Source organism: Sminthopsis crassicaudata, chromosome 1 (assembly GCF_048593235.1).
Source record: "Sminthopsis crassicaudata isolate SCR6 chromosome 1, ASM4859323v1, whole genome shotgun sequence".
NCBI lineage: Eukaryota > Metazoa > Chordata > Mammalia > Dasyuromorphia > Dasyuridae > Sminthopsis > Sminthopsis crassicaudata.
The window spans coordinates 69,130,657-69,202,745 of NC_133617.1; the positions used below are offsets into that span (position 1 = coordinate 69,130,657).

At 35.7% G+C, this 72,089-nt stretch overlaps 2 protein-coding genes across 3 annotated transcripts in view; one reads left to right on the forward strand and one right to left on the reverse strand.

Annotated features, from left to right (window-relative positions):
• Positions 1-515, forward strand: part of LOC141566086 (adhesion G protein-coupled receptor E3-like) — a 68,166-nt gene extending 67,651 nt beyond the window's left edge. The window contains exon 16 of the mRNA XM_074310140.1: positions 173-515. Coding sequence (XP_074166241.1) covers positions 173-184 — 12 coding nt within the window. The 3' untranslated portion in view covers positions 185-515. The remainder of the gene's footprint in view (positions 1-172) is intronic.
• Positions 516-14,642: 14,127 nt separating this feature from the next.
• LOC141566077 (putative adhesion G protein-coupled receptor E4P) lies at positions 14,643-60,555 on the reverse strand. Of its 2 annotated transcripts, none has more exons than XM_074310119.1 (16): positions 60,505-60,555; positions 50,401-50,445; positions 49,771-49,893; positions 41,149-41,286; positions 40,600-40,631; positions 40,115-40,277; positions 36,879-37,001; positions 34,440-34,633; positions 33,398-33,568; positions 31,723-31,920; positions 31,125-31,360; positions 27,923-27,989; positions 25,334-25,428; positions 19,991-20,171; positions 17,920-18,018; positions 14,643-14,941 (listed from the first exon to the last, which is right to left on the reverse strand). In XM_074310119.1, exons 1-16 carry the CDS (start codon positions 60,533-60,535, stop codon positions 14,897-14,899), a joined length of 1,941 nt encoding a protein of 646 aa, XP_074166220.1. In that variant the 5' UTR covers positions 60,536-60,555; the 3' UTR covers positions 14,643-14,896. The 2 variants fall into 2 exon arrangements, with proteins under 2 accessions (XP_074166220.1, XP_074166228.1); XM_074310127.1 differs by having other exon boundaries at positions 17,923-18,018; positions 60,505-60,552.
• Positions 60,556-72,089: the final 11,534 nt, after the last annotated feature.

The window sequence follows — 72,089 nt, forward strand, 5'->3', positions numbered from 1 at the left end:
TTGCCTCAGCAACAAAAAAATTGTTATGTAAGACTTACTTTTTCATTCAGTGGACAAAAATCTCGTTACCATCTTATTCATTTTCAATTTGTTTTTGTCTTCTTTATATTGCCTACTTCCTTTCTCTCACTTTATTGCCACTCTTCCTGTGTGCCCTCCATCATCAACACAGCTGGAAAGATAATTGAAGTTTAAAAGGAAGAAAAGATGTCACCTCTGCCAGAAAAAAATCTCACTGATCACTCTATCACCAGACTCCAGGGGGTATAAGAAGAAACAGAATGGACTTATATATAAACCACCCCATTCATTTTTCTCCTTCTCCTTCCCAGTATAAATAATTCTAACCTTCCTCACATTCTTATTTTCTGATTTTATTAGTTCTTACTTTCAATTGGTATTGCAATAATATTATCTACTCTTTTGTCACAAATGTACAGCATTTTATCTATTTTATGGTTTGAACAGGATTCTCTAGGCTAGCCTTGGAATATGACTACCACTTATTAAATGGTTTTCACACTTCTACTGTCAAACAATGAATTCACAAATAAAGTTTATTAATATAATGCATTGTTATCAGTTTTTATAACTACTTTGTAAGTTTATAAACTACAAGCAACATCAAAATCACTACTGAGATATCTCTCAATATTGTATTTATAAATCTGTACATCATTTTGGGTTAGTTACATATGTGAAAATATATAAAGCTAAGTTTTGCTGTGTTAATCTCATTGATATGGCATATAAGAGGCTACCATCTTCTTTGCATTGTAGTGAACCTAAAAGGATTCAATAAAGAAATGTTAGAGATTTGATGCCAAAGAGAGAAATTTTAAAAATTTAGAATTCCCATTTATATTTGCAGTTGTAAAATTAAGTATGGTTCTAAATCTTCAGTATCAATATCCTTGTCATCCACAAGATTGTGACATCTACCAATAAAAGAGGACAACACAATATAAGCACTCTTGAATGAGACTTGATATCTTCCATTCAAGAATATAAAAGTTTGTTAAAACAGGTAGAAAGTTGGTTGATAATACCAAATGTTTGTTGAAATGAAATACGCATCTTTGGGAATGCTACCAGAAAAACCAGAGGACACTACTAAAGTTTGATGACTTAAATCAAGGTGAAAAAATCAAAATGCTTTGGTATATAATTTACTAATTAAATTTTGCAGAAAGTCACTCAGGTCATCACCTTGATACTTCCTGGAATTATAGCTCAGCTCAGCTATCAGTCACAAATCAGTACAGCTGCGGGGGGGGGGGGGGGGGGGGGGGGGGGGGGGGGGGAATAGGGCAGTTTACAAGACCTAAGCTGATCAATCCACTTATTAACAAAGGTTTGATTAGAGGCAAGGGAAAGTCAAAAGGGTTCTTCATCACTCACATTTCACCTTAATTCAAAGAAATAAGTAAATAAACCTTTTCTCTTCTAAATCTCCAAATTCTTTACATTTTTATCCATCTCAACCACACTCCTATTCAGTCATAAGATTTAAGTGATCAAAGACATAATTTAGAACTTTAGGGTTTCAGGGCACTTTCCTTAAAACATACCTGTGAGCTAGAGTGGTTAGTTTATTCCCATTTTACAGCTGAGATTTTAATGAACTCAGGAAGTGGAGGAGGAAGATCATTGAGCTCAAACAGCAAAAATGCTTGGAGTTATCCAAATTTAAAAGGAAAAATTAAATGAGTTGCAGAAGAAATAGACGGTGGACTTCAGTTTTCTCCACTTAGAACTAGATAGATCTAATCATAAAATAAACATGAAAGAAGTTAAAGAGATGAATAGAATTTTGGAAAAGTTAGAATCATGGTGGTTGCTGAGTTATTTTTTAGTCCTGTCTCTTTCTGTCCCCATTTAGGGTTTTCTTGGCAAAGATCCTGGAGTGGTTTGTCATTTCCTTTTCCAGGTCATTTTTACTGATGAGGAATTGAGGCAAATAGGGTTATGTGACTTGCCCAGAGTCACACAATTAGTAAATGTGTGAGAATGGATTTGCCCTCACAAACAGTCTTCTTTACTCCACTCCCAGTGTTCTATCCATGGCATCACCTAGCATCATGGGAATAGAAAAGGGTATACCTTTTCCTTCACTAAACATGGCACCATCACAAAAATTGACCAAATATTAGGGCATAAACACTTCACAGCCAAATGCAGAAAAGCAGAATTATTAGATACATCCTTTTCAGATAATAATACAATACAAATTTTACTCAATAAACAGCTATGGAAACATGGATTAATTGGAAATCAAATAATCCAATCCTAAAGATTGAATGGGTCAAAGAACAAATCATAGAAATAATTGATAATTTCATTAAAGAGAAATAACAACAATGAGGTAACATACCCATATTTAAGGGATGCAACCAAAACAATACTTAAAGGAAAATTTGTATTTTTAAGCTCTCACTTCAATAAAATAAAAAAGCAGACCTATAAATTGATTATAACAAAAAAAAAAACCCTAGAAAATGAATAAATTAAAAATTCCAAACTAATACCAAATTGGAAATTCTAAAAATCAAAGGAGAAATTAATAAAATTGGAAGTAAAAAAGCATGGACTAATAAATAAAATTTGGAGCTACTTTTTTATTATTAAAAAACAATAAAATAAATACTATTGGTTACTTTAGTTTAAAAAATAAGAAGTATCAAATATGAAAAGATTAATTCGCCACTAATAAAGACAAAATTAGCAATTGTTAGGAAGTATTTTGCTTAATTACATACCAATAAATCTAACAATCTAAGTAAAATAAATGAGTATTTATAAAAAGATAAATTGCCCAGATTAATAGAAAAGGAAATTGAGTAGTTAACCTTATCTGAGTAAAAGAAATTGAAGGAGCCATCAGTGAACTCCCTAAGAAAAATTCTCAGGCCTAGATAGATTCACAAATGAATTCTATCAAACCTTTAAAAATAATTTCTTTTTTTAATAGCATATAAACTATTTTGGCTATTGTTACAATTTTGAGAAACGGACAAACAAGGCATCCTACCAAATTCATTTTAGAATAAAAATATGGTGCTGCTAGCTTAACCAGGAAGAGCTAAAATAGAAAAAGAAAACTAATCCCCCCCAAAAAAGAAAAAGATAAGAAAGAAAAGTAAGGACCAATTTTCTTAATGAATATTTATGCAAACATGTTAAATAAAATACCAGCAAGGAGATAATAGCAAAATACCACAAAGATCATAAACTATGACTAAGTAAGAACAGGAATACAGGGCTGATTCAACATTAGGAAAACTATCAGTATAATTGACTATATCAATAGCAAAAACAACAAAATTACACTGTTTTCTCAATAGATGTAGAAAAGGCTTTTGACAAAATACAATGATATTTCCCATGTCAAAAACAAACTAGAAAGTACAGGAATAAAATAGAGCTTTCCTTAAAATTGTAAGTATATTGTTTTTCAGTCATTTTTTGGTCATATCCAACTTTTTATGACCCCTTTTGGCATCTTCTTTGCAAAGATACTGAGGTGTTTTGCCATTTCCTTCTCCATATTATTTTATGGTGAGGAAACTAAGGTTGCCCAGGTAATAAGTATGAGTGTAATGTGCTGTTGTCTCCAGAAACTGCGGATCGCTCTCTAGTCTAAGGAGAGACTTCTTCCTCCAGAGAGCCGCCTCAACTCTGGCCCAGACCAGACTCTCCATCTCTCGAGTGCCACCCTCTTTTATCCTCCCAGAGAATGGGCATGGGATAACGCAAGGGCTTCTGGGAAAAATTACTTCAACCAATGAACTTGCTCCTCTTAAGCATGTAAGCTCCTCCCCAGGAGTTCACAGAAGTAAAACTCCCAGTAAAGGCTGGAACTAGAGAATTGTTAAGTACCAACTTAGCACTTAGTAAGAATCTAATATCTCATTATCTCATTAGCACTTAGTAAGAACCTAACATATGAGGGCAGATTTGAACTTACCAAGATAAGTCTTCTTGACTCCAGGCACAACACTCTAGAACACAACACCTAGAAGCCTTCCCAATAAAATCAGGGGTAAAACAACTATGTTCATTATTACCACTATTATGCAATACTGTACTAGAAATGCTAGCTATAGAAAAAAATGAAGAAAAAATGAAAGGAATTAAAATAAGCAATGATGAAACAAAACTTTCTCTGTCTTTGTAGACAATATAATGGTATAGTTGGAAAGTTCTAGAGAGTCAATCAAAAATTAGTGGAAATAATTAACAACTTCAGCAATTTTGCAGGATATAAAATAAACCCATGTAAATCATCAGCATTTTTCTTAATGAGGACAAAATCCATCAGAAAGAGGGAGAAAGAGAAATTCCAATTGAAAGTAATCATAGACCATAGAAAATTCTAGGTAGAACCTACCTAGACAAATCCAGGAACAATATGAGCACAATTATAGAATACTATTCTCACAAAGAAAGTCTGATCTTAATAATTGAAGAAATATTAATAGCTCACAGGTAGGCCAATAGACTAAAACTTACAATTCTACTTAAATTAATTTACTTATTTAGCATGATAGCAAACAATCTGCCAAAAATATTTTATAAAACTAGGAAAAATAATAACAGCATTAATCTGGAAGGACAAAATGTCATGATCAGGGGAATCAATAAGAAAAATGTCAAGGAAGATGGAAGAGCAATATCCGGTCTCAAGCTGCCTTACAAAACAGTAATAATCAAAACAATCTCTTCCTGGCTAAGAATTAATAGAATGGACCAGAAGGATAGATTAGGTACAAAATACACAAGATACATAGTGTAAATAACCATGGTAATCTATTGTTTGATAAATCCAAAGATCCAAATTTTTGAGACAAAGATTCACTATTTGACAAAATCTGCTGAGAAAAATGGAAATCCATTAGTTAAAGAAAGCATCTCATACCATACACTGAGATAAGGACAAAATAGGTTCATGATTTAAAAAGAAAAGGTAATATTATAAGCAACTTAGAAGACATGGAAAATTTTACTTGTCAGATCTATTTTGGTCACAGATTTTCTGTTTTTGTGACCAAACAAAAGGAAGAGAAAATTCTGGAATATAAACTATAATAATAATAATTTTGATTACATTAAATTTAAAAGTTTTTACTTTTAAACAAAACCAATACGACTTAGATTAGACAAAAAGCAAGATACTGAGGGGAAACTTTTACAACAAATTTCTCAGATAAAGGTCCCATTTTTCAAAAATCTAAACAACTAAGTCAATTCCCCAATTGATAAATTTTCAGTTTATCAAAATCAAAGCTGTATGTAGTCATATAAAAGTTCTAATCAGTAGAGATTAGAAAAATTAAAATTAAAACAGCTCTGAAGCACAGCCTCATATCTATCAGATTAGCTAAGGTGACAGAAAAGGAAAATGACAAATGTTAGAGGCCATTTAGAAGCACTGGGACAGAAATGTAGTGTTTGTGAGATATGAATTGAGCCAATCATCCTGGAACTATGCCCAAAGAGCTATAAAACTGTGCATTTCTTTTGATCCAAAAATACATCTACTGGGTCTATACTCTAAAGAGATCAAAGGAAAAGGGAAAGGCCTTATATATACAAAAATAATTATACCAGCAATATTGTAACTTTCAATATGTAACTTTCAAAGAGGACTGGTGTTGCATCTTTGGGGTAGTGCTCTTTCTTTAGCTCCCTCTTTTCAAATAGGAAATATCCTACTTGTCATAGAATCTTTAAGAGGGAATTGATCACTTCTTCCCTGAATTTCCTGATAAACAGGATCACACAATAAAAAACCAATAATTCTCTAGGGTTTGAAGGCTTACAAAATGTTTTTCTCATACTCTCTATGTTGGGTAAATAATATGATTAATATTATTCCTATTCCTCAGAGAAAACTAAAGTGAAGAAAGGAGGACTTGGCTAGATTCATATAACTTATAATTGTCAGTGACAGTGATGGAATATCAAAAATGTTAGGAATCATCTAATCTTACGCTCTTGTTGAATAGAAGTCCTGAGAGGGGTTGGGAATGTCTAAAGCAACTGATAAGTACCAGGGCCATAAGTTAATTTTAGAATATAGGAGATCATCAAGTAAAACCTTTTCATCTTATTGATACAAAAACTGAAGCCCTATAAAGGAAAGAGACTTGCCCAAGTTGTCAAATATTATTTAAATGTACTCTTCTCATTAGATATTGAAACCCTACTTATTTTTGCTACTTTGAAGTTCTATAAGCCTTTTGCCATTATCTCTGTTGTGCTCTCTGAAATGAAACTGAGAAAATAAGTTTGATGTATTAATAGGGTAATTCTTGGGGAAATGGGATCATGCTATGAAGAGAGAAATGCAATACAGGTGACCATGTGCTTAGGTGTAAACACCCTTAGACTCTTGATGCTGGCTCTTTCCCCCACAAACACACACACACACCCTTACCTCCTTGTTCCTCCTAGAGCCGAGCAGAACATTTGTATTCATGCTATATTTTTGGAATATTAAGAAACAATCATTAAGAAGCATGCATGTGTAACTTTATTAGATTACTTGCTGTCGAGGGGAAGAGAGGAAAGAGGAAAGAGAGAGAAAGAGGAAAAATGGAAATAAAAGTCTTTTCATAAAAGACAATGACAAATGAGAATTTGGGTACTATAATTACAAAAGAAATATATATATTGTTCATAGAGTTATGATGTCCCACTACAGAAAAAGTCATTTTCAATGGAGATCAAGGTGTGCCTTTTACAAAAAGCCTAACTATTCAACTTTTTTTAAAAAATCAAAATCTCATTAAAATAAATGTTGAAAGCTATCTTTACAAGTAATTGGAAAAAATACAATATTATTAAGTTGAAAGGGGAAAAAAGGAAATAATCATGTCTCCCTTTAGCACTCTGTTCTCTAGACTAAGTATCCCCAGTACTTGCCTCTTATCATATGAGGTCATAGGTTTAGAGGTAGATAGAATTTTAAGGATGATATAACTCAATTTCTTTGTCTTACAGAAGAATTTATAGCATCAAAATACTGGAATGTCTTGTGGTTACAAAACCATACTATGTTTATTATAGGCCAGAAGTCTGAGCTTGAAACAAAGAATTCTTACAAGGTATTAAGTCAGTGGAATTGATAGAGACAATAGTTATCTAATTTATCATGGTTCAGTATGATTGATTTAATCTTAGAAGGAGATGTCATGGGCCAGAACTTGAAAAAGGTACTAAGTGAAATTGAGGATTCAATGGTTAAATCTAGTTTATCACTGATTTAATTCTACAACAAATAATGGTTTCCTAGTGACATAATGATTGATGTATACTCAATGTGAGGCATATAAGCAAGAAGCTCTCAGGGCCAAAGAGGACAAGAGCACTAGAAACTCTCAGAGGCTGAGACAGATTCATTCCATTGTCCACCTTGTGGTGGCTACAGGCTGAAGCACAAACCTTTGGAATTTGGAGAGATTCAGAGGTGAGAGAAGGAGGCAGGAGCTCAAGCTTTCGGAACCAAGACTACAGAAGGCCTCCAAGAAAGTTAGCCCCAGGAAAAGAGACAAGACTTTGAAGGAGACAATAAAGAATTTGGACTTTAACCCCTGGCTGCACTTGTGGTGATTACTGAACTGAAACAAAAGCTACTCCCAGAGACCTCCAAGGAAACTGAATCAAAAAAGAGAACATTACATTTTAGAGAGAATATTATATATGTTAGAGCCAGCATTTAGACAGCGATTTTTTGACTCCTGAGTCCAGAACCGGACAGATCCTTCCTCACTGTACTAATTTCAAGTCCAATCTAGATTCTAGAAAATTCTGATCTGCTATGCTTAATTTTTAGAAAGAGGGTCTTCATTGTTTCTTAACTACAAGGTAATATTTGCATCAATTAGGCCACAGGGATTCTATGTCTAAGATGAGTCTCTGCTTTTTTATTCCCTTCAAAATAAAATAATTGGGGACTTCCGGCCAAGGTGGCAGAGAGGACACATGCATTTGCTTAAGCTCCACATTTTCTTTCAGAATAGTCTATCTCATAACAAGCCTTGGAATTAGTGCTTGACTAAAAAAAAATTACCAAGAGAAGATATTCTCAAAAGTTGCCAGAAAAGGTCTGTTTTTGCTCTTGGATGGGGACAGTTTTAGATGGGGCACAAGCTGAGGGCAAGCAGCAGAAGCACAGCAGAGTAAGGCAGGCAGCTCACAGCTGAGCAGATCTGAGGGAAGAGGGGTGTGATCTCAGCTGTTTCTGTGGAGAGAACTTTAACACAGCATTGGCTACTTTGCTCTGGCAGCAAGCCAGTAGACAAGCAGAGAAGCTAAAAACACAGGGGGTGAAGACTATAACCCTGAAAAACTAGCCTCTCTCTCAGGACCTGGCCACACCCACCCACAGTGACTTAGCTCACTCTGAGAAATTCAGAACGCAGACCTAGCACAGCCATTGCTGTCCTGCTAGTGCCTCGCTGTTGCCACCTACAGTCTGTAGAGAAAGCTTGGAAATACCATCCAGCCAAAACAAACAAACAACAACAACAAAAAAAAAAAAAAAAAAAAAAAGCAGACCATTTCTTTTTTTTCTTAGTTTGTTTTCTTTGACTCTTCTTTGACAAAATGAGCAAAAAATTAAAAAATTAAAAAGGACTCTATTGATAGCTTCTACATGGATAGAGAGCAAACTTTAAACCCTGAGGAGGCTAAAAACAGACTGTCTCCAGATGAATCCCCAAAGGAGGAAATCATCTGGTCCTCAGTGCACAAGACTCTCACAGAAGAAATTAAAAAGGCTCTCACAAGAGTGTGATGTTCTCTTTTCTCTATATTATAATCGTTCTCTTGGGGGCAGGTTTCTTGGGGAGCTTCTGGAGGCAGCCTTGGCTTTAGTTCAGTTCAATAATCCCAAAATGCAGCCAGGGGTTAAAGTCCAGATGCTTTGTTTTCTTCTTCAAGTCTAGTCTCCTTCACTTGGGGTTCGGCTAGTTTTCTGTAGAAGCCTATCTGTCTTGTTGGCACCTGAGAGCTTTTGTCCAAATGTCTCCAGCCAGCATAAAAGTAGATGTGGGAATTAAATAGACTCTGCTTCCAAGAGTGAGATTGTGGGCTTCTGTGTTGTGAATCTCCCAGAAGTCCATGAGCAGGCTTTTCCTTCAGACTTGTGAATCTCCTGGACTTGAGCATCTCCCCACTGAAATCTTTGCTCTCTGAATCTTCTCGAGCTTCCTTGAAGTTCTTCCCTTGACTCAATCCAGACTCTGACCCTCCCCACTGAATCCTGGCTCCTTATATCCTCCCAGAGAATGGGCTTGTGGGTACTCCCTGGGCTTGTGGGAGCTACTTAAAAGTATGTTCTCTTAAAGGTGTGAATCTCATGTGTGGACCAATGAGCGAACTCCTTTAAAGGTGTAAACTCCTTTAAAGGTTTGAACTCCTTTAAAGTTGTGAACTAAATGCATAAGTACCTTGTAAGAATCCTAACACAAGAAAGCTAGAAGAAAAATGGGAAAAAAAAAGGGAAGGTTGGCAAGAGAGTCTGGATAAGTCTCCCACTCATTTAAAGGTAGAGTGGATAAAGAAATCAAAAACCTAAAAAAACAGAATTAGTGAGTTGGAAAAAAAATAGCTCTCTAAAAAATGAAATTGGCAAAATGGAAAAAAATTCCATAGAACAAAACAACTCACTTACAAACTCAATTGGACAATTAGAAAAAGATATAAAAAAAAGTGAGTGAAGAAAATACTTCATTGAAAATCAAAATCAAACAAATAGAATTGAATGACTCCAGGAGACATGAAGAATCAGTCAAGAAAAACCAGAAAAATGAAACAATGGGAAAAAATGTCAAATACCTTCTTAGGAAAACAACAGACCTGGAAAATAGATCCAGGAGAGAGAATCCTAGAATTATTGGACTCTTTGAAAAATATGATGAAAAAAAGAGCCTGGACACTATTTTCCAGGAAATTATCAAAGAGAACTGCCCAGATATTTTGGAAACAGAGGGTAAAACAGACATTGAAAAAATTCATCAATCACCTACTGAAAGGGACCCTAAAATCAAAACACCAAGAAATACAGTGGCCAAATTCCAGAACCATCAGATAAAGGAAAAAATACTGCAAGCTGCTAGAAAAAATCATTTCAAATATGGAGGAACCACAATAAGGATTACCCAGGATCTAGCAGCGTCCACATTAAAGGATCAAAGGGCCTGGAATGTGATATTCCGAAAGATTAAGGAACTTGGTATGCAGCCAAAAATAACTTACCCAGCAAAAATGAGCATCTTTTTCCAGGGAAGAAGATGGACATTCAACAAAATAAATGAATTTCATCTATTCTTAATGAAAAAAAACAGATCTAAACAAAAAGTTTGACCTCCAAATATAGAACTCAAGAGATTCCTAAAAAGGTAAAAAGAAATCTTGAGACCTATATTTCTGTCATAGATATATAAAGAACACATGTATAATTTATTCTAGAAACTAGAGGTGGAAAGGAAATTGTACCAGAAAAAGGGTAAAGTGATGGTACTACATCTCACAAAGAGGCAAAGGTAACCTATTATATCTGAGAGAAAGAATGGAGGGGCATGAACATAGTGTGTATCATATTCTCATTAGAATTGGCTTAAAGAGAAAAATATAAACATATTCGATTTATGGTGAAACTTCTTCCACTTCATTGAAAAGTGGGAGGGGAAAAGTGAAAAGGGAAGGAGTAAGCTAAGTGGAAAGGAAGACAGAAATTGTGAGGAAAAGGGGTAAAATAGGGGGAGGAACTCTAAGTGGGGGAGGGATACTAAAAAAGGAGGGCTATGAGAAGCAACTGGTGCTCACAAGTTTAATACTGGGGAGGGGAGTAAGAGGGAAGGAAAAAAGAAAAGCATAAGCAGAGGTTAACAAGATGGCAATTAATACAGAATTAGTAATTTTAAACATAAATGTGAATGGGATAAACTCCCCCATAAAGAGAAAGCAGTTAGCAGACTGGATTAAAAGCCAGAATCCTACAATATGTTGTTTACTGGAAACACACCTGAAGTAGGGTGATACATGCAGAATAAAGGTTTTAACTTTATTCATTATTTTTATTATTATATATTTTTATTATATTTATTATATTTTTATTCTTTATTCTTTATTTATTTACCTTATTGGAGCAGAATCTACTACACTTCAGGTAAAGTCAAAAAAGCAGGAGTAGCAATCTTCATCTCAAATCAAGTAAGCAAAAATTGATCTAATTAAAAGAGATAAGGAAGGGCACTATATCTTGCTAAAGGGTAACATAGATAATGAAGCAATATCAATATTAAACATATATGCACCTAGTGGTGTAGCATCTAAATTCTTAAAAGACAAATTAAGAGAGCTGCAAGAAGAAATAGACAGCAAAACTATAATAGTGGAAGATCTTAAGCTTGCACTCTCAGAATTAGATAAATCAAACCACAAAATAAATAAGAAAGAAGTCAAAGAGGTAAATAGAATACTAGAAAAGTTAGATATGATAGGTCTTTGGAGAAAACTAAATGGAGGCAGAAAGGAGTACACTTTCTTCTCAGTAGTTCATGGAACCGATATAAAAATTGACCATGTATTAGGACATAAAAACCTCCCTCAAATGCAGTAAGGCAGAAATAGTAAATGCATCCTTTTCAGACCACAATGCAATGAAAATTACATTCAATTAAAAAGCCAGGGAAAAATAGACCAGAAAATAATTAGAAACTAAGTAATCTCATACTAAAGAATGATTGAGTAAAACAGCAAATCATAGACATAATTAATAACTTCACACAAGAAAATGACAATAATGAGATGTCTGGGATGCAGCCAAAGCAGTAATAAGGGGGGAAATTCTATAACTCTAGAGGCCTACTTAAATAAAATTGAGAAAGAGAAGGTCAATGAATTGGGCTTGCAAATAAAAATGCTGAAAAAAAACAAATTAAAAACCCCCAAACACTAAACTTGAAATTCTAAAAATAAAAGAAGTTGATCAATGATGGACAGAATCAGCTACACCCAGAGAAGGAACACTGGTAATTGAGTGTAAACTGTTTGCACTATTGTCTTTCTATCCAGGTTACTTTTACCTTCTGAATCCAATTCTTACCATGCAACAAGAAACTCTGTTTTACACAATATATTGGATCTAGGATATACTGTAACACATGTAACATGTATGGGATTGCCTGTCATCTAAGGGAGGGAGTAGAGGGAGGGAGGGGAAAATTCGGAAAAGAAGTGAGTAAAAGGGATAATTCTGTAAAAAAAAAAATTACCCATGCATATGTAATGTCAAAAAATAATTATAAAATTAATAAAAATTAATAAAAATAAAAGGAGAGATTAATAAAATTGAAAGAAAAAAACTATTGAATTACTTAATAAAATTAATGGTTCTGTGAAAAAACCAACAAAATAGACAAACTTTTAGTAAATCTGATTACAAAAAGGAAAGAGGAAAATCAGATTGTTAGTCTTAAAAATGAAAAGGGAAATATACAGTTGGTGATCATAACCATGAATGGGAATGGAAGGAGCTAACCCATAAATTGAAAGCAAATAACAGAATGGATTAAAAGCCAGAATACAATAATGTATTGTGTACAAGAGACATATTAGAAACAGAAAGACATACTTAGAGTTAAAATAATGGGCTAGAATAGACTCTAATATACTTCAGCTAAAGTAAAAAGGCAGGAGTAGCAATCGTGATCTCAGACAAAGCAAAAACCAAAAAAAGGACTTATTTAAAAGAAATAATCAGGGAAACTACATTAGTTAAAAAGGCACTATAGACAATGAAGTAATATTTAAAAAAAAACAAATTATGCCAAGTTTCTCTGATTAAAATCCTCCTTTCAACAATATATAAGAAACTGAGTTGATTTTTTTTAAACAGGATTCATTCTTCAGAAAATAAATGACCAAAGGATATGAAGAGGCAGTTTTCAGAATAAGAAAGCAAAGCTAGCTATAATCATGTGAGAAAATGTTCTAAATCAATATTAACTAGAGAAAGCAAAACAAAACAAGTCTAATGTACTACCCCATACTTATTAGAAATGATAGATACTGGAAGGGATAAGGAAAACAACACCAAAGGACTGATGGTAGAATAGTGAACTGGTCCAATCATTCTAGAAAACAATTTGGAATTATACCTAACGGATTATAAAACTGTGCATGTCCTTTGAGCCATCAATACCTAGTTCTGTACCCCCAAAGAGATCAGAGGGAAAAAAAAAGAACAAAAAGATATAAGAATACTTATCACAACTCTTTTTGTGGTGGGAAAGAATTCATAATTCCATGATTCACCTCACACTTAAATTACTGAAACAGATTCTTTTCTACATCAAGGAATGGTGTATTGATTTCAATTCAATAAGCATTTATAAAATGTTTGTTACATTCAAGGCATTACAATAGGGTGAGATACAAAGATAATTTTTTTATTTTATTCTAAACCTAAGAAATGAAGCATTTCATAACAGAATAAGAAATAAAAGTTGATTGCACGTGAAACTACAAATCTACAAATGTCTGTATGTAAAGTGTGTAAGTATGTAAAACTTGCTATTCTTTTAAGCTATATAATAAAGTTATCGTGTAGCTTTTTTTCCTTTTTTCTACCCTTCTTCTGCCACCTAGAGATTGTTCTTATTAAATACAAATGTGTGTCTCTGTATGTGTAAAACCATATTATATATATTTCTATTTATCATTTCTTTCTCTGAATACATTTTCTTTTATATATCCTTTATAGTTAATTTGGGTATTTATAATAATTAAACATGACTTAGTCCCTCAAAAATTGTTCTTGAAAATAATATTTCATCTTGTTATTATATACAATGTTTTCTTGATTCTGCTATCTTGGCTCTTCATTTTATCCATATTTTTCTAAGAACATCAAGATCATCATTTCTTATAGCACAATAGTATTTCATTATGATCACATATCACAACTTGCTCAGCCATCCCCACAATTTCCACTTTTTTGCTACTAGGAAGAGAGATGCTATAAATATTTTAGAACACATAGGTTTTTTTTTCCCCTTTTCCTCTAATCACCTTGGGAAACAGATCTTGTGGTGATATTTCTGGGTCAAAGGGTATAAGTAATTGAATAATTCTTTGTGTAAAATTCCAGATTAATCTCCACAAAGATAAAAATAAAAGCCCCTATTCTAGCAAACCAAATGGGAACTGAGAATGCACTAAGATAAATGAAATAAAAGATTGTGAAACTGAAGTGGAAATCTCCTAAAGAGGATAGAGAAGACAGTAAAGAATTTTGAGCAGGAAATAGCACGATCACATTTGAGTTGAATTTTTAGTACAACCAAATTGATATCCGAGTAGTTGATGAAATGGAAAGCTGAGATATTGGGAGAAGAGAGAGGAATTAGGAGACTATTTATCCAACTAAGAATGTTTACATGAGTAGAGAGAGAGAAACATTTCAGACAGATGTTGTGGAAGTGAATCAGCAAGACTTGACAACTTGCTGGATAAAGAAAGGTAATAGAAAGGAAGAGTCATTGTGAATCTGGCAGAATGTGTGGTATCCTCAACAGAAAAACCAAAATCTGGAAGATAAATTATTTTAGGAGAAAATATGATGGTATCCATTTTTGATATGAAGAATTTTTAATACCTACTACACATAATGCTCATAATACTCATACTCAAGAGATAGATTAGCATATTAGCATTCCATGAACTGGCAACAAAAGAATTGGGGTTTTTACCAAAAAGAATACATATATTTTGTATGCAGTGCATTTTTAGTACATGGAAATATCCAATTATTCAGATGGCTTCTTCCAGAAGTGTTATGCTTGGTGATGGGATAAGTCATTGGATATCTTCAAGTTAAGGTAGTTTATCTTTTCCCAACAAATTCTGGAGATTTTTCTAATTCTTCAATCTTAGAAAAAAGGAAAGAAGAGAAGGAAAGAGATGTTGAAAATGCCTATGAAATTTACTATGGACTCCTCCAATTTTCTCTATGAGATAAAAATGAGGACTCATCTAGAGCTTCAAATTCTATTCAAATGCTCTCATATCTAAGATTATATTGCTAAATAGTATACAGGATTGAACTTTTATTTTCTTAAATCCTCCATTGTGATTGATGCTAACTAATTATATTTTTATTTGTTGATTTTCCTAAAGCATTTTGCCCACAGAGCAATTCTCCTCCTGAATATAATACATCCTACTCCCACAAATCTTCCCATTAGGTACATAAAACTATAGGACACTACAAAAGTAGAGCTCATGTTAGCTCCTTAGGGAGCTGAGCACAAGTGGCATGCTATATGCCTGGAAAGCTGCCATGATCATTGCCATCTCTTTCCAACCCAGCCCAGCTCGAGGCACAAGGCAGGGGCCCAGGATGGGGAACTTGGACCAGAGGAAGGTGAGAGAGAAGATACACACAAACTTGCCAATGTCCAAACACAGGGATGACAAACAAACTGAGTATAAGGGTTTCAGATATATTGTCACCATCACCCCTAATTTGAGAATCAGTACAAGGTACCTGAAGTTTCTTTCCTAGAAAATTAGCAGGATAAAAAGTTGATAGGGGCAATAAATCAATGATACTCTATGCAAATATGCTAAAGTGGGAATTCTCCCCAAAAGAGACTTTTGATGTAATTATGTAGTCTCCTTGAGAGACAGCCAGATAATTCAGTGGATAGAACACTGGGATGGAGTCAGGAAGCATGAGTTCAAATTTGTTCTCAGATACTTACTAGCTATATAACCCTAGAAAAGTCACTTAACCCCATTTGCTTCAATTTCCTCATCTGTAAAATGAGCTGGAGAAGAAAATGGCAAATTACTCTAGTATATCTGCCAAGAAAATCTCAAATGGGGTCACAAAGAGCCAGACATGACTAAAATGATTGAACAACAGCAATAGTCACCTTGAGAGTCAAGGGTTATGTCACTGGGCATGTTGAAGTAAATCTTTCAGGATCTGGGCTACTATTCACCCTGTCTCTTCAGGTTTGCCTCTTGACCAAGGCCACACTCAATGAAATGATGAAATGGTGGGTCAGAGTTACAAGATACACAGTTTCTCATATTGGGGACACAGTTCTCCAGAAACAGGAACCAAAAGTTAAACCTATTATCTAGACTTGATATCCTTGAAGCCTTGCTGGTTTCTTGCACATCTAAATGTGTCATGGCTTAGCAGCCACCCAAGATAGGACCCTGACTATCAACAAAACTATAAGCAATCCCCATGACTCACAGACTATGTCTAGACTTCTCCTGTCTATACTCAATCTTCTCCTGTACACTACCTCTTCTATCACTGTGACAGAAGTGTTCTATTTTATTTATATTGCCTTGGCTTCCATTTAAGGCTGCAAGGAGATCCTCCTCAGGATTTGGTTGATCCAGTGGACCAGGACATGAATTACTGGCAAGTAATTTTCTGTTGTTCAAGGCATGAAAAAATCTCACAATGCTCTCCCATAGGGACTAGGTTAGGTTGGAGGATTAATGGCATTTCCATTGTTCTTTAGGAAGATTTTTGATTTCAGAGTCCATTTGAATTAGTAAATACCAAATATTGTTTTTAATCTTTTATTGAAAGAAATTTTCTTTTTATTGTGGTGCACAATTGTTAAATTATATTGCCTGACTCCCTGGACTGACTTGAGTTAGGGTTGTCCCAGAAAAACTCCAGCAATCCAGAAACCGTTTTCCTTCTCTGCTCCCACATGGTACATAAGGCTGTGGAGAGAATTTCTGCTCTGGTTCTGGGAAATAAAACATCCCATCTATAAGTATTTCATAACTCAGACCAACTGTTTTATTTTGTGTGGCCTTGGTCAAGAAGCAAACTCAAAAGGATAGCATGGATAGCACAGCACAATCCAGCGCAGGTCCTGGAATGTTTACTAAACCAACATGTCCCATAACATAAATCTTGACTCTCAAGGAAGATTACATAGTGATATTAGAAGTCTCTTTTGGGGAGAATTGTTCTCAGTTTAGGAGATCTGCAGAGGATCAAATAGTCCACAATTCCTGGACCTCTTTCCTAATAATTCCTGACTCTCAAGGAAACTTGTTTCAGTAATTACAGTCACGACTGATTCTTCAAGATCCTATTTAGAGTTTTCATGGCAGATATACTGGAGTGGTTTGCTATTTCCTTCTCTAGCTTATTTTTCAGATGAGGAAACTGAGGCAAACAGGGTTAATATACTTAACCAGGGTGCTATTGAAACTGCATCATTTTCAACTTTTCATTCTTCAGGAAATAAATTTTAGTGACCATGGACTCATTCTTAACTTAGGTTTAATGATGAGATGATATCTGAAATCCTTTATATTCAGTTCGTTTGTCATCTCTGGGTGGGCATTGACAAGTTTGCATGTATGTATCTATCCCCCTTCCCTTGCCCTGACCCCCTTTTCCTTGTTCCTTGATGCACAGGCTAAGCTGGGTTGGAAAGAAATGGCAATGATTATGTGTAGGTGGCCAAGCATGGAGCACATCATTGCCTTGTACTCAGGCCCCTACGGGGCTAATATAGGCTCTGTTCTCACAGAACAGCATCCTGAGGAAGGATGAACTAAAGGGTAGGATAATCTAATAAATTAAAGGAGTTAGCTTCCACAGCAACAAATTTGGTGGAACAGATTTACTTCTGTCAATCTCCTCTAAACCTGTAGAAAGCCTCAATTGAATTAGGAATTTAGGGTTTCCAGCATTTCTGGCTTGGGCTTCAGACAGGGACCAGGAGTCTCATCTCTGATTCATCAGCACAACAAGAAGAATTTTCTCTTCTTTGCAAGACAAGGGATGAGGAGGCCAAGTGAGATGTGGCTCAAGATCAGGAGAAGAATGCCAAATTACACACAGAAAACTCTTACCACCTTGCTGTGAGTAGTACGTCCAGAGAGCATATCACTACTATCCGTCTCAGTTATTTTCTGGATCCCCTTAAACCACTTCCTGTATTCTTCCTGGACCTGAAAATTTAGAACAGAGAAACAGGAATTTACTGGATCCTAGGACTTAGTTCTCACAGAGTTCTTAAAGATTTCCTAAACCAGAAATTCTTCACCTTTTTTTGTTCCATGGACCTCTAACTAGAGGCAGCTGAGTGACAGAGCAGATACTGTGTTGGACTTGGAGTCAGAAAAGACCCAAGTTCAAATGTGGTTCTGAGACATTTACTGTGATTCTGGGCAATTTCCTAACCTTGTCTACTTCAGTTTCCTCAATTGTAAAATGTGGATCTATTAGCACTACCTCTTACAGTTGTTATGAAGATCAAATGAAATCATATTTATAAAGCACTTATCACAATACCTTTCACACACTAGGTGCTTAATAAATGCATGTTTCCTTTCCTTTCTTCATTTCTTAAGTCAGTCTAGAGAATCCCAGGAACTCCTTTTCAGAGCAGTATTTTTAAAAGCAAAAAATAAAAGGATTGCATCAAAATGCAATTTTCAAAAATTTTAAAACAAGTTCATAAATCACAGTTTAAGAAACCCTAATCTAAGCCTCACATTTTACAGAACAGAAAGTGGGACACAGACAGGTACAATAGCTTGTACAAGATCACAAATGAATTCATGAATCTTTTAAAATGCATTTCATATGCACTTATTATATGCTAGAGGCCATGCTGTGTGCTGGGGGTACACATTGCAAGGACCAGAAGGGATTGGCCTTGAAGGAGTTAGAGACAGAAACAGAGATAAAGAGATACAGAGACAGAGAGACAGACACACAGAGACAGAGAGGGAGAAAAACAGAGACACAGAGAGAAGCAGAAGAGAGAGGGAAAGATAAAGAGCCAGAAAAAGGAGAAATAAAGAGACATTGAGAGAGAGACAGATACAGAGACAGAGAGGTAGAGAGAGATAGAGACACTGAGAGAGAGAAAGACAGAAAGACAGATAGAGGTATTTTGGTCTGGCATGTTGAGTGGAACTATACAGGGTGACTGATAAATAAATCCTTCCCCAGTCTCGGATGTGGTTACTTCTCCCAGGTATTAAGGAGGAACTCTGCTTCAGACATAGGTCATCTGATTCCACCGTTCAAGGATGTATTTATTTCCCTATACTGCCTCTGGAGAGCCCTAAAGGTACAGTGAGTTCTCATCTCTTCTCTTTCTCTGACTCTATATGATTAGGCTGACTTTTTTTTTAAGCAAAATTTGCTTTCATCTTCTTTTTTGTTTGATTATTTTTGTTTTTGGGGTTTTGTGGTTTTGTTTTGTTTTAGCTTTCCTCTTCTATAAAATTAGACTTTATCCTAGCCCTTAAGCAAGTAGGTACCATTTAGCTTTCTACCTAGGCTGTTACTCTGTGATGGTCATTTTTTAACCTGTATGATATTTGGAGCTAGATGAGAATATATAGAGGTGGAATGAATTGCCTTTGGAGAGAATGAGCTCCCTGCATTGGCCCTCTAAGTTATTGGATGGATGTGCTAGAGGATCTTGTTATTCAGGTAATAGGTTGCACTAGATATCTTCTGAGGTACTCTCAAGCTCATAGACTCTGTAATTCTGAAGATGTTATCAGTCTCATTTCATTACCTTCCCTGTCTAGGGAAGACAAGGCAATGTCCTGTACTCAAACTCTGACCACAAATTTTTCAAAATAGTCCCCTTGGCAAAAGCATCTTCTGCACCCTCTGGTCTTCTAAGAAGTCTAGATTCATTAAAGAAAAGATTAACTCAACTTTCTGAAAGATTTGTGTATTTAAATGAAAGAAAATTGTAATAAGCAAATAGGCGGGCACAGTACAAGCAGGTTCCCCCAGATACAGGGTCAGAAAAGGCAGGATTACCCTATCTCCCACACCCAGAAATAAGAACAACCAAGAAGGGTCTAGAAAGGAGAACAGGAAAATGAAGTACCAGCAACCATAAAAGAGGGCTTTAACAATAGCCAGTGAAACAACTGACAGGGGGTGACTTACCTGGCTATTGAGGATACAGTGAACCAGGAAGATGTATATGCCCTGCAGGGAATTAGTGATGGTGAAGGTGTAGGCAATGATTGACTGGGCTGGCTCAGTTATAGATTCCGTCAGAAAAAAGCTAAGACTCCAGGAACAGCCTAGGATAAGGAACTGAGCAAGAGCTTTAAAGGTCAGGGTCCTGTTTAAAAAAAAAATGTAAGAAACTCAGTATAACTCCAAACATCTTAGGCAAGCCATAGTCCCTGTGCAGATCTTGATCATAAAAATAAGGATTCACACCAGATGGTGTCTAAGGAACCTTTGAGATCTAATCTAAGATACTATCTTTGTTATTAGAGCAGAGATCACTAACATGGAGGCTACACATTACAAGGGGAGCATGAGATAATCAGTGGGGACAAAAGAAGAAAATACAAACTGAGGTCTCTCTTCTCCCAACAGAACTAGTTTCTAGACTAAAGCAATGGCAGCAGGAGGCTGACAGTTCTTGCTTCACCCCTTTCCAAGCGTTGGAAAGTGTTGGCACTTTGGAAAGTTGGATGAAGGAAGTGAAGAAGGGCAGCCACACCCAACCAAAATCAAGAAGAGCCACTGGGGGAAAAAGAAGAGAAAAACTAAAGATCAACCATCTCACATCCAAGTGGCTGAAAGGGGATGACATAAAGGGAATGGGGATATCTTAAAGGTACATTTGGGCCTATTGGAGTGCCCTTTTCCTTCCTTGGAGTGCTCTTTTCCTTTCTTGGCCATATAATGGGAAGGCTGGATTCATTAGAAAAGACTTTGATATTGGGAAAACTGAATGCAAAAGGAAAAGGGAATAGCAGAGGATGAGGAAGATAGATTGTGCCATGGAAACAATGAACATGAACTTGAACAGACATTAAGTGATAGTGGAGGACAGAAAAGCCTGGCATGCTATGGTCTATGGGATCACAAAGAATCGGACAGGATTGAATAACTGAACAATAACAACCACTTGTTCCAACAGTTTGAGAAAGGGGATTGAAATTGCAAAAGTTTGACAACAATCAACCAGGAAAAGAGTCTAGGAGATGTGGAAATGAGAGGTAGAGGCAGCAGCAGAAGAAACACATGGTCACATGCATCATATGGTCACATAGGAGACTAGAATACTGGAACCAGCAGAATGGTGACAGGTGATAATCAACCAACTAAACAGCTAGTAAGCATTATTTTATCACTCATTAACTATTAACCAGGAAATGGGGATATAAGTTTCTTCAAAAAACTTATAATTTATAAAATAAATTGTATTCTATAATTGGTATATACAAAATAAATATCAGATAATCTTAGGAATGAAGAATTAGCAATTTGGGACAGGGTAGGAATTGCATCAGGAAATGCTTCATATGGAAGATGGTATTCAAGCTAAACCCTAAAGAAAATAATTATAAACATATATACACATATGTAACATAAATAATCTACAACTTTAACTATATATGTGTATATGACAGCATATGCACATATATTTTATGTATCAATTATAAGAAATAGAAATGAGAAGAGAAAAAGTATATTCCAGTCATGAGGAAATGTCAATGCAAAAGTCCAATGATGGAAAATGTAGTGTATAAGGAACAATAAGATCGATTTAGTTGGAGTATGAAATGTGTGAAAGGGAGCTTTAAAAGGCTGGAGTCTCCCACTGAATCTGAGACCATTTCCATCCTGATATACCCATTTGATTCCAAAGGAAAATAGGCCGGCTTGACCTCATATAAATCCAATTCACTTGCATATCATGGCATCATCTCCCTGACATCATGATCACCTTCAAGAATGAAGTACAAACAACAGCAAAGCATTTGAAGGGTAATAGTAAAGCAGGAAAAGTGGATTGGCTGCAGGCTGTGAAGGGTTTTAAAGCCCAAATAAAAATCTTCAAAGAAATGACCAATGGGTAAATTATGGTATATGAAGGTTATGAAATATTATTGCTCTATAAGAAATGACCAGCAGGATGAATTCAGAAAGATTTGGAGAGACTTACATGAACTGATGCTGAGTGAAATGAGCAGAACCAGAAGATCACTATACACTTCAACAACAATACTGTATGAAGATATATTCTGATGGAAGTGGATATCTTCAACATAAAGAAGATCCAATTCACTTCCAGTTGTTCAATGATGGACAGAAACAACTACACCCAGAGAAGGAACACTGGGAAGTGAATGTAAATTGTTAGCACTACTGTCTATCTACCCAGGTTACTTATACCTTCGGAATCTAATACTTAATGTGCAACAAGAAAATTGGATTTACACACATATATTGTATCTAGGTTATACTGTAACACATGTAAAATATATGGGATTGCCTGTCATCTAAGGGAGGGAACAGAGGGAGGGAGGGGAAAATTTGAAAAAATGAATACAAGGGATAATGTTATAAAAAAAATTACTCATTCATATATACTGTCAAAAAAATTATAATTATAAAATTAAAAAAAATAAACAATTTTAAAAAGAAAAAAAATGACCAATGGATGGGCAAACTATTCTCAAACTAAGAATGTCTAATGAAAATAGATATCAAAATATTGAGAGGGATAGAAATTGAAGATGAAAAATCACAGGACTGAATGGATTTCCATGCCCTGATTAGCTCTGCTGGTGATTCTTTCTGAGTTTCATTTTATAGTGGAAAAAAGTGGAACTCTGTCTACCTGACAAGACAAAGTCAAGAATTGCATGAACATAATTACAAAACACTTTTTTATGCAAATAAAGTTGGATCTAATGAAAGAATATCAATTGCTCATAGGTGGGCCAAGCTAATATAATAAAAACAACAATTCTAATTTAATCTACTTATTCAGCTCCATACCAAACTGCCAAGAAATAACTTTATAGAGGTACAAAAAAATTACAAAATTCATCTGAAAGAACCAAAGGTCAAGAATTTTAAGGGAATTAATTAAAAAAATACAAACAAAGGCTGCCTAGCTGTCCCAGACCCAAAATTATATTATAACATAGCAATCATCAGAATGAGTTGGTACTAGCTAAGACATAGTGGATCAGTGGAATAGCTTAGGTCCACATAACATAATAGATAATGACTATAGTAATCTAATGTTTGATAAATCCAAAGACTCCAGTTTCTGGGATAAAAACTTATTATTTGATAAAAATTGATGGGAAAACTGGAAAATAGTATGGCAGAAACCAGGCATTGGCCAACACCTAACATCTTATACCAAGATAAGGCCTAAATAGGTTCATGATTTAGACATAAAGGGTGATACTATAAGCAAATTAGGAAAGCAAGGGATATTCTACTTTTCAGATTTGTGGAGAAGGAAGGAATTTATAGTAAAAGAAGAATTAGTGGACACTATGAAATGCAAAATGGATAATTTTTTTAACATTATTTTTTGACCAAACAAAAACAACAAAAGTAGTTTTAATATTTCAAGAAGGTTACATATTTCTTTTTTTTCTAATTAATATATGATAAGGACAACTTTTCTAATATTTTTATTTTCAAAGCATAAGCATGGATAATTTTTCAACATTGACCTTTGCAAAAATTGTGTTCCCTTCTCCCCACCCCCTCCTCTAGATGGCAAGTAATCCAATATATGTTAAACATGTTAAAATGTTAAATCCAATATATGTATACATATTTATACAATTACCTTGCTGCACAAGAAAAATCAGATCAAAAAGTAAAAAAATAAGAAAGAAAACAAAATGCAAGCAAACAACAAAAAAGAGTGAAAATACGATGTCGTGGTTCACCCTCAATTCCGCTAGCCCTCTCTCTGGGTGTAGACAGCACTCTTCATCACAAGATCATTGGAACTAGCCTCAATCATCATCATTGTTGGAAAGAGTCACATCGATCAGAATTGATCATTATATAAAATTATTCTTGCCTTGTATTGATCTCTTGGTTCTGCTCATTTCACTCAGCATCAGTTCATGTAAGTCTCTCCAGGCCTCTCTGAAATCATTCTGCTTATTGTTTCTTATAGGACAATAATATTCCATAATACATATATGTCATATATGAACATTTATATGTTCAGCCATTCTCCAACTGATGGACATCCACTCAGTTTCCAGTTTCTTGCCACTACAAAAAGGGGTTGCCACAAACATTTTTTCACATATGGGTTCCTTTCCCTCCTTTAAGATCTTTTTGGAATATCAGCCCATTAGAAACACTGCTGGATCACTGCAGAGTTTGATAGCTTTTTAAGCATAGTTCCAAATTGCTCTCCAGAATGGTTGGATCAGTTCACAACTCCACCAATGTATTAGTGTTGCAGTTTTCCCACATACACTTCAACATTCATCATTATCTTTTCCTGTCATTTTAGCCAATCAGAGAGGTACCTCAGAGTTGTTGTAATTTGCATTTCTCTTATCAATAGTGATTTAGAGCACCTTTTTATATGATTAGAAATGGTTTCAATTTCTTCATCTGAAAATTGTCTTGTCATATCCTTTGACTACTTATCAATTGGAGAATGGCTTGAATTCTTAAAAAATTTGAGGCAATTCTCTATATATTTTAGAAATGAGGCCTTTATCAGAACCTTTGAATGTATTTTTTTTCACAGTTTTCTGCTTTCCTTCTAATTTTGCCTGCATTGGTTTTGTTTATACAAAAACTTTTTAAATTAATATAATCAAAATTACCCATTTTGCATTTAATAATATACTCAAATCCTTCTTTGGTACCATTTCCTTCCTTCTCCACAAATCTGAAAAATAAACTATTCTTTGTTCTTCAATTTGCTTATAATATCACTTTTTGTGTCTAAATCATGAACCCATTTCAACCTTGTCTTGGTATAGGGTGTTAGATGTGGGTCAATGCCTAGTTTCTTCCATACTAATTTCCACTTTCCTCTGCAGCTTTTGTCAAATAGTGAGTTCTTATTCTAAAAACTAGGTTCTTAAATGTCTTATAAATGTGTGTTTAATAAAATGGCAAGAAGTTTGGATCTAAGTTCAAAAGCTGGCTAGGCTACTTATTACTTAAGTTACTTAGGGCAATTAACTTTCTCTGGGACTCAGTTTCCTTATATAAAATGAGAAGGCTGGATGTCAACGATCTTTTCCAATTCTAAATCTAGTTCAATGAAAATGGAGTTAGACTTTGACTCAGTGATTTTATGTAAAAATGCATTAGACAGGCATAAAAATATTTCCTGAATTTCTTTTGAACTCTTTCTTTTATAGTCCAGGGATATCCATGCACCAGAATTTCTCTGACTTTTTATAAACATAATTCCCCCCAGCAGTGTAATATATGTTTAAGTCATTATAATACTCGTTTGAGTTATCTTCTCACCTTGTGTTTTGGATAGTAGTGGATACATCTTTGTTGAGGGAAGAAAGAGTATCTCTCAAAATCCACAGGGTTATCAAATAAAAGACCAAGTTAAACTGTCAAACAAATAAATAAAATGTTAACACCGAGGGTTATTATTATTAGCTTTTGCTATTTGGTGGAAATAGTATACTTCACAATAACAGCAAAACGGAGTGATGATCAACTATGATAGGCTTTGATCTTCTTAGCAATCTACATTCCAACAAAGAAATGATGTTGTTTGAATACAGATCAAAGAATACTGCTCTTACTTTTTTTTGGTTTTTCTATTTCATGGTTTTTCACTTTTGTTCTAATTCTTCTTTCACACCATAACTAATGTGGGAAAATATTTAATAGTATTGTACACAGAAAACCGTATTAGATTGCTTGCTGTCTTGGAAATGGGGTAAGAAGGAAGGGAGGAATTCAAAATCTTATAATAAAAAGAATGTTGAAAGTTATCTTTACAAGTAATTGGGAAAAAGAAATTACTATATAAAAAAAGAAAAGAAATAGAGTGTTTAGAGGCAAGTGATCTGAGATTGGGGTATGCTGGAGCCAGTCCATCCTAGTTTGTGAAACTACAGAGCTAAATATTCATTGTGAGCATTTACACATTGGAAATCAATAAAAGTTACAAATCAGTTTGAATTATTTTTTGTTGATTGTCTAGACTTTGAAAAGTGATAGACAGATATTAACAGTACAGAATTAACTTTTTAAAATTGCTTTTATTTCATTAAACATTTCCCAATTACATTACAAAAGGAAAAAATTTTAGCAATCTTATTTTATTTTAAATATCTCCCTCCTGACTCTTCCTCCTCCCTCCTTGAGAAGGCAAGCAATCTTATTTCAATTATACAAGTGAGATCATGCAAAACATATGTTCCTATTAGCCATGCATACAGATTAAATTTACAAGTGTATTATGATTTAATTATTCTCAGCAATACAATATTCTAAGATAATTCCAATGGATTCATAATTAAAAATGCTTTCCATCTCCAGAGAAATAACTGATGAGCCTGTATGCAGAACAGAGCATACTTTTTTCACTTTATTTTTTTATGGGTTATTTTTTTCTTTTGGTTGTTAGTTCTTTTACAACATGATTAATATGGAAATATGTTTTAAAAGATTATATATACAATCTATAGCAAATTATTTTAGCATCTTGAGGGGGAGGTGAAAATGAGAGAGAGAAAATTTAGAGTACTAAAATTTCTTTAAATGAATGTCTGAGATTGTTTCAAGGCAGTTAAATGGTATAGTAGATAAGCGTATTGGCCCTGCAGTCAGGAGGATATGAGTTCAAATCCAGCCCCAAACACTTACAAGTTATATGGCCCTATTCAAATTACTTAACCTGATCTTCTCAAAAAACAAACAAAAAAAACTTGTCTTTACATGTAATTGAAGGAAAATACTATTTTTTAAAAATCAGTTGTGCATACTTTTTTCATTATACTACTCCTGGGATGAAATCTCATCTCTGATATTTACTAGCTGCGTGACCTTGGACAAATTACCTATTCTTTCTGAGACCCATTTGCTACCCATAATATAGCATGCCTACCATAGATTGATGATTATGAAGATTAAATTTGGAGAAAACCAATGAATGTACTCTAAGCATTATACAAGGGTGAAGAATTATCACTATTTCCATTCCCTTTTTCAATAGCAGGAACTGTTAACACCCTGTAGCTTCCTCCACCTTTTTTTTTCTTAAGTGAAAGGAAAATGTAGTGTATAATATTCTAAAAGCCTTCCAGAAGTAGACCAGAGAAAATACAACTACAACACAACAAAAAGTGACTGTGACAAAATAGGTACTCAGAAAAATCAAGGGCTTTCAAATGACAAGTCATGGAATGCCTCTGTCCAACATAAATCACCTGAAGTCAAGTCAACAAGCATTTAAGTGCCTACTATGTGTCAAGCACTGTGCTAAGCACTGACAACATGAAGAAAGGCAAAAACAGTCCTTCCCCTCTAGGAATTCTCATTCTAATATGGGAAACAACAGGAAAACAACCACATAGAAACAATATTTGTGCAGGAGAATCTACAGATACTCTTGGAAGAAAAGCAGTAACGTGGTGGAGGATCAGGGAAAGTTTTCACTATAAGCAAGTGAAAGGAAATCAGACTGGTTTGAGAGGAAAAAGGACCTTGGATTTGGAGAAATTAGGTCTGGATTTTCATCCTGGATCTATTATTTTTCTGACATTGTACAAATCATTTACCTTCTCTGGAACTCAGTTTTATTGCCTATCAAATGGAAGCAAAGTCTAGAGGTTGTCATCATTTTTATTCAATCACACAGCTCATGTGAATCTTAAGCTGCATTTGAACTCATGAAAATGAGTCTTCCTGATTCTACTATACCTCCTAGCTAACCAGCTGTGAGGCCAACTAGGTGATCGTTAAGATCTCTTTCAATTTGCATCTTATATCTCTTGTGCTTTCAAAGTTTATAGAGAGTTAAAATAGTATGATCTTTGGACTGCTGATTAGTCTTTTATTCAATGGCTAAGGTAAGGAGTTACATATACCTACCAAAATAATGACCATCACTGGTCCAACAAAACTCCAGATAAACCCTCTTTGTAAGTTGAGCCAACAGCTAGAAAGAGGAAGAAAAAAATTATGTAGGAGCAAACAAAGGCAATAAAAGGAAGAAAACTTCACTTTCTCAGGAGACATACAGAATAAATGTTTATTGATACAGTAGCCCTGAGACTATCTCTGAATTAGCTTCCATAATCCCTAGGTCACCACTCCATCTTACATCAGTTCAGGCCTTCAATTTATTCACCTAGACCATTTCAATACTTACTTTTTAAAAATTTTAATTAAAGCTTTTTTATTATATATATATATATATATATATATATATATATATATATATATATATATATATATATATATGGATAGTTTTTTTTACATTCACCCCTACAAAATCCTTTGTTCTAATTTCTTCCCTCCTTTTCCCTCACCCCCTACCCCAGTCAACAAGTAATCCAATATATGTTAAATATGTGGAATTCCTCTATACATATTTTGACAAATATCATGCTATGCAAGAAAAATCAGATCAAAAAGGAAAAAAATGAGAAAGAAAACAAAATACAAGCAAACAACAACCAAAAAAAAAAAAATAAGAAAGAAAATGCTATGTTATGGTCCACCTTCAGTTCCCATTGCACTCTCTCTGAGTGCAGGTGCCTTTCTTCATCACAAAACCATTGGAACTGGTCTGGATCACCCCATTGTTGACAAGATCCACATCCATCAGAATTGATCATTGTATAATCTTGCTGTTGCTGTGTATAATGATCTCCTGGTTCTGCTCATTTCACTTAGCCTCAATTCATGTAAGTCTATCCAAGCCTCTCTGAAATCATCCTGCTGATTATTTCTTAAAGAACAATAATATTCCATAACATTCATATATCATAACTTATTCAGCCACTCTCCAACTCCATTCAGTTTCCAGTTTTTTACCACTACAAAAAGGGCTGACACAAACATTTTTGCAGTTATGGGTCCCTTTCCCTCTTTTATGATTTCTTTAGAGTACAAGCCCAGTGGAAACATTGCTGGATCAAAGGGTACACAGAGTTTGATAGCCTTTTGAGCACAGTTCCAAATGGCTCTCCAGAGTAGTTGAATCAATCTACAACTCCAGCAATAATATATGGTTTCCCAGTTTTCCCACATCCTCCAACATTCATCATTATCTTTCCCTGTCATATTACCCAATCTGAAAGCTGTGTACCTCAGAATTGTCTTAATTTGCATTTCTCTGATCTGATGTGATCAGATCTGATTTAGAGAACTTTTCCTTATGACTAAAAATGATTTCACTTTCTTCATCTGTAAATTGCCCATTCATATTCTTTGACCATTTATCAGTTGAAGAATGGCTTGAATTCTTATAAATTTGAGTCAATTTTCTATATATTTTAGAAATGAGGCCTTTATCAGAACCCTGAATGTAAAATTTTTTCCCAGTTTTCTGATTGCCTTCTAATTTTGTCTGCATTAGTTTTGTTTGTACAAAAACTTTTTAACTTAATATATTCAAAATTATCCATTTTGTATTTAATAATGTACTCAGGTTCTTCTTTGGCACAAGTTCCTTCTTTCTCCACAAATCTAAGAAGTAAATTATCCTTTGTTCTATATTGCTCTTTGTGTCTAAGTCATGAACCCATTTCAACCTTATCTTGGTGTAGGGTGTTATGTGGGTCAATGTCTAGTTTCTTCCATACTAATTTCCATTTTTCCCAGCAGCTTTTGTCAAATAGTGAGTTCTTATCCTAAAAGCTTGGGTCTTTGGATTTGTCAAACATTAGATTACTATAGTCATTGAATATTTTGTTCTGTGAACCTAACCTATTCCACTGATAGACTACTTCTTAGCCAGTAGTTAATGGTTTTGATGACTGATACTTTATAATCTAGTTTTAGATTTGGTATAGTTAGGCTACCTTTGTTTGTATTTTTTTCATTAATTTTCTTAAAATTCTTGGCCTTTTGTCCTTCTTGATGAACATTATAATTATTTTTTCTAGATCTGTAAAATAATTTTTGGGGAATTTGACTAGTATGGCACTGAATAAATAGATTAATTTAAGTAGTATTGTCATTCTTATTATATTCACTCAGCCTACTCATGAGCACTTGATATTTTTGTATGGAAAATGTTTTGTAGTTGTGTTCATATAGTTCCTAATTTGGCCTTGGCCCTTGAATATAAATTTTTTCCCCAGTTTATTGCTTCCCTTCTAATCTTGTCTGCATTAGTTTTGTTTGTACAAAAACTTTTTAGCTTAATCTAATCAAAATTACATTCCTTTCTGGCTAATTAATTAATTAATTTCATAACAGCAAATATGGATATGTGTTTAGAAGAATTGCACGGGTTTAATCTGTGCCAGATTGCTTGCTGTCTTAGAAAAGGGGAAAAGAAGGGAGAAGAGACAGAAAAAATTGGAGCATAAGTTTTTGCAAAAGTAAATGTTGAAAACTATCTTTGAATATATTTGGAAAAATAAAATACTATTAATTTTTTAATTAATTGCATAGCAGTTTACTGTTCTCTGTAGATACAGAAAGCAAGGGAATGAGCCAGGATATGAGTGAAAATAATTCTGGTATGGTAGCACCATCCAATTTATCACATATTTATCACATTCTGACTCAAATGCTTACTTCTGAATATCTCTCATTTCTCATTCCTGACTCAATTAAACTCCATTAAGCAGCTTGAGAGCAATAACTGTCATTCTCATTTTTACTTCCCCAGTGCATAAGATAGTTTTTTGCATATGGTAAGAGTTAAATAAAATTGTAATTTCATTGCTCGGCTTTGGACTTGACTTTTCTGAATTACAAATGCTTATATGAATAGTGGCACCACTATGTTTTCATAAATAGGCAGCATGTTACCACAATACTTTGGCTCAACAAAGGCTGATTGTGAAAAGGAATTTCTGAATTATATTTAGAAAAAGTCTGTGGCATATATGGGTTTTTTTTTTCCACATAGAGGTTGATAGAAAGAGCCATAAATTTTTAAAGGATTAGGATTAGAGTTAGGGTAGGGAATCTTGAAAGTAATTAAAATCTTGGCTCATGGGATAAATGTCTTGAATTGTGGAAATAAATTGAAAAACATAAAAAAGGACTAAAGTTTAGAACATAAATGCGTTTATAAGTTATTCCACTGAAAAAAATTCTATGACCTACTTACTATTTAATTGTCCCATAGCCATAGGGATCAATCCCTGCTGACATAACCACAATCACAGCTGGGATCCCATAGCCAAAAGGGTACATGAACTTCTTCTTAAACTGTCTTGCACTGGTATAATTGGCAACTTTGAGGTTCCTGACAATAAGGAATAGGTGCAGCCCTTCCAGGAACATCCAGGTGAAGGCAGCCAGGTAGAGGTAATGCAATGCACCAGCAATGATGGAACACAGGACCTAAGGAGGAGAAATAGAGGAGATGGAAATGTTTGATGAGTGCATGGAGGTTAACACCAAGTTCACAAGGGCTATCTCAATACAAGACAGTAGGAGAATAACATTCAGTCCTGTCAATTTTAGGGGCATTCTGTTAAGAATCATGAAATTCTAGCCTAAAAAGAGGTCTTATGAAATTGCCTCCTCCTTATTTAAACCATCCAAGAGCATGAGAAATATATTTCATTTCTAAAAACAGAAAAGGAAGTTCTATAATGCCTTTAATCTGTGTTTAATATCAATGAACTTTTTTAACAGAAAAAGCCAGTGAACCTCATCTTATACAATTGATTTTCTCTATAAAAGTTTCATGTAACTTCTACCTTATCTGCAGTTTGATCTATGCCAGTGAGGAAGAGAAGGTCAGCCAGGAAGAGGCACAGGGAGAGCTGCAGGTGGAGGAAGGTGCTGGTGCCCTGGATGGCATGACACAAGAAGAAGGTGAGGGCAGCCAGAAAGAGACACAGCAGGGAGAGGCCCAGGCCCACATAAGTGATCACTGTGAGCACACCATCTTCCACCTATGGCCCAGAAAAATGAGATATTAGAGTCAACATTCTAATTATCAGGGCAATATTGCCTAGAGAAGCAGAAAGTGCATTGAAATCAGAAGTTTGAATCCTATACCTGCCTACTTAAAAGAACTCAACCTATAGCCTAATCAATAAGGGAAAGGGAATAGGAATTCATAAACATCAGGCTAAGCAATGGCTAATCACTATTTGTTTGATATTTTTAACAACCTTGGGAGATAGGTACAATTATTTCCACTTTACAAATGAGGAAACAGAGATTGAGAGAGATTGAGTAATAATAATAATTATTATAGTAATAATAATAATAATAAATAACATTTATATTGTGCCTACTCTGTGTCAGACACTGTGCTAAGTGCTTTATAACTATTATTTCATTTGATGCTCATAATAGCTCTAGGTGCTACAATTATTCCAACTTTACATATGAGGAAACTGAGATAAATGGAAGTTGCTGAGTGTGTAAGAGTCTAAAGCAGATTTGAATTTAGATTTCCCTGACTCCAGAACTCTATCCACTATGGTATCAGCTACCTCTGCCTCTACAAAACAAAGATGCTATAATTTATGATTCCTCAAGGCACCTTTTGCATAAGCATATTCTACAAATCTCCTCTCTCATATACTTCTCTGCTCCTAGAACAAGATGGGAATTTACCATATTGTGAGATGTAGTATAAAATGAAAATAAACATTAAAAAAATTGACAGCATGGTGCTGTGATGAATAGAGTCCTTGTTGAAATAAAAAAGACCTGAATTCAAATCCAGCCTCAGATACTTTCTAGCTGTGTGATCCTGGGAAAGTCATTTAATCTCTAATTTACTTCAGCTTCTTTAGCTGAAAAAAGCGAGGCTAATAATAGCACCTGTTTCCCAAAGTCATTGTAAGGACTGCACTGTATACGTTTTAGTTAGTATTATCAGTTTGGGAAATTTCTGCAAATTTGTTTTTAATGGGTAGCCTTAGGCTTGGCAAAGGATGCCAAAAGCCTTATGGGTGTTGGCAATTTAATTCAATAAATATTTAATGAAAATATCTGCACCACCTATAGGGTAATGAACAAAATTCACATTCCGTCTTGTGGAAATTTGCATTCTAGTTGAGGGGACTGTAAAATTCAATGTGACTGCTGGAAAGAACAATAACCTGGAGATCAAGAGACTAGATTTCAAGTCTCAGAGTCACAACTTCCTAACAGCACAACAATGATCAGATTAATCCTTCTTCATGAACAATAAACCAAAGATTCTGAACAAGATGATCTCTAGGGGCTCTCCTGAATTAAAGGTTTTAAAATAAATAGAAATCAGACTTTGAAATAATTAGAAACACAAAAACTTTCTGATATACAGCAGAATGGGATCAGTAAGGACAGGATAAAGGAACTAGCAGAGGAAAATGGTGAGATGAAGCTTCCTGACAATGCTTCGATCTGAATGGAATATACAAACCAGGATACCTGGTCTGTGAGTGCCATCAAGACTGCAAAGGTGGACAGGTGGCTGCAGTTGCAGCTGGTATGAGTCGCATTGGTTTTCAATAGGGAACAGCCTTCTGTGGACCAGTTAGCTCCCTCTTTAGTGCTTTTCCAGTAGACACAGAGGAATTTGTGGCCTTGGGTATAACTTTCCTGGAAAAGAAGAGTTTACATCTTTACTCATGGTGAACTTCTTGAGTACCATTGATAAAACATTGATCCCCCCTTACCATCATAATGGAGGAAGGGAACCTTGAAAGACAGCCAAGTTAAATAAGGCATAAAATCCTGAGAGCCAGAAGAGACCAAAATGAAATGGCTATTTATTTTAAATCCAAAACCAAGCCCAGGACATTGCCAATTATGACTTTTGTCTTGCCACTGGACTTTGATGGCTCTAGAAGACACAATGAGACACTCATGATGTAATTTTTTCTTTAAAAATGAAGGACAAAAGTGCAAGTAGGTGAGAGTGTGGATAGAGCAACAGTCCTGGAGTTACGAGTTCAAATATAGCCTCAGACACTTACTAACTGGGCAAATCACTTAAACCCAATTGCCTTCCAACCCCCCTACCCCCCAAAAAAATACAAAAGAAAACAACAACCAAAAATGAGAAAGAAAACTGCCTTGTAAAAAGTCAGAATTTCTCTCTTAGTCACTCTGTAAACCTTTCTGCATACACCTGTGAAGCCACTTATAAGACACAGGTTTAAGGATTGTAAATAGGGAGCTAGAGTAAAAAAATAATTTTGCCACCAGGAATGGAGGTCAATCGCTCAATAAACATTTATAAAGCATGTACTGGCATGTTTGAGACCCCAGTGAGCACAATGAATGAAACAATCCCTATATAAAATTGAGTTCTAATCATTAACTGCTTGTCACCCCATTAGTCATATTCTTCCCTCTAAACCTCAGTTTCCCTTATGGAGAATATGAGTGTTAGACAAGATGATTTGTAAGATCTACCCCAACTCTAAAGTCATACTCACAGGGCTTAAGAGTCATGATTTTCACTCACCTGAAGATGCTTAAAGATAAGGATAGCAGAGCTGGTGAGGGTGCTGTTTTGTCGCTGTCCAATGGTACCACTCACTACCCTGGAGTTCAAGGAAATATTGCTCCCCTTCTGCAAATGTCTCTTCTCCTCAAAGAAAGATCCATTAATGATATTTCCCAGGATAGTATAAGAGAGAAAAGCAACAGCACTTTGACCTGAGAAGACATAATCAGAGCAAGGACTTCAGTTTCCATTGCTCTCCATGGCTGGGAACCCAAATACAGTTGTTGCTGCTGAGTATGGAGCAGGGATGGAGGAAGGACTGCATCTGTGGGGAATGAGTCTCACCTCGTAGTCTGTCTCCACTGTATTCTAGGGCCTCAGTCCAATTCTCCAGAGTCAGTTCTTAAATCTGGCGAAAATGAAAACTGAGCTTGGGGCCAAAGGAGAAGGAAAAAGAGGCACGGAAAACCCTGAAGTAGATCCTGTGTGATAGGACCTGCAGCCAGCCAAAATAGGTTTGTGTTTGCTTTTTGGCTTTTAAAGAGAGTTTGCACCAGCACACAGGCCAGAAAGCAATTGACAATTATGAAAACCTTGACTAGAGTTTGTACATTTCCAACTTGAAACTAAAGCTGAAGATGAAGAGGATGAAAGAGAAACACATACTGACCCTCCATCTCTCTGTCTCTGTCTCTCTTTCTCTGTCTCTCTTTCTTTCTCTGTCTCTGTCTCTCTCTCTCTCTCTCTCTCTCTCTCTCTCTCTCTCTCTCTCTCTCTCTCTCTCTCTCTCTTTGTCTTTCTCTCTCTCTCTCTCACACACACACACCACATTTTCTACTGAATTCCTTCCTATCCTCTGAAGCTCAACTAAAATGACTCTCCTTCAAAAAGTTTTCCCTAATCCATTCTGCTCCTAAATCCTCTTCCCTCTTAAGCCTCAAAAAACATATTGCCTCACACCTTTGCTGTTTATTAGCTGTGTGTGTGTGTGTGTGTGTGTGTGTGTGTGTGTGTGTCTAAGAACCAGAGACAGAGAAGGAGAAAACCAATTAATTTTTACTGTATACCAGATGTTGTAGTAAGCAGTGATGATACAAAGAAAGGGAAAAATATGTCCCTGCTATGGAGCTCACAGTTTAATGTGGGTGGGAAAAGCAACAGGGAAAAAACTATAGATAGGGTAAATGACAGGTAATTTCAAAGGGAAGGTCGTGATTGAGAGGAGAAGGAGGAAGGGTTAGGCAAACAGGCTCCAGAAAAGTTTCTTGTAGAATGGGTCTTGAAGGAAATTATGGAAGTTAGAGGTGGGAATGAGAAAAGAGAGCATTGCAGGTGTGGGGTGAGCCATTTAAAGCAAGGAGCTGGGAGATTTGATTTCCTGTAAAATAAACAGGAAGTCACACTCATCTGCCTGCAAGTAGGCTGGATGGACCTGACTTTCCCTCCTTCTTATCTACTGGAAACTTCCTAAGAACAAAAGCCAGGATTTTTGTAAGCCTTGTATCTCCCCCAGTGCCAGTAATAAAACCCACCACATAGGAGGCACCAAGTGAAGGCTTGTTGAACTAGGTTTGGTGAGTACCCAAAGCATCATGCTAGAAGCTCCATTGAGGTTTTACCATTGTGAAACATCTAAATCATTTCCAACTACAAGACATCACTTTCTAGGATTTGAATTCTAGGAATTGAAGACAGGAGTCTTCCTAGATTCTTTTTTTTTTTTTTCTTTTAAGTCAACCCAAGTGAAAACACATGCCAAAAAATTTCAAAAAGTGAAAATATCTAATGCACACACACATAGACCCAAGGCTTCAAATTCCTCTGTGTCTACTGGAAAAGCACTAAAGAGGGAGCTAATTGGTCCACAGAAGACGCAGAGTGACACATAAACATGCCTATGCATGCAAATAGAAACAAAAAGAGAAATGAGAGAAAGGCAGATAGAAAATCTCCATTTTTGTCCTACTGTGCTTTCATTCCAGTTATTTTTGGTAATATGTCTGGAATATTTATTTTAAAGTAAATTGTTTTGGTCAAATAATTATTCGTCTTTTGTAGATTAGGAGGGGCTATAGCACCTGTGAAAAGACTGGAGAATAGATATCATTAAACTATGTCAAGAACATAATATTCTCTTCATGAAATTTCATTGAGACCAATATTCAAAGCCTGTAACAAAACCTTTGGTGGCAAGAGGGCCTGGGGCAGAAAGGAAAAATCAAAACCAATATGACCAGAAATCCCTAAGATAAAATCCCCTCCTCTTTTCCTATCCCCCACAACTACTACAAATAAAATAAAGCAAATAGAATAAAACAATGAGGTCAATGGCCAAGATGGATTTTAGAGATCACACATCTGGGGGCCCAATAGTCCCTAAAGAGTCCCATGCCTAGTGACCAAAGGACAAACTATAGTGAAGTAGGCCTTCATGAAAGCCCCATTGTGAGCACCCACCTTTGGTGTTTCCTCTGATGACTTCATTGCAAGGGATATTCATTGCATCTTCTCCAGCCTTCAGTGTGAAGATCTTATTTCTCTCAGAGCAGTTATTGTTTGGAACAACTTGTGTGTCAATAACTGGTGACAATGCCCCCCCCATCCCACCCCCCCCAAGAAAGAAAATTAGTCTCTACAGGAATGGGAAAAACTCTGAGTCAAAAGAGAGCTCAGAGCTCATCCCATCTACTTGATACCAAAATTATGAGTCCCTTCCACAACATCCTTGACAAAGGGACCTCTAGTTTTTGTTTGAAGAACTTGTGGGACCAGACACATTTCCTCTTTATGGAATTAAAGACTTTAGAAACCTCCTTAGCACTAATTGGGGAAGGCACCATGACCACTTATGGCACCTAATGGTTTTCATAGTCCATGTGAACTATGACCCTTGTCTTCAATTCCTTTTTTATTTAATTTAGTCTTGGAGCACACTAGGATAAAGCCAGATTATTAGCTTTGATCTGTGCAAAGTCTGGTGGTACAGTATGAGCGCCTAGACAGTGTTCTCACCTTCATACACAAAGCTTTTGCTACTGATCATAGTATTAGGGGATCCATACCTTCAGTTCTTTTATTTGCATAGGGGATTGGACTTATGCCAACTCATCCATATTCTGTTGGCTGCTATCCCAAGACCAGAAGCCAACTTTTGCAATATCCTTCCTTAGGCATGAAGAGTTTCCTAGTATCCCAGAGGACTGCACAAGGAGCTCCAGAACCACATTGTCTGAATATTAATTACCTAAATCCTAGCACTAATCCAGCATAATACCAAATCCTAAAGCCAATCAGTCAATAGGCATTTATGAAGCCCCTCTTATATGCCAGGCATTATGCTAAGCCCTAAGAATATTTTTTAAAAAGCCTAAAACAGTCTTAGTTCTTCAGGTTTAACCCAAAGATATAATAGGAGAAATAACATACAAAGAACTATGTAGAAATATGATACATACAAGATAAATTGGAAATTATTACAGAGGGAAGGCATTAGTTTTAAGGGGAGACAGGAAAATCTTCTTGTAGAAAGTAGAATTTTAGATTGGTATTTGAAAGAAGTTAAAGAAGTCAGGAAGCAGAAATGAGAAGAGAGAGAATTCAAAGTTTGGGGGACAGCCAGCGAAAATGCCAAGAGCTGAGAGATGGGGTGTCTTGTTTGAGGAACAGTCAGAAGGAGGAGTCACTGAGGAGTAGAGGTGGGACTAAGGTATAAGAAATTTAGAAAGGTCAGAGTGGGGATGGAGAAGTTAGAGACATTAGTAAGAGCTTTGAATGCCAAACAGGATTTTACATTTGATCTTGGAGGTAGCAAAAAGTCATTGGAATTAATTGAATAGAAAGGTGGCATAGTCAGATCTGCACTTTCAGAAAACAATCTAGATATGAGGTGATGAGGTCCTGAACATGGGTAATGACAATATCAGAGGATATTTTTGGGCTTACACAAGAGATGTTACAAAGTAAAATTGGAATTAAATGAGAAGGATTACAGAGAATGAAGACATCTAGGATGGGACTCTCCTTAACAGCAAGAGGAAAGTAAGGAAAAGAAGAGGGCTTGAGAATGGGAGCAAAGAGTGAATTCCATTTTGGACAGTTGAGTATAAGAACTCAACCAATTTGAGATGTTTAATAGATGGCTAGAAATGTGAGAATGCTAGTTAGGAGAGAAATTAGGGTTGGATAAATGGATCTGAAAATAAGCATAAAAATGATTGTTTAATCTGTGGAAGCCAATGAGGTTACAAAGCGGAAAAGTGTAAAGGGAGAAAAGATGACTCAGAACAAAGACTTATGGGGTCATTCACTCTTGGTGAGTGTGACCTTGATGAAGATTTAACAAAGGAGATTGAGGAAAAGTGTTAATCATGTAGGAAGAAGAGCAGTGTCACAAAAACCTATAATGAACCAAGTATCCGGGGAAAGGGTGATAGAACATTGCAGAAAGGTTAATAAGGATAAGACCTGTGAGATAAGATCATTAAAATTATCCATTAAGAAGTAATTGATAGTTTTTTTTTAATTTTTATAATTATAACATTTTCTTTGACAGTACATATGTATAGTAGTTTTTGTTGTTGTTTTTTTTTTTACAACATTATCCCTTGTACTCCTTTCTGTTCCGAGTTTTTCCCCTCTTTCCCTCCCCCCCTCCCCCAGATGGCAGGCATTCCCATACATATTAAATATCTTATAGTATATCTTATGTACAATATATATGTGCAGAACCAAATTTTGTTGTTGTTGTTGCAAAGGAAAGTAATTGATAGTTTTGAAAAGAGAAGTTTCATCTGAATTATGATGTCAAAAGCCAGAGCACTGAAAGGGGGTAATAGAAAAGTAAGTAGAAGCATCTTTTATAGATAGGTTTTTCAAAGCAGTTATCCACAAAAAAGGAAGAGAGAGATGAGATGATAACTAATGGAGATGGACAGAACAAGGAAGGGTTTTCTAACAACAGGGAACACTTAGATTTGTTTAAAGACAGTAAGGAAGCCACTGGTAAAACATGGAGAGATTGAAAATTAGTGAAAGAGTACAGATGATACATATATAGTTTTCCCCTTAGAGACTAGTGTGTAGAAAAAGATAGAAGTGGAAAGAGATGGAAGATAAAGTGGTGTGAGGGAGGAGGGAAAAAAAGGGATGTCTTGCCAAATGGCTTCAGTTTTTCATGAGACATGCTTCTCATTTGAGAGAGTATGTGGAATGGCAATCATGGGAGTTTGAGGAGGGATGAAGAGAGCTAGAAGAGTCCTTGGGGTGAGTGGGAAAGCAAATCCACTAGAAAGGTATAAAGATATTGCTTTTCTATAATGATGAGCCAGTTAAGTTATATAATATAATTTTGCAGTGGACTTAGTCGTCATGGCTTTGTGATTTTCCTCCATCTTTCTTCAGCCACCCATGAAATCTTTCCTTTCTCTTGCTGGAATGCTTCCACTTGCAGGGTCTCAAAATGAACCTGATTCTAGAAGCTCATGCCAGCAGACCCAGGCTGAAAATGTTCTAAGTATCATCAGGCAAAGACCCTGCTATTATTGTCCAAGACTCAGTGAAATGAAAATCATTTATTGAGCATTACTATGTGTCAGGAAATTTGCAAAGAAAATCAGAATTTTGGCTCCTGTTCTCAAAAACTCTTTGAAGAAATGCAAAGCTCTAGCAAAGGAATCTGGGCAGCTTTCTCTTACCTATGTAGGGGTCTTGGGCTTGTATTCCATTTTGGGGTTTAAATGCACTTTCTAATATCATTATCTCCATTTTTTGAAGCAGGTTGGTGACTGAAAGGGCAATGGTACTTTTGTTTCCACCAAATGGTGTATCATTAAATATATTCAGAATATTTTCAGAAATCTGCAGCACATTTCAGAAAATAAAATAAAACAAAACAAATAATTACCTAAGAGTTATATGGCACCCAGGAAGCCTGAAATAGTAGTCACCATGATGGGCTGAAAATCTCTCTCTCTCTCTCTCTCTCTCTCTCTCTCTCTCTCTCTCTCTCTCTCTCTCCCCTAAATTAAGTTTTATCCTGTATAACTCATTGTGCCCATCTGCCCAGTATGCACTCTGTGACTCTCTGAAAACCTAAATTTTGATTTCTCTGCCTGTCTGCCTTTGTGAGTGCTTAGCAGACACTTTGGGACTACTTCTCAAGGTGAGGCTCTACACTCACCTGATTGTTGTCTCCAGAAGATGGTGTGTCGTCTACAAAAGGAAAAACACAAGCATTTCAGCATTGGGAAGGACTCAAAAGCAGTCCCAATCAGTGACTATTAAGTAGCCACCCCTTAAAGCCCTCCAGGGAGGATATCACCAATTTTTTTTCCTGCTACTTAGTTTAAATTTTTCTCTTTCCACCTTCAATTACATTCTATCTTGTTCTGCCCCTCTCTCCTGAGCCAGTCCTTCAAATATTTAGTATTATAGATTTAGAGTTGAAAGGATCTTTGAGATCATTGAATCTAATTTACTCATCTTACATCTAAATAGAAGGAGGCCCAGAGAGGCTGCAAGTATCCAGCACCTCACTGCTAGTAACTGTGTAACATAAGATTTAAATCTATGTCTTCTAGTTCAGCACTTTATCCATGATAGCTACATACAGCTTTCATAACATATTCTCTGAGCCAGCCTTCCCTCTAAACTTCATCTAGTCTCTTATAAATCGTGAGACTGGCTACATTTTCCTAATGCAACAATAAAGAAAACAAAAAGTTCTTACCTGGACAGGATCTGAAAAAACTCAAGAATACATGGACTCCGTAATATGAGCTATAACAGCTACACTGATAACTTCCATCTTGATTGATACATACATTGTCCTTACATATAGCAGGGTTGTCATCACATTCATTAATATCTGCAACATAAGAAGAGATATCATTCCATCCATCCATTTGCTCATTGATCCTTTCCTTCATCCATCTATCCATCCATTCATTCTTCTACCCTCTCCTTCTTCTATCCATCCATTCACCCATCCTTTCACTTACCCATCTATCAATCTATCCACTCAATTCATTCAATCAGCATTTATGAAACTTTTGCTTATGGGTCCTGTCCTGGGGATACAAAGACAGAAACAAAATAGCACTCCCTGCCCACAAGCAGCTTACATTTCACTGGGAAAAAACCAAGTACACACAGATGAATTGATATAAAATATATACAAAGGAAACACAAAGTAATTTTGTTGGAGAGGTCTCATGTGATAGTATTTGAGGTGAGCCTTGAGGAAAACTAGACAATCAAGAGACAACGATGAGAAGGAAGTGCATGTCAGGCACAGGGGAAAGACTACAAAAGGATGCAAAGATGGAAAAGGAAATGCATGTCATATGCAGAAAGTAACAAATAGGCCAATTGGACCAGAACTCAGAGTGTGTGAAGAACAGTATTGTGAAACCAGTCTGATATATCATTTTGGAAATAAGATTGTAGAAGGCTTAAAATACTTCACAGAGATGTATGTACTATATCTCAGAAGCAAAAGGAAGCCATTTAAGCTTTTGGAATAGGAAACTAACATGGCCATACCTATGCTTTAGGAATATAATTTGCTACTGGGAAGATGGTGGATAAAGGGGTAGAGTTCTAAAACAAAGTAATCTTATAAGAGAGGCGATAAGGTCCTGAACAACAGTGGTGTATGTATGAAGGTAGGGGAGGCAGTAGACAATATTGCAGAAACAGAATTAACAAGACATGTCAACTGAATGAATATGGATACATAGAGGGAATAAAGGAGATAAAAGAGTCAAGAAAGAGGGAAATTCAAAGATGATACCAACATTACTATTGGGAATAACATGAATTTTCCTTAAATGATTGTGCTATAGCCTTGCTATTATCTGTTCCAAAATCCAGGAGCATATTCAACCTCAGATATTCCGTTTTGTCTGCAGGCCTAAACTCTTGCTTTCAAGCCTAGAAGAGATTCTCATTAAAATTGCTTGACTTATTACCATCTTATTCTGAAAAGAGAAAGTTTTATGGCAGAAGAGATTGAAGAAAATAGACTTGAGTTGATTTCAAAGGAAAAAGAAATTGTGAATATGTCTTGGAGAAAACTGAGTATATGAAGAAGAGCTTGAGCTTAAAGGTGGGAAATCTTTCAACTGTTCTTCCCAAAGAGAAATACTCCAGAAGAAGGAGGAGAAGGACTCCATCTGAAGGAGAAAAAGAACCCAAAGACAAGATAAATAATTAAAGGAGAAAAAGAAGACATGTAGTTTCAAAGTAAGAATATTTCAGTAAAACAAACTGGTAGGACAAAAAGAATTGCATGAGAGAAGGGAAAGACAGGTGAGATTGTCAACTCGTTAAAGGAGGGAGTAAAAGGAATGAAAAAAGATAGAGATATACAGTAATGAAAGGGACTAAACCTCCTTCTCCCCCCCAAAAAAGGAGTTAGAGTAAAGGGATAAAGAGAATAAAAGGTACAGATATCCAGTAAGAACATAGCCATGTGATCAACAGAAGGGCAGAATGTTTATTTCTTATACAAACTCAAAAAACCTCAAATAAAAAAAAATAGACCCCAAATATATGGTAATTAAAGCTAGACCTATGGTAGAAATAGTGATCCTCTGCACAAAGTAAAAGCTTCATGAAATAATATCAGAAAACTTAAAACACTTGAATCATTCATTGATAATTCCAATACCTAACCCAATCCATATACTAAATGCAAATAGCACAGCTTCACAATCTGATAGTTTCTTAAATTTAATCAATATCATACTGTAGACCAGTTTCAAGAAGGTTTGCTCTTGTTCAATCATTTTTCAGTTGTTCCTGACTCTTTGTGAGCCCATTTGGGGTTTTCTTGGCATAGATACTGCAACAGTGGCTTCTCCTATTCATTCTATAGATGAAGAAACTGAGGAAACCAGGATAAAGTGGCTTGCCCAAGGTCACACAGATAGTCAGTATCTGAGACCAGATTTGAACCATAAAGAAAAGTCTTCCTATCACCATATGCTATCCACTGTGTCCTCTTCAAATATAAAAAGGTTATATCATTTAAAATATGGAGGAAAATTGATGGAGGTATATTTCAGAAAATGCTAGATGAAAAGTCTTCATCAAAAAACGCTCAGAAGAGATAATAGAAGAAAAACAGATATTTAATAAGATGAATTCAAAAAGCTTTTGCTTGAAAAAATATAGCTCAGATAATGTGAAAGATGTTTGATTGGAGAAAATATTTGTATCAAATATCCCCAATTATAAAGAAATGGAGACAAATATATAAAATCAAGAAATTTTCCAATAGATATGCAGTCAATGTCTACACCTTTCTTAACATATTTGCATGCTATTATCAGCCGTAGAAAAGACTGCTTTAAATAATGTTGAGAAAAATGAAAATTAAAGTAATTCTGTGGCTTTCCTTATGCCCAGTGAATTGCCAAATATGATAAAAATATCAAAATAGTCCATGTTGGTGGGGCTATGGGAAGACAGATGCATTAATATATCAGTAGAACACCTGTCAGATTGGCTAAGATGACAGGAAAAAATAATGATGAATGTTGGAGGGGATGCGGAAAAACTGGGACACTGATCATTGTTGGTGGAGCTGTGAATGAATCCAACCATTCTGGAGAGCAATTTGGAACTATGCCCAAAAAGTTATCAAACTGTACATACCCTCTGATCCAGCAGTGCTACTACTGGGCTTATATCCCAAAGAGATACTAAAGAAGGGAAAGGGACCCACATGTGCTAAAATGTTTGTGGCAGCTCTTTTTGTAGTGGCTAGAAACTGGAAAATGAATGGATGCCCATCAATTGGAGAATGTTTGAGTAAATTATATTATATGAATGTTATGGAATGTTATTGTTCTGTAAGAAATGACCAGCAGGATGATTTCAGAGAGGCTTGGAGAGACTTACATGAACTGATGTTAAGTGAAATGAGCAGAACCAGATCATTATACACTTCAACAACAATACTGTATGAGGATGTATTCTGATGGAAGTGGATATCTTCGACAAAGAGAAGATCTAATTCAGTTCCAATTGATCAATGATGGACAGAATCAGCTACACCCAGAGAAGGAACACTGGGAAATGAGTGTGGACTACTTGCATTTTTTGTTTTTCTTCCCAGGATATTTTTACCTTCTGAATCCAATTCTTGTGCAACAAGAGAACTATAAGGTTCTGCAGACATATATTGTATCTAGGATATACTATAACATATTTAGCATGTATAAGACTGCCTGCCATCTAGAGAGGGGGTGGAGGGATGGAAGGGAAAAGTCGGAATAGAAGTGAGTGCAAGGGATAATGTTGTAAAAAATTACCCATGCATATGTTCTGTCAATAAAAAGTTATAATAAAAAATACATCCATAGAAAATTCTCATCTGCCAAACATATATGCCCCAGGAAAATCAAAAAGCAAAGAAGACACTATATAGAATATTCAGATAAGGAATTTCTGTGGCAGGAAATTATTCTAAATACAGTGGCTGCTCATAAATTGGGTATTGGCTATACAAACTGTGCTGCCTAAATGTAATGGAATTATTTTTACTTCCTAAAAAAATGGCAGTTCTGAGTTGGAGGTTCAGAAACATATAAAAATATTTTATATAGACTAATGTATAATGAAGAGTTAAATGGCAAAACAATATATACAATGACTACAACAAATTCAAATGAAAAAATATGATAAAATTAAGCTAAGGGCATCCATCATGCAAAATACCATAGAGAGAGCTATGAATTAGGATGAAGAATTGTTACTGAGACCATCAGAAGTTAAAGGAGATGAAATACAAGAAAAAATATCAGTAGTAAACTTTAGGACCTCAAGTTTCTATATACAAATGCATGTAATTTAGCTAATATACAAGATAAATTATAGGTCTGAATGCAAGGAGACCAATCTGACTTTACAGGCATCACTGAGACATGGGGATAAGACATGGTTGGGATGTAATTTTGATTGAGTATACATTATTCAAAAGAGAAAGTGATGAGTATAAGGCAGGTGCATAGTGTTGTACATTAAGATTTATGTACTCAAATACAGGAATTTGAAGGGAGAATAATGATGGAATGCATTTGGGTAAAGATATGTGGAGGGAAAAACAAAAGTCATTTTGTCATTGGAGTAATTCCAATTCTGCCTAGCCAGAAAGAGATACAGAATTCGGGAAGCAAGTCATATGCCTGGAACAAAGGCATGACATAATAATAATGGAGATTTCAATTATCCTGAATTATCTGCTGAAACTCTTCTCTTTATTTCTCCCTCTGTGGTGCGCTCTCTCTCTCTCTCTCTCTCTCTCTCTCTCTCTCTCTCTCTCTCTCTCTCTCTCTCTCTCTCTCTCTCTCTCTCACTGCATTCCTTGCTTCTAGAGGCTTTTTAACCCTTACAATTAGCCACTTGGTTCAGATTTTTAAAAGGAAGTATGAAAAAGTAACAGAAGATAATAGAAATGTGGCGCAATCACAAAAGAGTAGTATCAAAAGACTAATATTCAGAATGAGTTCAAACTGGTGACAACAAAGACTATTTTTATGCTACCTTAGGAAAAAAAAGAAGTGTTTCAAAGAAGGGATAGGATTATTTTTCAAAGTGGGTAGAACTGTGATAAGGAAGGGCTGCTCAAGTGTTATTTTTTTTTTCTGTATCTCTATCAGAGAGAATGATCTGTGTATAGAACAAATACAGCAAACAAAGAACCAGCAGCCAAGGTAAGAGAGCTCTTAGTTGTCTTTGAGATAGAAAAAATATATATGTATAAATATATATATATATATACATCTATAATATAGATACATGTATGTATATGTAGACATACATATACATATGTTTGGTCTACATATACATACATGAATACATACATTGTGTGTGTGTTTATCATGGCCCAGGCAAACTATATTGTGGATACAGGAAGAATTGATAAATATGATTACTATGCTACTGTCAGCAGCATTTAAAAGTCAATGAAGATTCCAAATATATAGAGAATTGACTCTAACTTATCATTCTCCAATATGAACAGACAATTATCAGATGAAGAAATTGAAACTATTTCTAGCCATATGAAAAGATGCTCCAAGTCATTATTAATCAAAGAAATGCAAATTAAGACAACTCTGAGATACCACTACACACCTGTCAGATTGGCTAGAATGACAGGGAAAAATAATGTGTAATGCTGGAGGGGATGTGGGAAAACAGGGACACTGATACATTGTTGATGGAATTGTGAATACATCCAGCCATTCTGGAGAGCAATTTGGAACTATGCTCAAAAAGTTATCAAACTGTGCATACCCTTTGATCCAGCAGTATTACTATTGGGTTTATATCCCAAAGAGATTTTAAAGAAGGGAAAGGGACCTGAATGTGCAAGAATGTTTGTAGCAGCCCTCTTTTTAGCGGCCAGAAACTGGAAACTGAGTGGATGTCCATCAATTGGAGAATGGCTGAATATGTTGTGGTATATGAATGTTATGGAATATTATTGTTCTGTAAGAAATGACCAGCAGGAGGATTTCAGAAAAGCCTGGAGAGACATACGTGAACTGATGCTGAGTGAAATGAGCAGGACCAGGAGATCATTATATACTTCAACAAAAATACTATATGGTGATCAATTCTGATGGACGTGGCTCTCTTCAACAAGGAGATGAACCAAATCAGTTCCAATAGAGCAGTAATGAATTGAACCAGCTACACCCAGAGAAAGAACTCTGGGAGATGACTATGAACCACTACATAGAATTCCCAATCCCTCTATTTTTGTCCACCTGCATTTTTTATTTTCTTCACAGGCTAAATGTACACTGTTTCAAAGTCCTATTCTTTTTGTACAGCAAAATAACTGTATGGACATGTATGCATATATTGTGTTTAATTTATACTTTAACATATTTAACATGTATTGGTCAACCTGCCATCTGGGGGAGAGGGTGGGGGAAAGGAGAGGAAAAATTGGAACAAAAGGTTTGTAAAATTACCCATGCATATATCTGGTAAATAAAAAAGCTATTTAAAAAAGTAAGAAAGAAAAAAAAATACAGTACCAAAAAAAAAAAAAAAAAAAAGAAAAGAAAAGAAAAAAAGTCAATGAAGAGAACAACCAAAGTAGTGGTAGAGGAGGAAAGAGTAAAGCCTCATCCTCTAGACTCCAGTTTCTTAAACTGTCTGCGGTTCATGATCCTATATGAGGTCTCATAACTAAGTATATAAGTGGAAAAAGTTTGAGCAACTCTACCCTAAGCAAAAAAAAATCCACAAAATCCTAGAAAATGAACCACTCTACATCCTGATCAACTAGAAAGATTGAAAACCAAAGAATTATTAGAAAGGTCCATAGTGGGAAATATTTTAATGCTATATGCCAGGACTGTACTAAATGTTTTACAATTATAATCTCATTGATCTCATAAATAATAACTAGGTAATAACAAGCTCTTAGTGTTTTAAGATTTGCAAGGCACTTTATAAATACTGTCTCATTTGATCCACATAACAACCCTGAGGAATAAATGCTGCTATTATCCCCATTTTACAGATGAGGAAATTGAGGCAAACAGAGGTTAAATGGATTGCCCTGGGTTACAAAGCTAGTCATTGTCTGAGGCAGGATTTGAACTCAGGTCTTTCTGACTTCAGCACTTTATCCAAGGCACTATCTAACAACCAAAGAAAAAACTTTAGATTTCTTCTGGAAATAATAGTCAGTGGAGTTTATTGAATAAAAAGAGGGTAAAACAGTGCTTTCAGGAAGGAGCTGGATTTCAGTGAGTTTCAAAATATGGAAAAGATCAAGAAAGATTTAAGATTAAGATTATGAAACAGGCCTTCTAGGAAGCAAAATGGGGAATGGGGTTAGGGAAGAATGGGGGAGGTAGTAAAAAGGGAGAGAGCAGCTGGGGCTGAAAAGTGGTATTTGTTCTTCCATGATTAGGGATTCAGAATCACTAGGATGGAGAGAATAAAAGGAAATAGGAGCATTCAATCCCTGAGAATGAATCTCTACAAAGCATTTGTGAATAGGGAGATATCAATTGAGGGAGATTACTTCACTACATGACAAATAGATGGATATGAAATTATTTGAATGTTTGAACTCAAATGGTTTGATAATAATTCATAAAGACATCTCCAGTGGAATCCCCCAGGATTTTGTAAGTATATCTGTGTTTATTAAGACTTTTCTCATTAGATAGAGTCATAGTTTGAGTAGGTGACTATTTATCAATTTTCCTGGATACAAAGTTCAGAGGAGTGTTTTCTATAACACAGACAGAATCCCCAAAGATTTTGTCAAACAAAAACAGAAAAAGGATCCTACAGGTCACACTAATTTCAAACATGACAAATTAACATTATTTATATCATACTATATTTTTATTTATTTTGGTAAATATTTCTGATTATATCTTAATCTGGCTTTTTCTTCCTTCAAAGTTTTGCATCTCTCTGTAAATCCATGGCCTATGAATTTGACATCTTTAGTCAACAGCACTGAAATGAATGTATCAAGATGAAATTTAATAGGGATAACTAAAATCTTTTCTCGGGCAGCCAAAGAAGTCCTTGTGATCTTAGGTTGCCTTAAGAGAGGCATATTAACTAGAAATAGGAAGGTAGTTATCCCATTATATGCTACTCTAATCACATTCCCTCAAAAGGGTTGTAAACTCTACAGATTTGTAAGTACACTTATTAGCTGGAGAGTCTCCAAAAGAAGAATCAGAATACTAAAGCATCTTGAGTCCATGCCATGTGAGGACCAGTTCAAGGAAGGAAGGATTTTACTATAAAGAAGAGAAGACTCAGGGGAGACATCATAGCTATCTTCAAGTACTTAAAAACCTATAAAGAGGTAATAGATTGGTTGTATTTATTCTCAGGGGGAAAACAGGATGGATGAATGAAAGTTACAAAGAGGCAAATGTATAGTTGATGCCAAACAAAAACTTCCTAACAGAGCTAGTCAAAAGTCAATTAGGCTGACTCAGAAGATCATGGCTTCCTCCTTGCCTGAGGAGGCAAATGTTGGGTGCCAGTCACATTGTATTCATTGGTCAATTTGGGTTGGACTAATGGGCCTCCAGGATTCTTTATAACCGAAATTTTGTGATTCCATGACTCATAAGTGAGCCAGGATTGCTCTGGGTTCCATCTCATAGTTGACTTTCTCCTGGCTCTTTGACAAGCTAAATTTCCCATTTCCATCACTTCTTCAGTCTATGTCATTATCAGTAAAAAGATTCCCTTCTCTAAATTTCCATACCCATTACACCTTAATTCCCTCCAGCCCATAAATCTCTGGTTAGAAATCCATCTTTCCCAGAGTCCTCTTTACCTTTACATATCTCTCTGGGGTCAGTGAAGAATATGTTCCCAGACTCAGAAGTATATCCATCCTGGCAGGAACAGGAAATGCCATTGATGCAGCTGGAATGCTTAGGACACTGAGGACAGGAAACTACAGGAGAAGAAAGATTGGTCAGAAATGTCCCCTGGGTGTAGGGAACAACTTTTTAAAAGTCAGATACTGTATGCTCATGTTCTCAGAGATATCACCAACACAAAAATCCCCTAGAGAGAAAAAGGTCATGGGTTAGAAGAGTGTTACATGGCTTGCCGTGAATGAAGGACCTGGAGAATGTCATGAAGGTCCACTTTCTATAACCTAGATTCTTAAAATGTCAGTGCTGTGAGGGTTCTTAAAACAGAGGACATGGAAATATCAGAAGTGGAAGGAATTTAAAGATCACATGTGATCTTATTTTACAAAAAGGCCAAGTTTGTCGAAGATGGGAAGAGATTTGAGATATAGTGGGATTTACTAACGATAACAGGAATCACTTGTCTCATTTCATAAAAAAGATAGTTCCATGGCCCATCCTATGGAAGAAACTCTTTTTTGCTTGGTCAGTGATCCCTTCACTAGGATGTGGCACTGAGTGGGATTAGTTCTCAGTAGACTTACCTCCCTGCTTCTGTGCTGCAGCAGTGACCAACAGGATGAAGAGCCCTGAAAGAGAGAGAGGTTGAATTGGAAATCAGAATGGAAGTTGGAATGAAGTCCAAAGCCATGCACATGCCTGGGATATTCACTGCCTGACAAAATCAAGTGTCATTGGATTTCCAAGATGAAAGAAACCTTGGAGGACTTCTAATTCAATGCCAAAATGAATAAGAATCCCATCTATAATTCATCAGACAGACCCTTACCCATCCTTCGCTCTATGCTCCCCACTATGGAAGAACTCAATATTTCCTGAAGTTACCGATTCTCTTTCATATATCTCTACTTAAGATTAAATATTCATAAATTTAGAGGCAGAAGGGACCTGTCATGTCATGAAGCTCAAATTAGATAATCCAATGAGATATTTGTAAATTGCTTAGCCAAATTGCTGGCATTCAGGAAATACTTAACAGATGCTCATGACTCATCCTACTCTAGTCTGACCTCTTAAATTTATAGATGGAAAATCAGAGGTCCAGAACCTGGGGTCACAGAGCCAGCAAGTGAAAGGAAGAAAATTCCAAGCCTGCCCTTCTGCCTAAAAAGCCAGTGGTCTTTCCTTTGAACCATGTTATCCCTAACCATTGGGAATTTGCTTCTATGAATTCTTAATTTTTCTTATGATAAATTCAATCCTCCCTTTTATCTCAATTAATCCCTTTCAGTCTTAGAACAGAAGTAATTCCTTTTTCCCATGCTAGCCCTTCAAATATTTAGAGATACTTGTAATGACCCTCCCCTTAGGTTTCTATTCTCCAGGATGAACACCTATAGTTCTTTCCATTGATCCCCACCAGCATCTTCTACCTCCTCTGGATGATCATCCTCAAAGGCATTCCCCAAAATTGACCTCTAAGGTGTAACTGCTGCTGCTTTAGAGGGAGATAAGTAGAATGAACGAAGGATCCAATGTCAAGGGACTTGATTTTAAATCCTAGTTCTTCTACTTACTACTTGCATGACATTTGACCAGCTTTTTCTCTTCTTTGGGTCTCAGTTCCTATAACTACAATGTCTACAATTGCTCAATTCCTAAAACAAAGACATTGGTCCAACCAGCCTCTTAGGTTTTTCTAGCTCTGAATTGATAATCCTATGAAGTAACTCAGATCAGAGAAGTCTCTGCATAGGTATTCTCCTTACAGCTGTGATGACTGAAATAAGGAAATGATTCCCCCCCACAACCCAGTTTAATTCCACATCCTCCAGCAATGAGCTTTAACTTAGGCTGCTGGCAAGTAGTCAAAGCAATTGAGCTGATTTGGGGTTTATCTTTCCTCCTTGTCCCCTGACCTCCACCTAGAGAAAATCTACAGGCAAAGTAACAGAAATTCAAAGAATAGAAAGGAAAGAAAAATGTATCCGGTAACTTGAATCTAGAACCAAACTCCTTTGCTAGCTCCATGACTATGGAGAAATCTGTGAGCCTCAGTTTCCCAATCTATAAAATCAAGGTAATAAGGTTTATAATAATAGAAGCACTTTGTAAACTTTAAATTGCTATTAAAAACAAATTCTCACTAATTTGGTATGGGGAGTCAGCACTGAGCTGAGGGCAAAGGTCATATTCCTAGGCAAATACCCACCTAGGGTAAAGAAGCCTACTCCACACAATTTACACCTGGGGCAAAGGTTCTATTTTTAACATCCCTGGGTAAAGAATTCTGTCTCCACACAAGTTACATTCTGGAATAACTCCTGTCACAAGAACTTTCTGTGGATTTATAGTCTTTGTTTCTTGCTCCATTTTATCCTATATAAGTTTATGCTTATCCCTACAATAAACGAGACTTGATCAGAAAGCCTGTCTTATCTCCATTCTTCATGTCTCCTGTCCCCCGTTCCCTATTCTTCTCTTCTAGGGCCACATTTTGGACAATTTGGAGTTATAGAATTGAAAGGCAAATAGAAGTCATCTAGGCTAACTTTTTCATCTTACAGATGAAACTATTAAATTATTATTAAAAATTAATTCTCACTAATTTGGAGTTATAGAATTAAAAGGCAATAGAAGCCATCTAGGCTAATCTTTTCATTTTGCAGATAAGGAAACTAAGTCCTAGAAATAGGTTTCCAAAAGTCATATAAGCAATAAGCAAAAGAACTGAGATTGAAGCCCAGATATTCTGCCTCCAAATTCTGACCATTACTGAATTAAACAAGCACATGACTACTGCCTATTTACATTTTCTATGTACCATGTATTTTGTTAGAGACTAAGCATATATGGGAACAGGTAGGTTCTGTGATTTAGATAGAGCATGGAATTGGAATCAGGAAGGTCTGAGTTCAAATTTGACCTTGGATACTTATGAACAGTATGACCTTAAACCCCTTTTTATCTCAGTTCCTCTTCTGTAAAATGGGGATGAACAGAAGGAAATGGTAAACTGGGTATCCCTGCCAAGAAAATACTATGAACCCTATGGCCTTGGGATCACATAAAGTTGAAGTCAACTGAACAATAAAAAAAATTATATTCTCATAAGGCCATAGCATGTGCACATAAGTCTATATTTAATACATATAAAGTAAGGATAGAGACTGAATTTATAATCTAATTAATACAGGGAATTCCTGAATAAAGAAACTCTCTTAACTAATATAGGTCAACACCTCTCTGCAATTTAAAGTAGCAGAGTTTCCTAAAACAGGGCTTCTTAGACTTTTTTTCATTCCTGACCCCATTTTACCTGAGAAATTTTTACATAGTCCCAAGTATGATAGGTATAAAAATTATACTTTTACTGATAATAAATCATCATTTCATGAACCCAACATTCAGTTATGAGGTCCCTTATGGGATCAAGAAGCTCAGTTAAAGAAGCTGAGACTTAGAGCACATGCAGATTAAGGGACTTTCTTTAGACATAACACCTAGCCTAGCTGTGCTGAGCTCTGGGTCCAGCCGTCTCCCCAAGCCATGATGACTCTTTTTATAGAATGTAACTGAGCAATTTGAGAGCTAGAAAGCAATCATTGGTGAATTAGGAATGGATTTTTGTGCTATGCTTTGAATGGAGGCTGGGCTTGTAAGATATGGAAGTAAGGAAGCAGAATAGTCCAAATCAGTAGGACCTCCTCTACAAAGTCATGAAGAATGAGATGGGATGGTGTATGGAAATACATTAGGTTTGTTTCGCTGTAACAGAAAATGTAGAAAGAGCTCTACAATTGGAAAGACCAGGAAGGGAGAGAGGAGGTGGAGGGGTTTTTTGTTTTTTGTTTTTGTTTTTGTTTTTTTATATTAAAGCCTTTTATTTTTCAAAACATATGCATGGACAATTCTTTAACATTAGCTCTTGCAAAACCTTGTGTTCCAATTTTCTCTCCCTTCTCCCATGCCCTCCCTAGATGGCAGGTAGTCCTAATATATATTAAACATGGTAGAAATATATATTAAATCCAATATATTTATATTTATACAATATATACATATTTATACAATTATTGTGCTGCACAAGAAAAATCAAATCAAACCAATAAAAGAAGAAAGAACAACAACAACAACAAAGAAGAATAAAGAAGAAGAAGAAAATGCAAGCAAGCAACAACAAAAAAGAGTGAAAATGCTATGTTGTTAACCACATTCAGTTCCTCTCTCTGGGTGTAGATGGGTCTATTCATTACTGAACAATTGGAACTGGTTTGAATCATCTCATTGTTGTAGGGAACCATGTTCATCAGAATTGATGTATAATCTTGTTGCCATGTATAATGATCTCCTGGTTCTGCTCATTTCACTCAGCATTTCACTCAGCATCAGTTCATGTCAATCTCTCCAGGCCTTTCTGAAATCATCCTGCTGGACGTTTCTTATAGAACAATAATATTCCATAGCATTCACATACCTAAATTTATTCAGCCATTCTCCATGATGAGCATCCACTCAGTTTCCAGTTTCTCGCCACTGCAAAAAGGGCTACCACAAATATTTTTGTACATGTGGATCCCTTTCCTCTAATGTTCTTTTTGGGTTTTTGGAGGTCTCTGGGTAACCTTCTTTTCAGCAGACTAATAACCACAGGAATAGCCAGATGTTTCTTTATTATCTCCTTCAATGTCCTATCTCCTTCATTTGGGGCTCAGATAGCTTTCTTGTGGCCTTCAAATGGGACTTGGTCTCAATGGAGGAAATGCAGGAGGCCAGGCCAGCCACCATGAGGCTGATGAAGATGGAATTGACTCTCTGTGAGTTCACTAGGAAACCATTATTTGTTGTAAGATTAAATCAATCATACTGAACTTAGAGAACTATTAATCACTGAATTAGCACCTTGTAAGAATCCTTGTTTCAAGTTCAGAGTTCCAACCCATAACACTCTCCCTCCTTTAAGATCTCTTTGGGATATAAGCACAGTAGAAACACTGCTGGATCAAAGAGTATACACAGTTTCATAACTTTTTGAGCATAGTTCCAAATTGCTCTCCAGAATGGTTGGATCTGTTCACAGTTGAGGTGGAGGATTTTAAATGCAGATTGAAAATACTGTACTCTGTTAATAGAGAGTTATTAACAATATTTGGGTTCTACAATATTTAACAAGTTAGATAAAGAGAATCAATAGGTGTGCCACATGTAATCCCTACAACTAGAGACAATAAGATTGATAGCTCAGACATTGCTGCAGGGCTAAAGTTGACAGGTGTCCACATAAAGCTTAGCATCAATATGGTGATCCTCTGAGAAAGGAGGTTCAATAGGCTGCCTAAGGCCAGCCAAGGTCAGAAATGAAGCAAGTTACATTTTCTGTGTTAATCGGCATTAGGATTTGAATAGATTCTATCTGACAAAATAGGGAAACCCAGTCTCCAAATAAAAGTTAAGAGGAAAAGAAGATTGAGATTATAGGAAAAGAGGAATGAGATTGCTATTCTCCTTCCTTATTGTTATCAGCAAATGGTCTTTTCTCAATGGTCATCCTTCTTTACCTCAATTGTTGACTACACTTCCCTTCCAACTTCTTTTTTCATTCTGAGTTTTTAAGACCCTGCTCCTACCTGGTTCTCCTCCTACTTCTCAGACCAATTCTTCTGAGTCTGAGTAATTTCTATCTGCTTAATGATATTTTCCATACAAATAACTATCCATCTTGCCCTCATCTGTCTGCTGAGCTCCAGGCCATCTTCATCAATTGCTTACTAGACACCTCTATCTGCATGTTCCATCGCTGAATATGTTTAAACTGAACTCGCCATTTTTCCCCCTATCCTCCCTCCTCATCCTCCTTCCTAACTTCCCTATTTATGTTAAGGAAACCTCCAGTCTTTTAGTCACTGAGGTTTGAAAATCCAGAAGTCTTCCTCAACCATCCAGTGTCTCTTATCCCTCACTTTCCCCAAACATTTACCCAGTTTTGTTAGCTCTATTTCATGTAACCATCTTTTTCTCAGTCCCTCATCACTGCTCACTTGAGCTATAATAGGCCACTAAGTGGCTTCCTTTTATCCTTTTATCCAATCTCTCCCCTCCTCTAGCTATCACCCATACATCTGTCCAAATCAATGTCTCTAAAAGCACGGGTCAGATCATGTTACTCCCCTGCTCAAAAATCTTCAGTAGCTCCCTATTAACTCCAGTATGGAATTCCTATTGTCTCATTTGTTACTTTAAGCCCTTCAAAATCTGGCTCTCACCTACCTTTCACGTCTTCTTATACATCATCTCCTTTCAAATTCAGCCAAGAATCACCAAGGATGAAAGGCATGACTGGTTGTGATCTGAACTTCTATTGGGGGGGCTCCCACTCTCAAGTCAATAAAAATTTAATACCTAAGATGTTCCAGGCACTGTACCAAGTGCTAGAGCTAAAAAGTAAGGCAAAAGAGAAGACTAGCTTCTAGACTAAAAAGAAAGAAAACATGCAGACAATAATGTATAAATGAGACATATTCAGATTAAATTGGAGCTAATCCACAGAGGTAGATACTAATCCAGTGACGAGTTGATGGAACTCCTGCAGCACTTTCCAGTATCTTGCACAATCATTTGCTAATAACAACTCTCATTTCTCCAGGATGTTAGGTGCTTAAATATTAGAAACCCTATGAAGTAGGTGATATCTGGGTTCAAATCCCAGTTTTACCAAATACCATCTGTGTGACAATGAGTGAATCACTTCCCTTCCTCAGGCCTCAGTTTCTCCATCTAAACAATGGCAACAGGAAGAAAAGATATTGTGTGGAAGAGAAGATCACTAAGGACCTTCCAATCCTAATTCTTATGACCCCATGATTATCATATCATCTCTTTTAATCTCTACAACTTGGAGGGTATGAGTGCAGGTAATATTATCCCTACTTTATAGGATGAGGAAACTGAGGTTTCTGAGAGTCAAGGTTACTTATCCTTTATTCCATACTGAGTATGTATCAGAGCCAGAATTGAAGAACTGAAATCAAGACTCTTAACCTCCACCCCTAAGAGCATTACTCTTTCCACTATATATCACACTGTGTTTTTTTCCCTTTTTGATTTTTTTTTATAAACAATTGATTTTAACATTTTAATTTTAAATTTCTCCTCCTCTTCCATTTATTTTACTTATAAGATTATAGATTAAGAACTGAAAAGAACCTTAGAGGTCATTGAGTCAAATCCCCTCATTTTACAGATGATACTATAGAGGCACATTAAAGTCGAGGCACATTCCCAACGTTACACAGTTAAAAAGCAATTGAGGCAGGATTGAAATGCAATTCTCAGGGGCAGCTAGGTGGCACAGTGGATAGAACACCAGCCTTGAATTCAGGAGGACCAGAGTTCAAATCTGGTCTCAGACACTTAACACTTACTAGCTGTGTGACCCTGGGCAAGTCACTTAACCCCAGCCTCAGGAAAAAAAAATGCAATTCTCTCTGACTCCCAGGCCAATGTTTCATAGGTTATACTCTATGAGATTCAATGTATCAGTTTATGGATTCTTCAGATTGGAATAGAGATTATGCCCAGATGTCTCATTATACACAAGTGAAAACTGAACTCAGAGAAGAGATGGATTCAAATCCAGGACTATTAACTATGTTGCTTCTAGGGATTGTAAGATTCTACATAGTACATCCTAATGGCAGGTGATGGTATCATGTCACGAAAATGTCAGAGTTAGAAGGAGCCAGAGCATTCACCTAGACCAGAACGTCTTAATGTTCTTTTTTTCTATTTTTTCTTCTTAATGTTCATGGTGCCATAGACCCTAACCTCCCCTTTATAAGTCAGTCTGGTGAAGCCTAAGAACACCATCTCAGAAGGATAATTTTAGCTACATAAAATAATGGCCTTGAAATAGTTATCAAAATATTTTAAAATACATTTGGAGACTACAGATGTTATAAGAATCTCTGACCTAGTCAAATCCCTTCATGTTTTTTAACTAGATCTTTGAGAAGTTCTCCAAGACATATAGCTAATTAGTGACCCATCCAGAATGGTAGCATGTCTACCTTAATGCATTAAGTAAGTGCTCAAGGAACATTTACTGATGACAATGATGGACAACAATCAACCTATTTCCCCTTTCCAAAAATTATCAATCTTGCATTAAAATATCTAATTCCTCTAACTCACTAAATATGTTATTGGGGTTGAAGAAAAGTAAGCATATAGAAATAGTCTTCCTGCTGGCTCATTTGTCTTTTCTAATGATATAAATACTTCTAATGATATAAATCTAGCATTAGAAGAAAGTTGAAAATATTATTGTTGTGACATTGAGAAATAGTGACCCAATTTCAAAACCTTGGTATCTTCCTAGACTTCTCACTTCTCTGTATCCATTCTAGCTAGTCAATTGACAAGTGTTTATCCCATCTTCAGCGAGGGGAAATTATCTGCTGGACACACTTTTAATCTACATTGTTACCATTTTCTCCATTATTTAAGAAAGTCTAGACAATTTACAAAATAAAAAAAAAAACAAGCCATGAATTATAGCATTTGCAGGTTTTTAAAGTGTGAATGCAGACTGAAAATTTGACAATCAAGCTCTCTTGAGACAATCTGAGTTGGTTCCAACACACTCCTACATTCTGCAATATCGCTCATATCCATTACATTTTCTCCACTCACAAAACTACCATTTGGCAATGGTCTCCCAGATTTAAGTCTCTTCTCTCTCCAATCCATCCACCATGCAGTCAAAATAGCTCTATATACCTCTGATTATTATTAAAAAGCCATCCCTAATCTGGTTTCTAAGTAGATTTCTAAGATTTATTATATATTATTTTCCTTTATGCTCTACATGTGCAGCCAAATTGGCCTCCACACTGTTCTGCACAAACAATTTATTTCTCTGTGTCTTTGCATAGGGTTTCCCCAATGCCTGGAATATTCTCACTCCTCAATGAAGATTCTTTGGGGACTGAAGGCTCTTTTAAATGGATTCCTTTACAACCTATTTTAAGTGTTATCTTCTCCCGGGGTCTTTTCTGATCTTTCTAGTGATTAGTTCCTCCAAATTTCCCAGTGAAGTTGCTTTGTGCTTACTTTCTTTATACATGTACATTTTGTTTCCTCGTGTAGATTGTAAGCAACCTGAGACCAATAAGAAATTTGATTTTGTTTTTATTCCATAAGCACTTAGCTGAGTCCCTGACACATATTGTTGTTTTTCAGTCTTTTTCAGTCATGTCCGACTCTCTGCCACTGCTTTTGAGGTTTTCTTGGCAAAGATACTGGAGTGGTTTGTCATTCCTTCTCCAGCTCATTTTACAGATGAAGAAACTGAGACAAACAATACAGGTCACCCAGCTAGTAACTGTCTGAGGCCAGATTTAAACTCATGAAGATGAATCTTCCAACTCCAGGCCTGGCACTTCTGTATCTACCGTGCTACCTAGCTGTGTCCCCTCCCCCATCCCTGGCACACTGCATATTGTTAATAAATGCTTGTTCATTGATTGATTGAATATTCTGAAATGCTGACACATAGAAAAAGGGCTAGCAATGAAGCAAGGGTCAATGTGATGAATTGGGATATTTAAGGCTTAATCTTCTTAATAACATTAATCTTTATAATATCAACCTCTTCTTTCCAGTATGTTTGGCTATCACAGAGTATTAAGAAAGAGAGCACAAGAACAAGAGCATATCCCTTCAAGGTAACAAAAATAATAATAAAACTGGAACTGGATGCCAACAATCAATCACTGGGCTTTTTTTCCCTTCTAAAATTTTTATTGATATATTTTGTTTTTCTATCACTTCCATTTCAAAATATAACCCTTCCTGTACCCTTTTCCAGGTGAAAGATAGTATGAATAGTATATTAACATGAATGATAGTAGCTCAAAAAAGTTAAGCAAAGTATGAACTGTATTTGGCAGAATATTTGTTTTCAGAACATATCCTGAAAAGAAGGAACATTTTCTATTCTTCAAGGTCAGCTTGATCATTATAAGGTAAAAAAAATTTGAGAATGTAATACAACTACTTGGGTAAATTCCTTCCTTGTTCTAGGTTTCAATTTTCTCATCTACAAAATGAAAATATTGGGCAAGTTGATCTCTAATGCTTTATTCTGGCAGTGACATTTATTAGCTATGCAATGTGTGACAATTCCCTGACTTCTCTATGCCTCAGTTTCCTTCTCTGTAAAGAAAAGCTGTGGATCCTGAGAACTCCTAATATTTTAATAAAATATCTTTGCGTGGTCATCAGTTGAGTGACTCCAGACAAAGCCTTTCTCTTTCTTGATCCTAGTTTTCCTTTCAGTTTAATAAGGATTGATTGGTGTCCATTCTGGAGAGGACCAAAATGATATCACTATGTTAGACTCAAGTTACAGTATGTCCAATCGTGACTGATCAGACCAAAGTGAGCTGGAAATTCTCTGCCACAGGTTGGATACAAATAGTAATTATAAATATTTGGGATGAATAATACCTGTCAAATGTGGTTGTTTTCAGTAAAACATTTTGTAAACCTTTAAAATACCAGAGAAATTCACTGTCATGTGTGATTATTCTTGTCAGGAAATCCATGGAAGTACTAACTAGTTTTTTGTAAAGATTAGATTGCAAGTAAAGCAATATATATGTAAAAAGAAGCAATTTGCCACTTACCCCAAAGAAGTAAGAACCAATTCTCAGCCATGATTCTTGGTAAGCTTCTGTCTGAAAACCAAGAGGGAACTATAACTTCTTTTATCTACCCTTGGTGTTTTGTAATATTTTGAGTGGGTGGGTAAAGTTAATAACAGGAAAATATTTTGAAATCCACAAGATGTTATGAAGAAGATTTTTAATTGTCACTGTTTCTAGAGGAAACTTGAATAATGGGGATAAAGTTAAAACTGAGGAAATCTATGCATTGCGAAGCACCATTCTTCCCCAATTCCATGCCATTATTATCTTTCAATTCATTGCATTAAGGAGTACTTCAATCATGATCTTTTTGTGAGTCTATATCTACAAAGGGCTACTAGAATCATCATTTAGATTTAACCAACTTATCAACTCACCTCAATTATGGCCATCTCTATGTATCCCAAAAGTGGCAATTAGATTGGTGAGGTAAAAACTATAAAATAAATATATGAATTAAAATTACTTAGCAGTTCCAGTGCCAAGATGGTTGAGTGAAAAGGAAGCCTCTGAAGCCCTCCCAAATTCCTTTTCAAACAATTAGAAAACCACTTCAGAATTCAGGAACAGGGAAGCAGTTTACCAACCTGGCAGGAAAGGTCTATCTTTCTAGGGTAGGAAGGAAGAAAGATGCAAGAACAGCATTAGCCAGCCTCACAGCTGGGGGCTTGCAGCAAGGTTCTGAGCCCAGGGAATTCCACTAGCAAGGCCCTACCTACTGGAACAGCCTCCTAAGCAAGTGAGCAATCTGTGCAACACAGCACAATCCCAGGGACCACCAGCCACAAAGCAATGTTTTGACGCTATTACTGAACAGTTGTAACCCACTGCAGGGTTGACCAACAGCAAGAAGATGCCCCTTAGGACTACCAGCAGAAAGATCCTGTTTCACAGCAACCAGGTCCTCAGCCCTGAGGCAGACCAGCAGCAAAACTTCCTCTCCAGGTAAGGCCAAAAAGAAGATTTCCCTCCCTAGGACAAGTCAGAAGGGAAAGCTATCCTCTAGAGAAAGCAAGCAGCTAAATCTCACTGAAGTTCAGTAAAAGCCAGCAATAAGACCCAGAATTCCAGCCCAAAACTCCAAACAGTGAAGGACCAGAGATCAATTTTCACATAAAAAGTCACAAAAACTCAGGAAAATAATCAAAAGCAAAAACAAAAACAAAAAAATAATGATTATAGAAAGTTACTGTGATATTAGGGAAGATCAAGGCATAAACTTAGAAGAGGACAAGTGTCAAAACATGTATATGAAGCCTCAAAGAAAAACATAATTTTGTATATCAAAGATTGTAGAACTTGTTTCCATCACAGAACTCTGGTTCTTCCCCCAAGGAATGACCCTTATGATTTGAAACAATCACTAAATAACTGTTCCTACAAGATTAGAAAATACTCATATTGTCTTGCACTCATAGGCTGGTCATGGAAAACCACTCAAGTCCTCAAAATGATTGTATTGTAATCCAACTTTCTCCTCCCTTCCCATTTATGATTTATGTATAAAATCTCTACCTTTCCTGTGTAGGGATCCTGTGTTCCCAGAATCAGCCAGAGTCAGGATAATCAAAAGTCTTTATTCTTGGTCTTTTGTGGTCACAGTCAAGGGATTAGATCTAGCAATCTCCACACCTCTTTCCTCTCTCTCCACTGCCAGGAGAATGCCTCAATTTCCTCCTCCTACTCCATCCACTCATGTCACTTCCCCTTCTTTGTCCACACCCACCCATCCAGCCAGCACCAAATAGTTGGGGAGGGTCATCCTTCAAACATGTTAATAGAGAATTGTCCAATTGGCAATTAGTCTCACATGCTCCATTATCCAAGTGCATTTCCTCAGTTCAAGTCCTTTATATTCCTGAAATAAGAGAAAGTCTCTCCAGAAGAACTTTTGATTTACAAACTATATTCCTCATTCTGAAAATGATTAATTAAACTGTAACTTGATCTCTAAAACCTTCCAGCTATTCACAGTTTAGAGACCAAGAGAGCAAAAATCTGTTAACAAATGAAATAAAGAATCTTCAAACATTTCTAATGAAAAGATAAGAAGTGAATTAAAATTGACTTCCAAATACATCCCCAAGGAAAAGGTAAAAAAGAAAAAAAGAGAAAAAACACAAGAAATCCAGCAAGATAATATGTGTAGCTCTTAACTATTAATATGAGAGAAATTAACAGTTTATGTATATAGAGGATGTGGATATAAGGTGACTTGGATATAATGATACCCCTCCAAAAAATAAAGGGGTGAGAGAAAAATTGTGCTGGAAGAATTTACCATTGAAGAGAGCAAATTATTTTACATAAAAGAGTGAAAAAACGATAACGGAGAGGAATATTGGGGAAAAGAAGTAAGTGGGAAAAGATTAAACTTATTCTCATCAAACTTGACTTAAAAAAGGAATAACATAAACAATAACATTCAACTGGATATCTGGTCTATAAAGAAATAATAAGGGATGGAGTAATAGAAGGGGGAGGGGAGACTGATTAAAAAGGGAAAGGTGATGATCAGAAGTAAAACACTTGTGAGGAAGGAAAGTATGGGGATAAGAAAGAGAAGGAATAAACAAGTGAAAATAGCATGGAGGGAAATATACAGTTACCATCATTATAAATATGAATGGAATGAATTCATAAAATGAAAGGGGATAATATACAATATTGAAAACCAGAATTTTACAATATGTTGTTTACCAAAATAAAAACAACACATTTGAAGCAGAAAGATATACACAGAGTAAAGGCTGGAGCAGGATGTTCAACTGAAGCAAAGAAAGGAGGGGTAGTAACCATGATCTCAGGCAAAGCAAACATTAAAATAAATCTAATTCTTGTGATGGAAAGTGCCATCTGCATCAAAGAAAGAACTGTGTAGACTGAATGTGAATGAAAGCATAGTATTTTACCGTTTTTGTTGTTATTTGCTTGGTTTTTTCCCCTTATGTTTTTTTTTCATCTTTTGATTTTATTTTTCTTGGGCAGAATAAATATGGAAATATTTTTTCTTTTAAAAAAGTGAACATGTTCAACATATATCAGATTTCTTGCAGTCTTAGAGAGAGGGGAGAAGGAAAAACAGGGAGAAGGAAAAAATTGAAACACAAGGTTTTGCAAAGGTGAATATTGAAAACAATCTTTGCATGTATTTAGAAAAAATAAAATATGATTTAAAATAATAAAAAATAAAATATATTTAATTAAAATAGATAAAAAGGAAATTCTATCTTGCTGAAAGATACCATAGACAATGAAGTCATATCAATACTAAACATATTCGCACCAAATGATTTAGTATCTAAATATATGAAGAAGCTAAATGAGTTACAGAATGAAATGTATAATAAAACTTTTGTTGTTATTTCTTCTTCATTCTCAAAGAGCACCACAATGTCGAGGAAATGATACCATGACAATGCAAATGAATTGCATTTAAGTGAGGGAGGACTGTACAATGTTACCATCCTCACTATATCTTCAAGAGCCATCTGGGTTTTGTGTCAAATATAGATCAGGGTGATTGGAGATGCCTGAGTATAGTGACCTATACTAGTACGGGACCTCTCCTCCCAAATTTGATAAATCTACCCAAAAAGTAAAAAAGAAATTAAGCAAGTGAATAAAATTCTGGAAAAGTTAGATATAATAGATCTCTGGAGAAAACTGATCAGTAATAGAAGCAAATATACTTTTTTCTGAATAGTACATGGCACACACACAAAAATTGACCAGGTATTAGGACACAAAAACCTCACAACCAAAATGCAGAAAAGCAGAAATAATAAATACACCCTTTTCAGATGATAATGCAATAAAAATTACATTCAATAATGGACAGTGGAAAGAGAGATTAAAATTGTATTAGAAATTAAACAATCCAAAGAGATCATAAAAAAGAGTAAAGGATCCATATGTGTAGGAAATGTTTGTAGTAGTCCTTTTTGAAATGACAAGGAACTGGAAATTGAGAGGATGCCCATCCATTGGGGGCTGGTTGAATAAGTCATGGTGTATGAATGTTATGGAATATTATTATTCTATCAGAAATGATCAGCAGGATGATTTCAAAAAGGCCTGAAGAGACTTACATAAACTGATGCTAAGTGAAATGAGTAGGACCGACAGAACACTGTACAGCAACAAGATTATATGATGATTAACTGTGATGGACTAGGTTCTTTTCAATAATGAGATGATTCAGGCCAGTTCCAATAGACTTGTGATGCAGAGAGCCATCTGCATCCAGAAAGAAAACTATCAAGACTGAATGTGGATTATAACATAGTATTTTTACCTTTTTGTCGTTGTTTACTTTTTGTTTTCTTTCTCATTTCTTTCTCCTTTTTGATCTGATTTTTCTTGTGCAGCATGATAAATGTGGAAATATGTATAGAAAAACTGTACATGTTTAACATATATTGGATTACTTGCTATCTAGGGGAGGGAGTGGGGAGAAAGGAGGGAAGAAAATTTGGAACACAAAGTTTTGCAAGGATGAATATTGAAAACTATATTTGCATGTATGTTGAAAATAAAAATATATTACTTAAAAAAGAAGTTAAACAATCTAATCCTAAAAAATAAGTGACTCAAAGTACAAGTCAGAAACAATTGATAATATCATTTTTTTTAAATGACAACAATGAAATAATATACCAAAATTTATGGGATGAAGCCAAAGAAGTACTTAGGTGAAAAATGTATATCTCTAATTGTTTACATCAATAAAATAGAGGAAAAGCAGGTTGATGAATTAGATATAAAACTAAGAGTAAAACCAGAAAAAAGAAAAAATTTAAATTCCTTAATTAAACATCAAATTGGAAATTCTGAAAATCAAAGGAGAAATTATTAAAATTGAAAGTAAGAAAATCATTGAACTAATACATAAAACTGGAAGGTGGTTTTATGAATGAAAAAAAAACAATAAAAGAGATAAGTCACCGAGTTTATATGATTTTAAAAATACTAGTGTCAAAAATGAAGGAGGTGACCTCATTATCAGTGAAGAGGAAATTAAAGAATTGTTAGGAGCCCTTTTGCCCAATTACATACCAGTAAACCTGATGATCTAAATAAGATGGATGAATACCTACGAAGAAAGATATCCTACCAAATTTTTTTACAACATAAATATGGTGCTGATACCCAAACAAGAAAGAGTCAAAATAAAAGAAAGAAAATTATAGATTAATTTGCCTATGCTGATACAAAAATTATAAATAAAATATTATCAGCGAGATTACAGAAATATATCACAAAGGTCATACACTCCACCTTTAGACAAAGAATCAATATTGAATGTGGACTGAAACATACTACTTTTCTTTTATTTTCTTTTAGTCATATTTTCTTATGCAGAATAACTAATATGGAAATATTTTGCATAATTGCACATGTATAACCCATATCTGCTTGTTTAACATCTCAGGGGTGGGGAGATCTAGGAAATGAACGATAGAATTTGGAACTCAAAACTTTAAATAAAAGTGTTTAAATTTTTTAAAAATTAAACACTACTTAGCCAGAAGCTGGAAAGACATAGGACTGACTTTCCCAGCCAAGGAGGTTTTTTTTTTTCTCTAAGATTTATTCTTGACCTATAGGAACAGTAAGCAGAAGTTCTATGAAGGCAGATTTGGGCACAAGTACATGGAAGAACTTTCTAACAAGCAGGAATGAAACAATGGATTGGTTATTCTCAAGAGTTATGAATCATCCCATCACTTGAACTGTTCAAACAAAGGGTAGATAATGACTTCTTAGAAAATTTCATAGAGGAGTTAATTCTTCAGATAAGGATTAGATATTAGATAAGAAACTCACCTTTTTTGCAGCTCCAATATTATGTGATACTCTAATTCGAATGCATTGAAACAACTAGTTTGCTTTCATTTTTTTTTAAAAATGGCCTAGCATAACCAACAAGATGAAGGACAAGGCATTTTGATACTCATGAACTCTTAAAATTTCCTACAATAGGAATTGTGCACAAAAGATAAAGTAATAGCAGTTGTCTCTGCAAGCCAAAACTCCCAAAGAATCCAACAAGATAACAATCTTAACAGCACAGGAAATTCATCCCAACCCTTCATTCATTCACTCAGCATCCTTGCCATACTCTGGAAGGAAGGCATAATTTGACCCATAGACATGTGCTCTAAGATACAATCAGCAATTGCTGCTGCTGCTACAGTCTCTGTCAGAACACACTGTCCCTACCTTCACCTCACCATTCTATGATAACAAGAATCAGATCTCAGATCTGCCCATTCCTCCCCCCATGTAGAGGAGAGGTGATATGGGAAAGCAGGAGACTGTTCTGCCCTGGGCAGCAGTATGCTGCTATAGTAGCATTCAGCCAAAGAACTTGAGAACAGAGGGGAAGGGGCAAGAAGGAGGAAAGGGAAGTAGCATCCAGCTAGGGCCAAATCTCTCAGCTCAGAAATCACTCTTGGTGCAAGGAATGAAGCCAGTTTAAAAGACAGTTGCCCAACAAGGAAAGAGGCTGAGACAGTTTTGCATTGCATCCGTTGAGGGATTTAAAGTAAGAGGAGTCAAAAATAAGCAATAGAAGAATAAAAGGGGAAAATAACTGAAATTACCAAAGATCTCAGGGGGAATAAAACATTTGAAAACCTTAAACATAAACAAATGAAAAACATGGAAACAGAAAGTAATATTATTATCAAAACAATTAAATGAGTCCAAATATATCTAAATAATATTAGCAAAAAGAAATTGAACCAACAAAGAAAATTGATGAGGCAAGGGGGCCATGTGGAGTCCCAAGTCAGCATGGAACCATTATAAAGTATCCCCAAATGGTTCAAGAGAGAGAAATGAATAGTTAAAGGAGAATTGATGGCATGCACAGCAGAAATAATTGGCAGAATAGAAATCAGTTACATTCAACAAGCATTTATTATGTCTGTATCACAGGCACTGTACTGATCATTAAGGATACCAAAAAATGTTCCTACCTTTAAGGAATTCAGTCAAATTGGAGGTACAATATACAAACTATTATGTACAAGAAAGAATATGTGCAGAATGAATTGGTAATTGTTTAGGATACAGAACTGGGATAAATAAGTTCTCAGCATGGGAGACAGCCAATGAAAATGCACGAAGTAGGAAGATGGCATACCGTGTGTGAGTAGCAGCAAGGACTCCAGTGTTATTGGATCAAAGAGTATTTTGTCTTTATACTCAAAAGCTTAAAAATATTTGTTGAACTTGAAACATAAAACTGCCTTTAAATTTCTGTTTTCTTTCTCAAGAAAGAAATAATGGATTATATATAATGGATTAATTTTTACAATTTGATTATCCACAAAGATAGAATGAGGTTTGAATTATAAAAGAAGCAACCCACATAACCATTATAATAAATTAAAAAGATCTGAATTTAAAATAGTAGTTATAATTTTATTTACTCCAAAAAATTCATGAGAATTTTTGGGAAAATGCCATTGATTATACTGCCTTTTTATAAATGATTCATTGAGCTGAACATAAATGACAACAACTTTTTTTACTAGTTTAAAAAATGGAATAATAAACATTTAATATTTATCTGTAGAACAGAAATTCATATCAGAGCATAGCTGAGGTTTACAGCTAAAAGCATGCTTATCAAAGAATGATATCAGATCACAGATCATCCAGTCTGACACATCAGCCTTTAACTGCAGTCTTCATTATCTACAGTATCTCTATTGCTCCTTATCTCCTGTCATCATTCTGGGACAATTTATTCAGATGTATCCAGATTTTCTAGTCTTCTTCCCCAACTATTTCTCTTTAGAGAAACAGTTTCTCCTTTCTTAGACAACTGGAGCAAAATTTAATAATAAGAGGGAGTCACTGTACTAACATATACATCCCACTCCTCTTCCAGTATAATGAATAATGATATTAAAGCTGTTTTAATTATTTATTAGATTGTTTTAAAAAAACTAGAAGCCAGGGCAGTTTTTCTTATGTATAATCTAAAATATCTCCAGTATAAAACCCTATGTAATATTTCAATATCACAAAATCCTTCTATTCCATTTTAGATCACTATTCTCAACTTCCATGGTCAACATCTTTTAACAGATATTTATATTTTTGCATAATGCTTTTGATTGTGAAAATAGAACCTTACATTGTAAAGAAGTTGTGACTTGATTTTATTGTCTTATTGCTAGAGATTTAGCTTCCTATGGGCTATTCAAATACCTAGGCTAAAATAATTAAAATAGTTTAATGGAAGAAGGTGACTGAATTGCTGCATTTATCTATTTCTTGAGGTATAGGGAAAGGTGGTAGAAGAAGAGGTGAGTTCTGGGCTCTACTATTGTCCAGAACTAAATGAATCGATCAATAAGCATTTATTATTCACCCATAAGTGTCAGGCAGTGATGCTAAGTGCTGGGGAGAAAGAGACAAAAGACAATTTCTATCCTCAAGGAACTCACAATCTAATAGGGGAGAAATTTATGTGTAAACAAATTGTACATAGGATAAATAGGAGATAACTAATAGAAATAGGGTACTGAAATTAATAGGAGTGAGGAAAAGATTGCTATAGAATATGGCATTTTAGTTAAGACTTAAAGGAAGCCATTTAGGCAGAAATGAGGAGAGGGAATACCCTAAGCATAGGGATAGCTAGAGAAAATGCTAATTATTTGATGATTATTATTGCATTTGAGAAAATAAATAAGGACAATGACAGACACATAGTTCAATCTGAGTTTTAGGAACGTCACTTTAATCATTAAATGCCAGGTGGATTGGAGTGGGAAGAAACTTGAGGCAGGCTGACCTACCAAAAAACTGTTGAAATTGTCCAAGAATAAGGGATGATTCACCAGAGTGGTAGCAATGTTCAAGGAGAGAAGGGAATATAATCAAGAGATGTGTTGGCCTTGTCAACAGACTTTGACAACAGCTTGGATATGTGGTGATAGTGAGAGAGTAAGGAATCCAGGATTACTCCTGGGTTGTGAGTCTAAAGGACTGGGAGGATTGTGTTGCCTCACAATAGCAGGGAAAGTAGGAGAAACAGAAATTCAGAATAACACAGAAAAGATAAATTTAGAAAATCAAGATAACAGAAATATAAAATCAATACATAAACAGGAAAGTACAGAAGTTGGTGGTCTAATGTTATGTTTACCTTCTGAAACAATGTATTTTGGTACCTACAATACCTAGGTCTAACCATGTCACTCCCCTCCCTACTCAAGAAATTCTATTGAATACCTCCCGACTGACATTGGTTACTCCAAAGTCTAGTGCCCAATACACTATACCACAACCAGGCATAATAAAGTGATTGTTTTGACATAAAAGTAAAAGTCTAGCAGAGGAGTCCTGGCAGAGAAAGAGATAAAGTTCCTAGCAGAGAAATCTCCTAGCAGAGAAATCCTGACAGAGAGGCAAAGAGGGGTGTAGATCTGATGAGGGGAACCCAAATGAAATTAAGGTTTCTGGTGGTAAGGGAGTTAAATGAGTTCTAGTGGCAGGTTTGGGGTTCAGTAGGTTTGGCTCCCTCCTACCCCTTTGGGATTTGATGCAAGGATAGGGAGTTTTGGGGAACCCCCTTCTGGTGGCACAAGAAGTTCCCTGTAAAGGAATTTACAGACCCGAAAACCTAGGTTGATAAAAAGAGGTTTATTATGGGGATTGGAATAAGGATAAAGTCTGGTTAAGGAAATAGGTGAGGGTAAAGAGAACATGGCACTGGAAAAGAGTGTTCCAATGAGCAGAGGCTCCTTGGGATGCCAAGCATGGTATAGTTAGCATGTTTGGAACCTCTGCAAAGAAAGGCTTTTAGTTTGGCTCTTTTTATAATGAGAGATTTAGCTAAAAGGGGCCCATGGATGGAGTGCCTGCTAGATTTCAGCTAGGGCTAGAATTTGCTTGATGGGGTTGGGAAACCCAAGCAGATCATCAGAATGGGGGCTGGGATGGGCCAAGTTGGCTCAGATCTGATAGGGGCTGGGACAAGGAATTCAAAGGGGTGCTTTTGATCAGGATTTATGAATCAAAGGCCCTGGTTTCCTGAATTGATAATGCATTGGCCAGGAAAGGCTGGGAGTAATCTGAAAGGAATTACAAATCAATAGACAATACAGTTTCTTAAAGGGACCACAACCCACTTCAGTCCTGTTAGGGAAAGAGGTGAGAGAGATAAAAAGGATTGATTGGCTGAAAAGAGAATGTCTTCTCAGCAGACAGTGGGTCCTCAAAGGCAGCCATGCCAAGGAAAGAGACAGAGAGAGGTTCCTTGGCAGGCATGTGCTGCTTTTGGCCCTTTGCAAAGAAGTGCACCAAGCTGCCCCGTTTTATAAGGAATTTGAAGTTTGAGTTTAAATCAATGCAAATTAAGACAACTCTGAGATACCACTACACACCTGTCAGATTGGCTAAGATGACAGGAACAAATAATGATGGATGTTAGAGGGGCTATGGGAAAACTGGGACACTGATGCATTGCTGGTGAAGTTGTGAAAGAGTTGTGAAAGAATCCAACCATTCTGGAGAGCAATCTGGAATTATGCCCCCAAAGTTATCAAAATGTGCATACCCTTTGACCCAGAAGTGCTACTCCTGGGCTCATATCCCAAGGAAATACTAAAGAAGGGAAAGGGACCTGTATGTGCCAAAATGTTTGTGGCAGCCCTTTTTGTAGTGTCTAGAAACTGGAAAATGAATGGATGTCCATCAAGTGGAGAATGGTTGGGTAAATTATGGTATATGAATGTTATGGAATATTATTGCTCTGTAAGAAATGACCAACAGGAGGAATACAGAGAGGCTTGGAGAGACTTACATCAATTGATGCTGAGTGAAACGAGCAGAACTAGGAGATCATTATACACTTCAACAATGATACCATATGAGGATGTATTCTGATGGAAGTGGATATCTTCAACATAGAGAAGAGCTAATCCAATTCCAATTGATCAATGATGGACAGAATAAGCTACATCCAGAGAAGGAACACTGGGAAATGAGTGTAAACTGTTAGCATTGTTTTTTGTTTTGTTTTGTTTTGTTTCTCTTCCCAGATTATTTTTACCTTGCGAATACAATCCTTCCTTTGCAACAACAACAACAAAATTCGTTTCTGCACATATATATTGTACCTAGGATGTACTAAAAGATATTTAATATGTATAGGAATGCCTGCCATCTGGGGAGGGGGTGGAGGGAAGGAGGGGAAAAATTCGGAACAGAAGGGAACAAGGGATAATGTTGTAAAAAAAAAAATTTTACCTATGCATATGTACTGTTAAAGAAAATGTTATAATTATAAAAATTAATAAAAAACAAAATAAAAAAGTGATATGCAAATAAAATAAATTTTCAAGTAAAAAATAAATAAATAAATAAATAAATGATTATAAAAAATAAAAACCAAACCAAAAAAAAAAAAAGTTTTATGCACATTACCCTCTCCTCCCATATATATCAATATCTAGATAGATAGATAGATAGATAGATGATAGATAGATAGATAGATAGATAGATAGATAGATAGATAGATAGATAAAATGATATGG

What these genes read in the sequence shown, in the direction of transcription:
- LOC141566077 (XM_074310119.1), bottom strand. Translation starts at nt 60,535, where the DNA reads ATGGCTGAGAATTGGTTCTTACTTCTTTGGG. An exon ending in TTATCTTTAAGCATCTTCAG is followed by an intron (nt 33,569 to 34,439) that starts GTGAGTGAAAAT and finishes CTTCTTTTCCAG; the next exon opens with GAAAGTTATACCCAAGGCCA. An exon ending in CAGTGATGGTCATTATTTTG is followed by an intron (nt 25,429 to 27,922) that starts GTAGGTATATGT and finishes TTTGTTTGACAG; the next exon opens with TTTAACTTGGTCTTTTATTT.